This window comes from Lissotriton vulgaris, chromosome 1_1 (assembly GCF_964263255.1).
Source record: "Lissotriton vulgaris chromosome 1_1, aLisVul1.2, whole genome shotgun sequence".
Lineage (NCBI taxonomy): Eukaryota > Metazoa > Chordata > Amphibia > Caudata > Salamandridae > Lissotriton > Lissotriton vulgaris.
The window spans coordinates 976862440-976929813 of NC_141685.1; the positions used below are offsets into that span (position 1 = coordinate 976862440).

The following is a 67374-nucleotide window of genomic DNA, read 5'->3' on the forward strand; positions in this document are numbered from 1 at the left end:
GAGAGACCTGTCAGATGAAGTCCAAGTACATTAATACAGGTGGAAGAAAGAGGGGAGGGAGTGATAGAGGGTGCAATGATGGTGATGAGGAAGACTCGAGTCCAAGCGAATTATGGGAGGGATATCCTGCAAGAAGGAGGACCATATAAGAAGAAAAATATCTGCTTCATCCATTAAATTGTAAAAGACCCTTTCATAGGATGCGGTCCCATACATCTCAGTGAGCCATTCTTCCCGTGACAGCAATTGTGGAGAAGTCCAATACCTCAAAATACAGATTTTATTGGCTGCAAGGACAGTGGCGAGCAAGCAATGAACCTGGTGGGACAACTCGGAAATGTCCGATTTGAACAATATCACAGTGTGCATGTTCACATCACCAACAGGCAGAGCAAGGGTGCAACCCTGCTGCCTGCAGACATGCCAGGGTCCAGTGTTAGCCCGAAGCATCTTTAAAAGACTGAGCTTCCTCGATGCCTCATGGACTCCTCATTCTAGGGCTTCCAAAAGTTCCTTCCATTAGTCTGTATCATGTTCAATCTGCAGGCAAGTCTGCCAGGTCGCCCTGAGGCCAGCCAATTGTGGCAGGGAGTAAAGATAGCAAATCAGGAGCTTGTGGAATGCGAACACCATGCCTTTAAACTGGCCCCAAGTATTGAGGTAAGAGAGTACCGGGGGAAAAGGGGATGGTCCAGAGTTGGGGACTCAATTTGCTCAGCAGAGATTACATAATTGTGTATATCACCATAGTTGAGTGTGCGACAAGCCAAATTCGCCACTGTATCTCAAAGGACTTGAGTTCACTGCCAGAGATCAGGTGCGCAAGAGTCAGGACCCCAGGTCTGCGCCAATGGCCCTAATCAAGCCTGGTCCTCGCTATGTGAATGCCAGTATTGTTCCAGATGGAAGCTTTGTCATGAAGATGCACATCCTCTGAAAAGCCCTTGTGAGCCCGCATCCAAGCAACATAGATGACTTTCAGAATGGGATTGAGGGAATAGGAGCCCGCGGAGCGAGAGAGATTGGGTGCCTGGAATCCCAACAAAGCCTCCTGGAGTCTGAGTTTGGTCACTACCCACAATGGAGGGCCCTGGACCGCGGGTACATGTTCTCCATTTGTGCCATTTGTGCCAAATGTAGGGCTAAATAGTAATGTACCACAGAAGACAAACCCAATCCCTCAGCTTTTCTGTGTTCGATAAGCTGCTAAATTGCCATACGAAACCTCGCTGAACCCCAGATGATGGCCTTAATGGTCTCATCTATCTGACAGAGGATTGAAAGGAGTATTAATTGGGTAAGCATGCCTACACATATGTGATTTGGGAAAGGGCAACCATTTTCACTACTTGAGTCCTTCCCAGAGAGAGAGAGATTCAGGTGGGACCACTTTGTGAAGTCCAAATGCATTTGTTCCATTAATGGGTCCAGGTTATCTGCCATCATGCCTTCCAGGCCCCTATTTACTAGAATGCCGAGATACCCGAGGCGGGAATTCCTCCACTAGAAGGGCGGTCAACGCACATGTGGTGATCCACGAACAGCAGCAAGGCCTCTCTCTTTCCCCAGTTCGATGAAGGGGTCAGAAATAAACCCCCACTATTGACCTATGCCGAGGGGCCATTATAGAACCATCTCATCCTGGAGATGAAGTCCTCACAAAATCCAATTTCTAGAGCATGGCAAACAGATAGTCCCATTCTAACCTGTCAAAAGCATTGTTAGCACCAAATGACAATGTCAAAGCCTCATCTGGAAGGTCTACTGCTAACCAGACTGCATGAACTAACGTGCATGATGAATAAGCAAGGGGAGTGCTCACCTAAGGTGGATTGATAGAACGCTTGCCAGTACCTTGACATCCCCATTGGACAGGGATATGGGGTGATCACAGTCATGAAGAAGAGGATCCTTTCCTGGGCTGAGAATGACCAAATTCAGTGCCCCGTTGGACAATAAACCCAAGGAGCTCAAGTGATCAGACTCAGAGAAGGCCTCATAGAGAAGTTCCACCACTTCACATTTGGGCCATTTATAGAACTCTGCCAGGAAACCATCTTCACCCAGGGCTTTTCTTAGGGAGAATACAAGACGCCTCCTCTATCGCTTCCTTGTTGATCTCACCCTGAAGCAACTGCCTGCCATCCAGTGAGAGGTACGGTAAGCGAATACCATCCAAGGAGGCGTTTATCAGCTCTCTTCCTTGGACAATTTCTGGGAAGTAAAGGGTCCTGTAGTAGGATGTGAACGTATCTGCAATTTCCTGCGGTTTGGTGGCCAGTGCCTCCAAATCAGTGATGATAGCTGAAATGTCCATTCCTTCCTTCCTCTGCTTGAGCCGCCCGCCTTCTCTCCCTGTTGATAGTGCTGGTATTTGAAACTCTGTAGTGCATACTTGCCTTTGGAGATAACAAGGGTATTGAGGTCCATGCGCACCTTCTAAAGGCTGTGCCTGGTGATGGTGGAATGGTGAGCCATATATGCATGCATGAGGCGGTCTACATCTGCCTCTAGTGCCTTTTGACAAGCTAGCCAGGCTGAAGAAGGGAAGGAAGAACAAGAATTAGGGCGATGAAAGAAAAGAACAATGCACAAATAAAAAAAATACTTTGTAAGCCAAAACTCAATTACATAATCAGACTAACTGCGCGTCCTATCAAATGCAGTGAGCAGGTCTACACTTAGGGGACATCATATCGAGAAGGCACATGGGTCCAGTGATCTAGAGGAAACTAGGGTGATGGGAAGGTATACCCTACAAAGTATTTCGGAAATTGGCAATGGCAAAGATCAGACAGTGGGTGAGCAATGACAAAGAAGAGAAAGGATACAAGAACTGCTCAGATGTCTACAAGCTGAGTGGAAGGGCGATTGATAGGAAGATAGGACACACTGTGTCTCAGCATTAGGCGATACAATGCACCATGTGAGTCATTACCCCATAGAGTGTACGTTTGAAGGGTAGAAGGTGGGAAGCACATGTGTGTAATGTTTTTATGTATCATAATCTGTGGAGAGTGCAACCAAGTGGAGCATGTCATTGCATGTTATTCTACAGGGGAGAAGGTGGAATGTTGGTTTTTGCCAGACCACCAACGGGCAGACTCTGATAGCAAAGATTCAATAATGAACTACAATAAACAATGTTACAAATACAGACAAGGAGAAAGGTGACCCGACCAATGGCAAATGTGCAGTGTACTATGCTCAGACTGCAGGCTGGGGAAATTCTGAGGGATCAGTATTTGCTCCAACACTACAGCCATCAGACTGTGGGCAGATTCGGCTTAAGTGGTGATCAGAACTTGTCACGTCCTCTATCCTGTGTGTGTTCTCCCACCACCTTAAATATCTTCTCCTTAACGGTGCACAGACAAAATATCGACTCCAAAATATCGACTGGACATAATATCGAGTTTTAAATATAGACTGGACAAAATATCGACTGGACATAATATCGACTACAAAAATATCGTTTTTCAGGTAAGTGAAGTAATATCGACTGTATAAAATATAGATAGCAAAAATATCGAATTTTTAATAATATATAATATTTTATAGTGTATTTTTATGTAATAATATGTGTGAAAAGTGTGTATTAATGTTATAAAATATTTTATTAAATGAATTTTGTTTTTATAATAATTGCGTAATGTAATTCTGTAGCGGGTTGTGGGTTTATAGGGGAATAGGGTGGGAAGTAATTTAATAATAATTAATTAATTAATATATGTTTGTAAATATTTTTAATTAATAATTAATTGATAATTAATTAATAATAATTAGTTAATTGATTAATATAATTTTGTACATAGTTTGTATTAGTAATTAATTGGTAATTAATTAATTGTAATTAGTTAATTACATTAATTAGAGTACATTTTAATATATATAATTTTGTGTTATTGTTAAGTAATTAATTGGGAAAAAATAATATTAATTATTAAAATAATTACAGCTAATGTGCTAATATATTTACTTTATTGTTATTGTTAATTAATAATTATTTGGTAATTAAATAATATTGATACATTTTGGGTAAAGGAGTATTTTTAGGGTTCAGGGTCAGTTTTCAGTTTTTGGGTAAAGGGGCATTTTTAGGGTTTTGGGTCAGTTTTCAGTTTTAGGGTAAAGGGGTATTTTTAGGGTTCAGGGTCAGTTTTTAGTTTTTGGGTAAAGGGGCATTTTTGGGGTTTAGGGTCAGTTTTCAGTTTTTGGGTAAAGGGGTATTTTTAGGGTTCAGGGTCAGTTTTCAGTTTTTGGGTAAAGGGGCATTTTTAGGGTTCAGGGTCAGTTTTCAGTTTCTGGGTAAAGGGGCATTTTTAGGGTTCAGGGTCAGTTTTCAGTTTTAGGGTAAAGGGGTATTTTTAGGGTTCAGGGTCAGTTTTGGGTTTTTGGGTAAATGTGTATTTTTAGGGTTCAGGGTCAGTTTTTAGTTTTTGGGTAAAGGGGTATTTTTAGGGTTCAGGGTCAGTTTTGGGTTTTTGGGTAAAGGGGCATTTTTAGGGTTCAGGGTCAATTTTCAGTTTTTGGGTAAAGGGGTATTTTTAGGGTTCAGGGTCAGTTTTCAGTTTTTGGGTAAAGGGGCATTTTTAGGGTTCAGGGTCAGTTTTCAGTTTCTGGGTAAAGGGGCATTTTTAGGGTTCAGGGTCAGTTTTCAGTTTTAGGGTAAAGGGGTATTTTTAGGGTTCAGGGTCAGTTTTTGGTTTTTGGGTAAAGGTGTATTTTTAGGGTTCAGGGTCAGTTTTTAGTTTTTTGGTAAAGGGGTATTTTTAGGGTTCAGGGTCAGTTTTGGGTTTTTGAGTAAAGGGGTATATTTTAGGGTTCAGGGTCAGTTTTCAGTTTTTAAACGATATTTTTGCTAATCGATAATGTGACCGTCGATACTCTTTGGAGTGGGAATAGTATTTTTTACACTTCTGGTATTGTACGGTAATATAATAGTATCTTATTTAATTATAGTATGTTACTATATATATATGTTTTAACAAATAAGATTGTAAAAAAATATTTTTATTATTTTCATTTATTATTTAAATATTATAATTTAATTTAAGTATTTTTAAGTATATTTTAGTAATTAAAATGTGATATTAATTTAATTTAACACTGTTTTTAATAAAGTCGATATTTTTTACATCTATATTATTGTAAACGATATTTTGTACTCAATATTTTTGTACTTACCTGTTTGTAGATACAAACTCGATATTTTGACTGTCGATATTTTGTCCACGATATTTTGGCAAGTCGATATTTTGTCCCTCGATATTATTTCAGTGATCCCTCCTTAACATGCTGGACACAAAGATTTTTGTCCAGTTGTTGGGGCCCCTGTGCAGGTGTGTCAGAGATCTTTGGGACAAGAGAGTTTGCCTCCACTGCAGGGAGATTAGAAGGCCATTGCGAAGTGTCCATGGACCCTTTTTGCAGTCCATCTAAAAAGGCTAGCAATTCCCCTGAATCCAAAAAAGTCCTTGACTTTCCATCCATGGAGAGCCACATGTGTGCCAGTTCAGAAAGGCCAAATTTAATGTCCCATTTGCGAAGGAGAAGAAGCAAGGAGAGAAAAGCCTTTTTCCGATCACTGTTTCCTTTGAAAAGTACGCAGCCACCCGTATCTTTTAATAGTCACAATCATAGGGTTCGTGAGCCCTTGCCGCCATCAGGATCTAGCGAACCTGCTGCTGCAGGAGAAATCATGCAATAATAGGTCTTGGTCCAGATGAGGCCAAGGCTCACCATGGGAATATTTTTATGCGTTCTTTGTATCTCAAGCTGAGTTGAGTTGGCAAAAACTCACAAAGAAGACCTCTAACATATGCCCCGTCTGTTTTTTCAGGTATCACGATGATGAGTACATTAACCCTACAGCTTCAGTCCTCAAGGTTCAAAACTTCGTTTCGTTGTAGTGTAGTTCCTATTTTCCCTATAGGCCCTGCACATTGGAATAACATAAACAGCAGTGTAGACGTAGAAGTGCGGTCTTCCAGGTCTCTACTGACTATGTTAGACTTAATTGGGTTTGTACCAGCTAGCTCAGAGATCATGGAAACTTTCTTGACTGAATAGGAAGTGATCAGCTTCCCTGGCTCAGACAAGAAGGGATTCAGTTTTCCAACAACCGCATTAACATGACAACGTTGCTCCTCAGAATAAGAGTCAATCTCTAGAGTCGTGTGAAACAATAGACAGCTATTTCACTCAGTCAGTTGTGCAAGAATTACTTTCACCTGGATGCAGAGAATAGAGAGACGGGCGTTTTCAATAAAAAGTATTATTTATTGAACAGTCTTTCTTCTCATGCAAGAGAAATGAATTGCCACAATTGCAAGACTTGTTATTATAAAAAGTGCGTACAGTAAAAAGAGTATTGCGAAATAATACTGCAAAAGCATTGATATGGTTTCTTAGCCATAAGATGGTTAAAATGAATAAAATGTATACATTCATATATACATTTGGCTATCGTCCTCAACTGGTGCTTCTAACTACGCCTACCCCAGTGTACCTGACCTAAGCCTAATACTTGGGAGGGAGTAAGTAGCAGTTTAAGTTAAGTTGGTTTTGCCAAGGGTTTGCTTCAAGAATTCTCTCTAAGGGTTTAGTCAGCACCGTACCTCTGGAATAGAATGTTGGAGGTCTGATATCTCCTCTCAGGACTCGATATTCCAGTTACCCGCACGGGTAGGCTGGAAACGCCGGAGCTGGATTTTCTCGGCAGGAGAAAAGACAGCGTCTTTCTCAGCGCGTCAAGGAGGAGGAGGGGCAGCGTCCGTGGGCTTCTCGCATCTGCTGGGCTCTGTAAAGGACAGCCGTTCTGCTCCTGTATTCACCAACACCATCGCTGTGTTTGCTTAAGGCAACGTTGGTAATATTTATACCTGAAAGGTGCCGATTTTGACATAAGTTTTTGGACATAAGACGTCAATAAAGATGTCACTAAGAACTGGGCGTTCTTACAGTGCTCATTAGAGTTCTATTACTAATCAAAACATAGCAAGCAGGGCTTTCCCAGGTTGCTGGGGGTTTTATCTGTTGAAAGAACTCGGTGTGTTATCTAGGAATCTAAGGAAGTGGCTTCTGCTGTGTCATGTACTGTAATGAGCTGCAGAGACAAGTTACTGAAATATGGCTCTGATCGTTTATGCCATTATAGCGATATCAATTGATTATAGCCGTATAGGGGCATGAGGTCATAATATTGATCGGGGTCCTAGATAAAACACAACACCCACTCCATGAATTTATGTCCATCAAATTACTAAAAACTAAAGCAATAGGATGCGCGTGTATTCCTACCCACTCCAAAATACATATTGCATTTGAAATGGCGTATTTGAAATACATGAAAATATAGGTACTGTACGTTTTTAAGCATAGTAATCATTCAATTAATTATTGCATATGTAATCAGTTTGAACGATTTTGCGGAAAATTACACATGAAAAGTCTCTAAGTACAGAAAAGAAGAGCGCGACTTTTTCATCACATATAAATACAATTGCTGTAAAAATGTGCTAGAGGCCGTGGTAATATATTGTCTCTAGATTTACTAAAAATAGAAGTTCTGTTCTTTATGAATAGTTCTACTTTAAGCAAAAGTATTTGTGCCAGAAAAAGGTAAATATTTTGAAAAATCGTCTGATTAAAAAAAAAAAAAATCATGGTGAACGGGGGAATAGAGTTCCAAACGCTTTTCAGTAGTTTTTGTTGATCAAAACTGAAGGCCAAATTCAGAGTTCATGGGAACGCTGTGCGCCGGAATGTTACTTTTCCAAAAATCATTGTTGCTGTTCAGGGGAGAACATCATATCAGACAGGCTCTTAAAGAATAGGTCTACATATTCAGGTGACAGTTCGACCAGGTTCGATAGTTCAGTAACCTGGCAGTTGTGAGAATGATTGCTATCATCGATGTTTGGATCAGCAATGCTCACAGAAGGCCCTACCTGGGTGATGTTGCTTTCATTTACCGCTTCACTGCCGCCACCTATTCGTAGCACAGGAGTCTCAACGAATGCCGTCATCAGGATTGGTAGCCGCTGGGGCCAACACGATGCGTGAGCCGTTACAGTACTTAGCAAAGTATCGATATCCATTGGTACTGCTGATGGTAGTGCAAGACAGGTGTCTAACACGCATTCTTCTCCGCATAACATACATCGAAGCACAGGTAAGATGCAGGTCTGCCATATAGGTCTGAATGAAAGAAACCAGGTCATGTTCAGATCTCTCAGCCGGGCCAATCCTAGGACTCTAGTTATGCGGTCCCGGTACCGTACTGCTAGGATCGTTTCTTCCATCCTTGCCGGAGTCATGTCTGTGTTTTGGCTTGCCATATCGGAGCAGGAGGGTCAAAAATAAAATGCCTGCTACAAGCCCCAAAGTTAGGGGTATGCCGCCAAAGACTGAATGGACAAAATTGGGAATAATGCCCAGAATAGCTTTGAATGGTGTTAACAGTCCCGAAAAAATCATCTTAAATACGTTTGAGATACCTACGGCATCTGACATATTTAGAATTTGGCTAAGCATTTCTGTGAAATGCACGGGGCAATTTGTTGATAAAAGGTCATGTATCTCCGATGTTGTCCTTGCAACTTGGAGATCATACGTCTCTTTTGATGACGTGATGGGCACTGTTGTCTGTAAAAGCACAGACTTCATTCTGCTTAAAGTATCAATTCGTATAGAAGAGACATTCAAAGGAGGCCAAATCGGCGCCTCGGAATCTTCAGGGCCGTTTGGAAACAATGCTTGCATGCAGCAAGTGACCATGGAAGTTACGCTTACGAGATATGATTTCCCTGGCATCAAGCCACAACAGCTGTGATCCGTTATTAGAATGTAACTCCCGTTAGAAAGTTGCTTAAAGAAAGGCTCTATCTGCGTTGCAGGTGTGACGTGCTGGTGGCATGAAAGGTTGTTTGAAGTCCCTTCACAGGCCCCATGTAAATTAATACCCTGGCACAAAAGTATACCGCTTAGTGAATGTTTGCAGTTTTCACCACTAAGAAATACATTTTTGTTGTAGTCACTGTAGCATGTGTGTGTATGTGGTAATTTCCATGATGACTTAATGTACCCTTTACCCAATCGATCATACTGGCCAGTCGGTATATACTCAAGACAATTTTTAAATCGGAAAGTTGTTATCGGAATTGTGATAATCCCGTGTATTATCCATTCAATGACAGATCTTTCTGACATTGTCAATGGTAATCTCTCAAGTTTTTAGATGCTCAGGATTGTATAGTCTGCTCCTTTCTGTGCCAAGCTGATTTGTTTATCAGTAAGGTTAAAGATGGAAAACAATGACGTTGTGTTGATTAAACGCCATGGCACATAGCCTGAACGAAGATTTTGCAGCGCCCAGCCTAGATGTACAATAGAACGTAATTGTGACTGGCCATGTTGTAACATTAGCAAGTCTTTATCTATTATATCGATGGCAGATGATACAATACTGGCCGGTGAATATATTCTGGAGGACAGAGTCATTAACCCATTGTCCACAACAGAAAGTGATTTTTCAAAATTAATACGATCAATTTCTCGTATTTTTTCGGCTGTTTCAATTTGAATTTCTTTCCAAGCCTCGTTGTATGCCGCATATATGCTGGCCGCTATGAAACGTTTTTGACGCTGTTTGCGTGGTCCCATAATGAAATCACGCAAGTCAGCACCATCTTTAAGTAAAGTTAAGTGTTGCTTAATTTCTGCCAGTGTGGATGTTTCTAGTCATTTGAGGCAGAGTTTCCCTACACTGTATGTTGTTACTATCCCTGGATGTTGTCTCTGGGAGTATCTAGGGTCTGGTCTGGTCATTGTTAACCCCTGTGTTTTGTTCAGGAATCTATCTTGACAGTTATTTGTTCAGTCGGCCAGATTAACCATTTTTTCCAATCAGGATGTGTTCTGATTAGATGTAAAACTTTAGATACGTCTATTTCAATATCTGTGGTTGCATTATCAGGTATTGGCTTTGGAATAGACGGTTTGTTAAGATCTTTTATCTTAGCTAGGCCAAGACAGGTTGTTTGGTGAATTGTGTCATTTAAGAACATTATTTGTTCTGGGATTATGCAGGCTCAAAATAATGCTTCAAGACCTTGTACCTGCCATTCTTTTGTACCCCAGATGGTTTTTGTTCCAATGTTGTTTTTCCAGAAATCAAAACCAAATGTCATCATTTTTTCATAAAATGCTTCTGAATATATCAATTTAGTATTTGTCAGCATTGTTTTCATCCATGTTTTATCCAACAGTTTATAATAAAACGTTTCTGCATCACTTGTGTTAAACCCTGAGAAGTATTGGAATTTCTCATAGAATGTTTTTGAACTACTTTTAGGTGGAGTAGCACAATGTTCCCATTGGTTATATTTAAAAACATTTCTAGGGTGAGCAGATTTATGTAAGTAATGGTCTCCGTAATGTGAGAAACAGTACATTTGTTCATAACTAGATGAACCTTGTAAATAATCATGTTCTGTAAATTTTGCTGACAGCACTAAATCTGACATCATATTGTTTATACTTTCAAAATCCCAATCATCAGAGAATGTACTTGGTTTTACAAAGTCACTTAATGAAACCTTGAACTGGTGAGGATATTTCAAGATCTCGACCGGGCCATATACTTCATAGTCAGTCTTGTCCCACACTACCCCGCCGGGTATTGGAATGGCTGTGACATTTACTGATGATAGTCCTCTTTTCTTGACGTGAGATGATTTGTGTGGTTTCAGGACTAAGTTGATGTTCTGACTTGCTGTGTCCATTGAACTGTATTTCCCTTCAATGAATTTTCCCAAACAAAGTACCATGATGAGCCAAAGCAGGAGGAAAAATACACCTAGCCCAAACCAAAACTCTAACCATGGAGAAATAAGGTAAGTTTCCTTGAGTTGATGAAAGAGTTCTGTTGCCTTTTCTTTAAAAGTCTTTGTTTCTGGCGTCACTTCAGGGTCGCTTTGATCTACAGAAAAGCTATTGAAGTTGATGAAGCAGCCAGAGGCAGTTCTGTCAATTGTTGGAATTGTTTTCTCCAACTGTTGCCACATCATTGTAGACTGGTGTTTCATGACAAACTGTTTCAATCTGTGTTTCAAGAGGCACGAGTTCCATGGCATTATTGCATAGTCCTCCTCTGTGCACTGCAGGTTTATCAAATGTGATTAGTCTTTCAGTTTGAACCTCTTGGATTGTTGCAAATTTGGGTATTCTGTTATTTCTTCGGAGTCCACTTGACCTACTGTTGATTATAGTCCACATGCTTGTGGTTTTACCAGGTCGATTGATATAACCCTGTTCTCCTTTTTACCAGCAAGGGGCGGTAGTACTACTGATCTTGTTCCATTGATTGCTAAGATAGGTACTGCTTTTCTGTAAGAAGGCCCAAATTCCTTCTTCACCGCTTTTTTTCTCTGACCAGATCCCCAATCTTTGGAATCCAGACAGGTCTTGCTGGGGCAGGTGGTGTGTCTTCAGTGGTAGTTGGCTGTTGCTTTAATTTTATGTTGCTTAAGGATTTTCTTGTTTCATTCAAGTCCTGTAAAACAGCCAAACGATCTTTGATGTCAAAGTCTTTATTTTTATCTTTTACCACTGAAGCCTGACTATCAAGATCCTGAATATGCATTCTAGTTCCGAACAATAGTTCGTACGGGCTGAAACCTTTTTGAGAATTTCTTGGCAGGTTGTTAAGACTACGTTGGACACTTATTAAATGTTTGACCCACCCATCACCCGAACCTAATACCCTCGCTGTTAAAGATTGCTTTATGTCTCGGTTTTTTCTTTCCACTACACTGTTCCCCTCAGGGTGAAATGGACAAGAGAATCGCAACCCAATTCCCATACTGGCCATGGCCTCCTTATAAGCTTGAGAGCTGAAAGCAGGACCCTGGTCAGAATGGAACATGGCAATTGCGTAAGACTCGCAGATCTTTTATAACAGTTTTGGCGTCAGCCGAGCGCTGGGGACACATTTTTAAAGTGAATGTAGTCTTAAATATTTACTAGGACTCTGGATTGCATATAGACAGCATTACGCTACCTACATACCAGGCCATGGCATTACCCCGCTTGACTCGCTGCTGCGATCTCTGTCGCAGTCTGGACAGTTCTTTACATATTTAAAGTGGTGCAGGCTCATCTCCTGCTACCAGTACTCTGATTGTAATTCAGTCAGAGATTCCTTCATCTGTTTGTGCCTTGGACCTTCACCCATGTGTGCGTCTGCTATTAGTAACTTTCTCCGGTTCATGTTTGGAATTACCCTATCCCCCACTCCAGGGATTCGAGCAAAAGGAACGGAGTTTGCATCAATTACGTATGCATAATTGAGTGGATAGTTCACGGGTAGTGCTGCACAGTCGCCTTTTAAAGACGTTTTTACTGCAAGCATCGGGAAGTGTCGGGAATTCACGTTCCGGATTTTCAAGCGCCATCTTTAAAGATCTGATTTCAGCTCGCTGAGCCGAACATTTTCTAAGTGATTCAGTTTTTGTTATTTTCGGTCTGAATTTACCGCAGAGCCAGCGACCTTTAACAATCGCACATGCTGCATCGTAGGATTTATTTTCTACGTTGTAATGCTGTACAAATCTGTCTGTATAGATTATACAGGAGTACTGTTCTAGAGGGAGAATTTCGATTGGCAGAGGATATTCTTTTTCATAATTTAAATCATTCAGTTTTTTCATGTGCGGAGCGAAATAGTATTTCACGTCTTTTGTAGCAAGAGAATTTTCCCACTGTATCCATTTCGGATCCAGTGACACTGTAGGCAGGTTTACTGGGCTGAATAGCGCCTCAAAGGCGGATTCTGCCGTGAGGACAATGATCCTTTTGCCATGTGCTAGTTCTCGTTCTTTTGCTATAGCAGTTTGCACTGCTTTCACAGTATTTTCTGTGAGACTGAATGTTTTTTCTGCTTGTGTGTACAAATGAGATTTGTAAGCTATTAGTACTGTTTCTCCCTCATTAGAGGTCAGGTACGTGAATCCGCATCTTCCAGGGATGACTCGGATTACAAGGTCGAAGTTATTGTCACGTGTATCTAATTTTGTTTTTGCTAACATGTCTGTTTGCAATGATCTCAAAATTTCTGTGTGTTTTAGAGTCCAGTTGATTGGTTTAAAATCAGGTTTAATTAGTTCGTAGAGAGGTTTAACTCTCTCCGCATAATTTAGAATGTAAGTTCTAAATTATGATACTGTCAGATGGGCAATTCGAGACTTTTTAAAGTTGAATTTGTAACCCTCTGCTGCGAAACCAAGTATTATGGTGTTCACCCTTTTCAAGTAATTCTCCAAGTCGTCGTTTGTGAGATAGATGTCATCGACATAAGATACTGCCTCATCATCATACATTTGTAGTAACTCTGTTACTCTGACTGAAAATAATCCTGGGCTATTCTTGAACCCCTGTGGGAGCCTACAGAAATTTTTCTGTGACCCCATTATTGAGAAAGCGGTCAAATACCTGCTTTCTGGTGCAATATTTTGAAAAAAGAAACCATTAGATATGTCTAATGCCGTTTTATATTTTTTGCGAACTATGTTATTCATTAGTGCAGCACTATGCGAATTTTGTACTGCAAATGTTTTGCAACATGAGTTTAGGTGTCTGTAGTCCAAGACTAGACGATATGAATCGTCTGGTTTGGAGACAGGAAACAAAGGATTGTTCATTTGAGAGGTGCATGTTTCAATCACCCCCTGGTATTCAAGTTTGTTTTTTTTTTTTTTTTTTGGCAGACCTTTATTGCACATTATTCATATACACAGCGGTGTGCCTACAACCCACTGCTGGGGCCGGCCGCAATCGGTGTACCATAGATATCATACAAGCTTGACATCATATGCCAGAGGCACGATTGCAGGAGTCCAGAAGTCTTAGCTCGCGTAGGCACTTACAGTTAATCCAGATGTAATATTTACAGCGCACCCTTAGAGTGCGGTCGTACGCCCCCATGTGATCTCGGTCTAATTTTCAGTTTTTATAAAGAAAGGCAACTTCAACAAATCCCAACCCCACCCCCCGTCTCATCCTGGTTTCAGTGAGTAGTCCAAGTCCAGTAGGCATGATGTGGCAGGGCAGCTAATACATCGTATGTCTAACAGTGCTTCCCAGGTAGGGAACGCTCACCCCCTTCTCAGAGCTATCCAGAGGCCATAGCGAGGATCAGTAACTATGGGTACCATGCCAGTCCTTGCAGCCCACTACGTTCTCACTGCCATGACCACCGCCCAGGCATTCACACCGGATACAGGGCTAACCAAACGCCTCCGCCCCAAAAACTTCTCAAGCCGCTCCCTCCTCGCAGTCTGAGAAAGCAGCAGTCACACTCTCGTCGCTATTAGTGTCTGTTAAAGAGAGCATATAGAGTGTAAACGGAGCCCAGACATCCCTCGGGCGAGATGCCTCAGGTAACTCGTCATAGTAACAGTTCAATTGGTCCCTGGAATAGGCCATATCTTTCAGCCACATTTGCACCTCGGGCGCTCTCCTTCCTCCCCAAACCATAGCAACCCTCCTTCTGGCTAATTGAAGCGCCAACACCACAAGCCGCCGCGACGGCGCAGCCACCCCAGAAGCAATGCCCAACAGACACAGGCGTACATCCAGCTTTACCTCAGTTGAGGCCATGACAGTCAGCCTTTCAGTCACCTCCTTCCAATAGTCGTAGACGCGCGGGCATCCCCAGGCCAGGTGTATAAAGTCAGCGTCCTCAGCTCCGCAGCGGACACATTGAGCAGTGGACCTGAGCCCATATCGTACCAGTTGGGCCGGCGTATAGTACCACTGTTGTAGAGATTTATAATGCAGAAGGCGGAAATTGCCATTGATCACATACCCACCGGTCATAGCACAGCATTCATTCCAGTCGTCATCACTCAGCGGTTCCGGGAGACTCCTATCCCACCTTGCTCTGGCCAGGGTCGCCCCCCCACCCTCATCTTCCTGTGCAGCCTTATATAGTTTAGATAGCAATTTAGTCCTGTCCTTGACCGTATAGAGCAACTGCAATGCACCTAGGGCCAATGGTTCCTCCGGATATGTTGGGTATAAGTCACGCACGGCAGCCCGCAGTCTGACATACACAAAGGTGGACATAGTAGCATTCGTCGAGCGGGTGGTCATCTCCTGAGAGGAGAGAAATGATGCTCCCGGAAATAGGTCCCCCATAGTCTGTAGTCCAGCCTCCCGCAGAGTCTGCAGCCCTCCCGGCTCGCCCGAGACAGAGATATCCGAGTGATAAAGTAGCGGCATGGCCGGGGCGTATAGCGGCAGCCTGCCAGCTCGTTTACCCAGGTTAGTCCATGCAGTCGCCGTGAGCCGCACTGTATCAATCTCCCCCTTCTCAAACACCGAGTGCTTATTTACTATCATAGCCCTTAGCGGATACGGCAGAACTGCGCTTGCCTCCAGTGCTACGTGCGGAGTGTATGGCGGAGAATTTATCCAGTAGCTCGCAAAGTGTGCCTGTGCGCAAAGATAATAAAGTCTCATATCCGGCAGGGCAAACCCACCTAGATCGTATGGCTTGGTCAGTACCTCCCAAGTCACTCGCGGCCTCTTGCCGGCCCAGGTGAGAGATATCAGCAGGGATCGCAGTCTCGCAAAGAAGTGTGACCTCAGCGGGACCGGAATGTTGACGAATAGGTAAAGAAATTTCAGCAGCACTACCATTTTAATCAAAGACACGCGATCCGCCAGAGTCAGTGGGAGACGAGTCCATCTCGCCACCTGGTCTTCCAGGTTGGAAATGGCAACGCCGTAGTTGGCCCGTATGACTTCTTGGTAATCCCTGTGCACCCAAACGCCCAGGTATCTAATTGACTCCGTCGCCTATTCCAGCGGGAATTCCAATGGTACCCGGTGAGTAACGTCCGTGAGAGGCATTACCACTGACTTGTCCCAATTTATGGTCAGTCCTGAGTGCCGGCCGAATTTAATGAACTCTCGAAGTATGCGCTCCAGGTGAAGCGCCGGGTCTCTGACATATAGGACCATGTCGTCAGCGTACATTGATACGGCCAACGATCTGAGAGGGAACTTCAGCGCTGCCTCCGCATACCTCTGACGCAAGACACAGGCCAACGGTTCCATCATGATGGCAAAAAGCAGGGGCGATAGAGGGCAGCCCTGCCTCGTCCCCCGCTGTATTGGAAAGGAGGCAGAGACATGACCATTAATCCTAACTCTTGCCGTGGGTGCATTATACAACAGGGCAATTAGTGACGTGAAGAAGAAAGGCACCCCCATCCGATGCAGAACGGCCAGCATATACTTCCATGCCACTGAATCAAAAGCCTTGGCGGCATCAAGCATGACTGCCACCGCGGCTAGGTCTGGCTTAAGGAGATGTAGTACGGCGAATAAGGTCCTCAGGTTGTGAGTGGTGGACCGGAGGGGGATAAACCCCGACTGATCGGGTAATACCATAACCGGCAGGAGGAGACGCAGTCTCGTGGCTAGCACTTTGGCTATTATTTTAACATCAGTGTTTATTAGTGAAAGGGGACGGTACGACTCGCACCTATTTAGAGGCTTACCGGGCTTAGGAAGCGCCACCAAGAGTGCCTCTCTCATAGTCCCCGGAAGTCGTCCGCATTCAAAAGCTTCCTCTAGGACCATGGCCAGCCACGGAATAAGCAAATCCGCATATGTTTTATAAAATTCGGCGGGCAGGCCATCTGTGCCAGCCGCCTTCCCATTCGGCAGGGATGCTATCGCGTCTCTGAATTCCGCCTCAGTAACATGATGCATTAGGAATTCCTGTTGACCCCTGGAGAGCCACACCAGCGCTACATCCTCCAAATACCGCGATATTTCTGCCTCTTCCGCCGTTTCCCTATACTCATAGAGTTGCGCATAATGTCTCGAGAAGCAGGCAAGTATACCATCCGACGTAGTCACCACAGCTCCCTGATCCTCAATTTCCAATACAGTGCAGTGTCTAGCCCAAGGGTCTCGAATCCTATCAGCTAGTCCCTTGCCCGGCCTACCCCCCTCTCCATAATATCTGGCTGTAGCGCGTTTGGATAGAAATTTCACCTCCTGGTCTGCCAATTCATTATATTCTGTGACCTTCGCCCTAATATCCGCTAGCAATGTGCTTTCCGCCCCTTCCTCCAGCCGGCGTTCTAAAGCCAACAACTCCCTTTCCAGTTTGGACATAGAGTCTCTGATGGACGTGAGGACCCCGGACCGCAACCCGATACATGCACCCCGCACTGAGACCTTAAAGGCCTCCCACACCATGATCATACTATCGACGGAGCCCACATTGGTCTCGAAGAACTCCTCAATTATCTGCCGCAGACGCTCACACAACACTTGATCCATTAACACTCCAGGGGAGAGTCGCCAGGTAAATGGGGCAGGAGCATGTGTAGGTATCCGCAGCTTCAGTGTAACAGGGGCATGGTCAGAAAGCGTTCGGGGCAGGTGTTCCGCATTCAGCACCCATCCACACACATCTCGGGTCAATAACCAATAATCCAATCTCGACCACGTATTGTGCGCTGATGTGTAGCAAGTTCCCTCCCGCCTGCCAGGATTCTTCAAGCGCCAAACATCCAACAATTGCAGCCCATTCATACCCTCGCGCACCGCATCCGTCCCTCTCTTACGTTCACAAGGCCGGTCGTGTCTCCTATCCAACTCAGAATCCAATGCAACATTCCAGTCCCCCCCACAGAGGATTGCCGATGGTGGTAGGCTATACAGTTTGTTCCAAAGTGCAATGAAAAAATCAGGGTCATCTATATTAGGACCGTAGACATTGAGAAGAGTGATCAACGTGCCACACAGTTTACCCTGCACAACAATATATCTACCATCCTGATCCACCTCCTCATGTAGCACCTCAAATGGAACATTCTTTTTTATCAGAATAATTACCCCACGGGCATAGGAAGAATATGACGTGGCCCACCTCGCTCCCGCCCACTGTTTGCCCACCAATTCGGCCGCCGCCCCCTTGTGATGCGTCTCCTGTAGAAATGCTACTTGTGCCCCATGTCTATTCAAAAAGGCAAGCATTTGTCTAGTTTTCTGCGGCGCGTTTAGCCCTCGCACATTCCATGTAACACACGTGATGGTGCCCCCCCTATCCATATCGCCTAATGTGTAAGTATCCCAGCAGTGAGTTCATCCTCGGCAGCCCCTGCCCGCTAAACCATCCCCCACCTCTCACCCATCTAGATACAGCCCCAGTGGCGCTGGGAAAGACCCGGAACCCCAAACTGCAGCCCCGCTCACAGCTCAAAGATGACTCAGACTCAATCCCCTTGACCAGGAAAAACATCAACAACCCAACTAGTTGCAACATCCCATCCCCCATCCCGCCGCCCACTTCAGCACTCCCACCTTGCCAAAGCCTCCCCGTGCCCCCCCCCCCTTTGCAACCCCCAACAATGCAAACAGCCACATTTGGGGATCTCCCTTATCTGGAGGCGTAGTGGCACACCACCCTCGCCAGAACTGACGAGAGTGCAGACCATTGCCGTTGACAACAACCCCAACTCCTCTACCCACCCCCACGGTCAGAGCATCAGACCCGATGGCATTCATATAACAGCACATTGCACTGGGCGCCCCTGAAAGCGTCTACTTCCCAAGAACATCGCCTAAGTCCCAGAGAGGCCACCTCATCCAGCGCAGGAGCACATATTGCACAACAGACCACATTCAGCTGAGTTCCACTGTAAGAGAGCCCCCGCTAAGGCAGGGTGGCAGCTTCAGCAAGGGCAGTATTCATCATAGCACTCCCCTTCGCGCAACATATAGAGCAACAACGCAAAGTGGATCAGGGGCTGAAACGCCCGAGCGTCTCTTCAGCAATTACTGCATACGCTGCAATAGAGGCAACCCAGTGCAATACTCCGCATTTCCCCCAGCATCATAGTCAGCAGTGCAATGCAGGTCAGGCCTCCTAGTCCAGCCTGTCATCATCCCCTTCATGACGTCCAGGCGGTTCTTTAGCACGTTTTTTTCAGTTTTTTAGCATAGTCCAGGGCTGCCTTGGGCGAGGAGAAAATCTTGTTATCCGATGGAGGCCCAATCCGAAGACGCGCAGGGTACAGCATGGCATAAGCGATGGTCTCCGCCCTCAGCAATTGTTTCACCGTCGCGAATTCCTTACGTGCCGTCTGCACTGCCATGGTGAAGTCGGGATAAAACTCCAGTTTGTTGCCTTGATAGTCTATGGAGCCCTTCTCCCTGGCAAGCCGTAGAATAGTGTCCCGGTCCCTATAGTTCAGGATCCTTGCCACAATAGGCCGCGGCGGCGCTCCTGGCGGAGGCTTCTTAGCTAGGGACCGATGCGCACGCTTCACAATGAAGACACGGGATAGCTGGTCAGCCCCAAATATGTCGATGATCATGCGCTCCATGAAGTCCTCCATGCGCCCCACATTCGTGGATTCCGGCAGGCCTGTAACACGAACGTTGTTCCTCCTGGACCTCCCTTCTAACTCCTCATTCTTCGCTTGTATGACCGCCAGCACTCTTTCCATATTAAAGACTTTGGACGAGACCGTGGCCAGACCATCCTCCGTGGCGGAAACTCGCTGTTCCACCTCTCCCATCCGCTCGTTCTGACGGTCAAATTGTGTCGCCATCTGATCAAGACGATGATTTACTGACTCCATGGTGCCCTCAATAGACTGCAGAGTCTTCTGCTCAGACCACCAGTGTGGATTCCAGATTAGGCGTACCGCCAACAGCCCCACCTTGGTCGGTGTCCGCGGGCGCCTGGGAGGATGTATGCGCATTCTTTTTTGCTTCGAAGTTGATTTTAGGCTGGTTTCTATCAGGCCTGCCCATGGCTGCGATCTAACTCAGCGTGGTCCGAGACTCAGCTATGCAGGACAGTTATCTCAGGTAAGTCTTTCAAAATGCTATCAGTGCACACATCAGCCACCGCGCACTGCGAACTATGTCCAGGCCCAGGCCCACGGGCACCCCCATTCCAGGTCAAGTAGTACCGTCACCCCAGCAGGCGAGGCGCGCCAGGCAATCTTCGTGTAGGCACACAGTGCAGATATGGGCAGTGGAGCGTAGTGCCCAAGGCAACAGAAAGGCAGCACAGAAGGGCCCCCAGGTCCGTGTCCCCTCTCTGACAGCGCCAATAGCAGGAGAGGTAGCGCTGGGGATGTGCCGATCGCCGGTGTGCAATAAACAGCTGCCAGGTGGAAGGAGGCCCCAAGATGGCGGGCGCCTTCCAGGCCCGCCTCACCCAGCGCAGCAGGTCTCCCAGTGCCACGTGTGTGGCGATGTGCACTCTCACCGGCAGCCCAGAGCGTGGCTCCGCCTAAGCTCCTGTCCCTCTCAGCCGCTCCGCTCCTCAGCCGACCCTTTCCCCGGGCCCCCCCCGGCCCGAGCTCGCGCGGCGCGGGCTATCTCGGCCTAGCACCACCTCCGCAGCACCGGGCTAGCGTAGCGCCCCGCCCCACTCACCTGGACCATCAGGGCCAAGTCCAGGCCGTCCAAAGCGCCGCAGTCGTTCCGGGGGATCCCGTTGTCAGCACCGCCTCGCCGCCTCCACAGCCACGAAGCGCCGTCTCCAGGGCTCCGCTCTCGCAGGCAGCATCGGCAGCAAGGGCCTAGATCGCAGCGGGGCTTCCGCTCTGCGCCCGCCGGAGTCTCCGTCGTCCACGTCCCGGCCTGGGGCCGTTCAGCTCCGGGCACCCGCAGGACAGCTGCAAACACCTCGCAGATCGCCCCAGTGAGTCACCGATGGCAGTGGATCAAGCTCCGCCGGGGTGTAGGGCAAAAGCGCCGGGGAAACAGGATAAATTAGCAAATATTTAATGGTCTAGACGGAGCCTCACACGAGTGCGGCCATCTCGTCCGGCGCCCTCTAGCGCCCCCCCCTGGTATTCAAGTTGATCTAAAATCTCCCTGACCTGTTTTTAGCTTCTTGCTTGACTGGGTACTGCCTTTGTGCAGTTGGTTGACAGTTTAACTGGATTTTGTGAGGAGGAGAGTCCTCATCCCATCCTACATGATTTTTATATAATGCTGGTGCCTGAGCTACTGCCCATTTCCTTGCATATATATATTTAGTGTGAATCGGAATGTGATTCGAGAAGGCAGGCATAATCATTTCTTCGCCACGAGGGCACTCCCTGGCAAACTCTGGGGGCCAATCTTTCTCAGCTAACAGGATGTCATAGCCTTTTGAGAGGTTATTCCAAAATAGACCCCTTATTTTTCTAGTCTTATCTCCCTCTATACGCAGTGTTATTTCGTATATCTTATGAGGTTCGCTGAATCTGGTGTCGGCAGTTTCTACTTGAATGTATTCATTCGTGTCCACTGTCTCCAGATGACTCATCAGGATCTTGCGAGCTATGGTGATTTCTGCTGCACTGTCTAGCATTGTCTGTGCCCACTCCCCGTTTTTCAGCTGTGTCCTCAGTATTCTCGGCATGTTCGATTACTCTAATACTGGCTACCTTATTCTTTGGAAATTGTAATTTTTTACTTTGATCAGGTTCCTTGTCTTTGGACTTGGTGTGCTCTCCTGGGTCTGACCGTCCTCTTCTTTCCAATTTCTGTGAAAAAGATCGAGAGGGACGTGTATCAATACTTTATATCTATCAGTTTTTTCCCTCCGTCGAGGAGACCTTCCTCTGGACTGGAAAACTTTTTCCATGGGAGTGGATTGTTTATTTCCATCCCAGCTCTTTTTAGGAGTGTTTAAATTATTTTTAATAAACAATTTTTCAGGATTTTCGAGCAGTTGGGGTTTCACAGTTTTCACACCCAAGCTGTCTCTACCTAATTCTTCATAACATTTTTCTATAATTCTGGCAAGCTCAATTGGTTGATCTGTTATATCTGTTTCCTTCAATTTCTGGCGGATCGCCACAGATGCTGCTTCTCCTTTTATGTTGGCTAGTAATATAGCCGAGACCTGCTTGAAGTCTTTCAGTAATTTCATACCAAGAGTTAAAGCGGGTTCTGGACCGTATTCATTCTGAATCTGTTTTAGCACATCTGGTATTACCACCATGGACGGAACACCATGTGTTTTTGTGTAAATGGAAGCAAAGACTGTACCCCAAGTGTCACAGTCCTCCACATGTGGCGCCACCCCCATTGGAAGGCAGATGGTCAGAATTCTGTATTTTTCAATAGGGGTAGTATTCGGAAATACTGCCTCTATTTGAGTAATTTTCTGCGCTAACCAGAAAGGAATTTGTTCCCGTTTTATGGGTGTTTTACCAAGACATGATTGTATGTTCTGTGGTGTAATTTTATTTGTGTTCCCCTGATGAGGGGTCAGCTGTGGAACATTAACAGCTGTTTGGACTGTTGCAGTCCGCATTACATATTGGACTAATTGTCTATGTATTTTGATTAATGTTTTTAGCTGTGCTAAAAGTTCTTCTTTTGACATTTTTGCAATGTCCGGATGTGGTGTGTAGCTGGCTAGAACCGGCCACGTTGCTCCTGGTCTACCTAGTGGACCGAGCCTGGTAATATGATCATTGTGTTTTAGGGCGCCTTTAAACCAGAGCAGATGCTCTTGGTATTTTAATGGGATTTCAATCTCCTCGAAAGGAGCGTATTCATCCGGTGGATCCTCTATTTTGTAATAGTGGAACTCGTGTGTTGTAGCGTTTGCCGTTGGAAATTTTATCCAAGAATAGAATACCTCTGTCTGCCGATGTTCGTGTGCCTCTATCACGAAGACGACGGTGCCACCTTGTGTGGTCAGTCCGTTTTCTATAAGTTTTAACGTTATAGTTTTTCTTATGTTGACCGGGATGATTATTGCACCCGGTGGGTAAATCCCTGTTTCATCGGATTCACGCTGAGCCGCATTTACTGCGGTATCAGCGGTCCCGTTATTTTCTACTGACATTGTATAAATGAAAGTTTCTGCAGAGTAGGTCTTCAAGGAGGCAAAGATTAGGTGCACAATATTTTGGAACACTGTATCCTTCAACGTTGAATAAACCAGAAACTCTACATAGGAATCTCTTCCTACTAAGTTCGGGCGGATTTTAACCTTTCACCCATTCCAGACGTCTATTGGAGTATTTACGGGAGAAAGGGACCATTTGTGAAAAAATGCACGACTGAGTTACTCTAACGTCTTGCGTTAGTTTTATCGCCTTACCAAACGTTGGGCGCCATGTAGTGTAGTTCCTATTTTCCCTATAGGCCCTGCGCATTGGAATGGAATAACATAAACAGCAGTGTAGACGTAGAAGTGTGGTCTTCCAGGTCTCTACTGACTATGTTAGACCTAATTGGGTTTGTACCAGCTAGCTCAGAGGTCACTGGAAACTTTCTTGACTGAATAGGAAGTGATCAGCTTCCCTGGCTCAGACAAGAAGGGATTCAGTTTTCCAACAACAGCATTAACATGACAACTTTGCTCCTCAGAATAAGAGTAAATCTCTAGAGTCGTGTGAAACAATAGACAGCTATTTCACTCAGTCAGTTGTGCAAGAATTACTTTCACCTGGATGCAGAGAATAGAGAGACGGGCGTTTTCAATAAAAGGTATTATTTATTGAACAGTCTTTCTTCTCATGCAAGAGTAATGAATTGCCACATTTGCAAGACTTGTTATTATAAAAAGTGTGTACAGTAAAAGGAGTATTGCGAAATAATACTGTAAAAGCATTGATATGGTTTCTTAGCCATAAGATGGTTAAAATGAATAAAATATATACATTCATATATACATTTGGCTATCGTCCTAAACTGGTGCTTCTAACTATGCCTACCCCAGTGTACCTGACCTAACTCTAATACTTGGGAGGGAGTAAGTAAGTAGCAGTTTAAGTTAAGTTGGTTTTGCCAAGGGTTTGCTTCAAGAATTCTCTCTAAGGGTTTATTCAGCACCGTACCTCTGGAATAGAATGTTGGAGGTCTGATATCTCCTCTCAGGACTCGATATTCCAGTTCCCCGCAAGGGCAGGCTGGAAACGCCGGAGCAGGATTTTCTCGGCAGGAGAAAATACAGCGTCTTTCTCAGCGCGTCAAGGAGGAGGAGGGGCAGCGTCCGTGGGCTTCTCGCATCTGCTGGGCTCTGCAAGGGACAGCTGTTCTGCTCCTGTATTCACCAACACCATCGCTGTGTTTGCTTAAGGCAACGTTGGTATTATTTATACCTGAAAGGTGCCGATTATGACATAAGTTTTTGGACATAAGACGTCAATAAAGATGTCACTAAGAACTGGTCGTTCTTACAGTGCTCATTAGAGTTCTATTACTAATCAAAACATAGCAAGTGGGGCTTTCCCAGGTTGGTGGGGGTTTTATCTGTTGAAAGAACTCGGTGTGTTATCTAGGAATCTAAGGAAGTGGCTTCTGCTGTGTCATGTACTGTAATGAGCTGCAGAGACGAGTTACTGAAATATGGCTCTGATCGTTTATGCCATTATAGGGATAGCAATTGATTATAGCCGTATAGGGGGATGAGGTCACAATATTGATCGGGGTCCTAGATAAAACACAACAACGTAAAGCACAGGTTACCGAGCTCGACTCTGGATTCAAGAGTGGACAAGTGGTGATCAAACTTCTGTACCTTGTCATGGAAAGTAGAAATCTCAGCATGGATTGACTTTGTCTCAATGGTGCAGTCAGTAATGTTCGCGTCCCTCCTCTCCAGTCTATGACCCACCAAAGTTATCTCTTTGAGAATCAGATCCATTATGGTCTTCGAAGGTCCTTGTGAATACTTGGAGGATGCAGACCCGTAGTGAAGTAGGACACTAGGGCTTTCCTGTTGTACTCATGCCCTTCTGGAAAGGAATGAGTCATACGCCTAACAGATATCATGAATCAACAGTTACCTGGGAGCAAAGAATCTGTATCTCCGTCGAGTAGGTATCCAAAGTTATTGAGCAAGAGACTCTACTTGGATGCAAGCACCTAGAACCAAACGAATCCTGTTGGATACCAGCTGCTGTTGGTGCTGCTAGGTCTATCAGATTCTTGGTACAGAGATGAAATAGTTACAGCCACTGGTGGCCAAGTTACCCCTGCTCCCTGCATGAAGAACACCAAAATGCTGGGCCCCTGGTGTAGTAAAAGAACAGATTGCACTCAGGTTGTGGGTTCTCACTCTGTCGGGGAACCAGCTACATATCCTCTCGGAAGTGAATGGTTCCTGTTTTCTTTCATCAGCTTAGTTGTTTGGGAAGGGAGAATAACATGGTTGGATCACCCTTAATAGCCTTTGGTGTTGGTAGTGTGCTGCTATTTATGGTTTCTGTTTTAGAAACAACTGCAGAATGTATTGTGTGTCAGGGTCCATTCAATAATGCTCTGAGTAGGTCTTTTATGTAAACCTCAATGTCTCTTACTCTGCAATAGACTTGTAGCTTAATGTTTAAAATAGGGTTAATTGGCTTCTTCCTCAATTATGTCATATTTTAAACTCTGGCCAGGCATAGTTAGAGATACAGAGGTTCATGGGCCTTCAAGAGCTGTAGTCCTTCTTTTTTTTTAATTTTTTTTTATTTTATTAGAGCATGTTCGAAAAATACAAGGTCAAATACATGTTGAATTACAAATATTAGTAAGCAAGAAAAAAAAGAAAAAATAAACTCTAAGAATTTCATAGTATAGAATTCACATAGGATACACGAAAATTGTGGCAGTCGTATAAACAATTAATATCAGTATTTTGAAAGAACAAGAAAAAGAGAAAGGAGAATTAAAGAAAAAAAGTTATAAAATTTCAATTCTCAGAGTTTTTATAATCATGCTTCCCATGGCAAATTTGCCAAAGTAACTTATAGTTTTAGTCCCTCTGTCGCTCATACCACCTGGCCACTGACGACCAAACTAATTCTCCATATATTCTAGATTTTTTCCCTCTAACTTTGTAGATGGCCGTTTCTTGTTTATATGTAGCTAGTAGCCTATTAAGCCATCCCTGAAATGCTGGGGCCTCAGAATCCTTCCAATGAGTTGCTAAAATGATTCTATATATGACAGTGCCTATATAAGTTGTATAGTTTTCTGGGTTATTGAATTCTAAGGAACTATCATAGCCAAGTAGAAACAGAGTTGGTGAGGTTTTGATTTCGTGACCGAATATCTTGATCCAAAATTTTATGATGCTTTCCTTAATTGGATCTAATTTAGGGCACTCACAAAACATATGTAACAGGTTTGCAGGACTAAGTGCACATCTTGGGCATTTATCGTGGTCAATCTTACCCCAAGAAAATAATTTAGATGGTGTGTAATATAGGTTGCATATTGTTTTATAGATCTGAGCTTTCAGATTGCTGGCTAGTATGGCTTTGGAAGAGAGCTGCAGAATCATGTCAATATCGACATTTGGATTATTTAGTTTATTCGCCCAGCTAGTTTCTATTTTTTCTATGTCATCAGGGTAATTATTCAAAAGGATCTCATATATATTGCTGATTCTAGTTGATGTTTTTTGTATCAAGTCTATGAATGGTATCGTTTTTAGTTCTATGTTTGTGATGTGTTGTTTTAATGATGTGTATATTTGAATGAATTTCAAATATTCGGTAGGGAGAACTTGATATTTAGCAATCAATTCATCAAATGTTATTCTTCCATCTTGGTTTAGAAAGTCCTCAATAGTTACTAGACCTAGATTCTCCCATCGTTTAGTTATATTATCATTGAGGTATTACTGAGCTGTGCCATAGGGGTGTATATTTCGTGTATTTAGGAATTAGAAACATTATAGTACTGCAGATCCAAGTTTTAAAAGCATCAGTTATAATTTTAAATGTTATCTTTTTGAAATATGAGGGCTCAATTTGTCTTAATAATAATCCTCTACTGTGCTTCCTAGTGTTATTTCATATATAGAGGGTATATCATGTAGTGGTCTATTTTGATCATTACATCTAGTTGTTGTTAGGAATGTCATTTGTTGTAGTATAGCTGCCCACATATAGTAAGTTATGTTTGGTATTGCTAGGCCACCTCTCGAAGTTGATAGTGTTAATTTAGGTAATGATCTTCTTATCTTCCTATAACTCCAAATAAAGGATGATATAATTTGATTTATATTTTTGATAGTAGCTTTATCACATAAAATAGGGATTGCCCGAAAGAGGTAAAGTATCTTTGGGAAGATTGTCATTTTGATGTAATTGCTCCTACCAATTATAGAAAAATGTAGATTATTTACTCTGAGTAAATCAGCTTTTATTTTTGTGATTAGAGGATCATAGTTTAATATGTTAATATCGTGAGTATTGGACGAGATGTTAACTCCTAGATATTTGGCACTTCTAACTCTAAATTGACTTATGTATACTGTATTATCAGTGCATACTACCATTGTTTTATCTTGGTTTAGTGAATATCCCAAATAGAGGCCGAATATTTTAGTAATTGCTTCTATTTCAGCTAAGGCTGAGTCCAAGGTGCTGATTCACTCCTGATATAAAATGTTGCCTCCCACATCAACTGTCAAATAGCAGGGTCCCAAAACTCAAGGAGGCGACATCATTCACATTACACCATCATCACCATGAATTTTTGGCAAACCCAACTCCTCAACATTGTCTGTAGCAGCATCAATAGGGTTGCGCAGGATAAGAGCAGGTTGCTGATGCACCACTCTGTTTTGTGTGGTCCGCAGTTTGGTATCACCTCAGAACACAGGCCAGGACCCCACAAAGAGTTTAAAAGACTTTGTGTTGTCGGTGCTCAGCAGAGCAATCACATTGACCCTATCACGTGGTTGCACTATGCCCGGTTTAGAAACAGCATTTTACATGTTCACTTTCTTAAGTTGGCTTCTCTCCTTAGCATGATGACATTTGACACACATTCATTTGCGTGCACATACAGGATAATATTCTTCTAAATCAGTTTTGCTTACACCACCACTTCGTATGCACCCGCTCAAAACACCTTGAACATTCTGTACAAGGCCAAGATGCTGTTATTTGTTTTGGCCGCTCCAGGACAGAGCTATCACAATAGAATAAACAATTGTGGCCTGACTGGGTCTTCGGCATGGTAACATGGATGATGTCATTATATAAGCTATTATTGACATAGATCTGTCATTATACATTATATATACACCAGGAGCCCTTTGTTTAGACATAGGAGCATTTCTCTCTGGCACTGAGAGGTCGACCCATGCTGGAATTCCAGCACAGCTGATTCTTGTATACCTTCTGCAAGGGATGCTGCCCAGCTCTCCACCAGCCTGATGACCCTTAGCCACCGGTAATTGGGGAGTTAGATCACCCTATAGGATTTTGGCAGATCCACTCACCCTAGACATGATAGGTTAGTATGTGCTAGATAGGAGTACTATATATTACAGTACTTGCATGCAAGTATATATGATTATAATCACCATTCTCGTAACACTGAGCACATTATTCAGTTTCATTTTGTTAATCATTGCAGCGCAAGTATTTTACTCAAGAATCACAATGCTTCAATCAATATATTAACGCTTTACTGTGTATTTCTTGGTATCTCTTTGGGTATGCATAAGTAACTGAGCGGAAGGGTTGTAGATCTGTTACCATGATTTCCTTGGGGAGTCAGTGTGATCTTGTTCCGAGGTTGCACATCCATTTGTTACCCTGTAAGATTAGGGGTACAGATGGTGCATTGTGAGCTAGCAGTACTTCGGCAAATATATCCAGACGGTGTGAGTGGAATCAGTCTCGCACAGTTCTGATGGTTATGTTGCCCAACAAATGCACAGTTTTACTTGAGAAAATATAAGCCGTACAACACCCTTGGGGATGGTTCCAATCATTCCCCACACAGGTGGATATACTTCCAGCGATCGCAGCTGATGAACACCGCCGGTCATCTGCTGCCTTCTCCCTAGGAATTCCCAGAACAAGAGAGCTCCAACTTTAGGCAGCCATCTTTGTCAGTGGCCAGCGCCTTGACTGAATTGTGTGATCGTGATCGAATTACTTAACCTCCCTTTGCCTCAGTTTCCTTATGTGAGACTTATTTGAGACTTAGTACTAAGTCCTTGCATACTTGAATAAATACACATAAAACAATACAAGAGGTGAGAATACAAAGCGGATAGATTTACAACCCACTGCCAACTGAAAGTCCGCCTACCTGATTACCTGAACCACATACCTTTTTAAATCAAGGGTTCCCCCATTTTTTCAAGTTTTATCATTTCCCTGCAGGCCACTCTGCTGCGAGTGACACCCAAAAACATGCTTGGCATGAAAATAAAGTTAGGAAGAACAATGCCAGCAGTATCAAATATACTCACAAATATTAGCAGAACAAGGCACGCATCAGTACACATGTTCTGGTATGTTATATTATCTTGGCGCTGAACAAGTATGAGTCTAGCCACACCTAGGGTGTAGAGGGACTACTCAAAACGTGAGGTTTCAGCTTCTTGTGGAATTCAAGAAATGAGGAGGAGGCTCATCTGTGTAGTGTCAGTTCATTCCACGCTTTAGGAGTGATGTAGGAGAAGGCTCTACTGCTGATTCTGGTTTTCTGTATGCTTGGGATTTGTGCAAGTAGGATTCACACTGACACACATATATACACTTATATGTGCAATACACTCCAACGTACTCTAGCAAAGGTACACCCAGAAATACGCAAACCCATCCGCAAACATATACATATTTTGGTTGCACCCTAGTTATACACATCAACAGATGCACTCAAGCACATGGCCCCTACACACTTGTGCCACTACTCACACAAAGACACACACACACTAACATATGCACACACATATGTCTGAGGGAAGGGCGATATTATCGCCAGACAAGTTTGCTGGGGCGATCACTCAAGCCCACACTCATCTATTTCATGTGCTGTAAAAGCTGCTGCAAATCTCAAAACACTCCAGATCTTCGTGAAACAACATCCAGCTGCATATATGTTTCTCATACCACATTGACAGTAAGCTGACATGGATGCTGGGGGATAAAGGTGGGAGCATGTAACAGGTAACTGATCGCTGGCACAAATATTATTAAAATTGATTGATTGATTGAGGAGTGCTTAGAACAGGTGCTGCCTGGATTACTGATCTTGTAAGGAGTTAGTGTCCACATGACGCCAAACCTCATACATTACATTACAAAATATACTTTCTCAGAATTAATTACTTTAGTTTAAAACCTTTGCAAATAGGCAATAGAATTTTAAGTACAGTAGTTACAGTTGCTGCAATGGGCAGCACAATTTCAAACACAATGCAACATTGAGCTCACTGTTAATTTCTAGTTAAATGCAATTAGTTACTTTATGGATTACTTTTCTAACCACAGGACTGGATCCTAGATTCAGTCCTGGGACATCTCCTGTAAACAGTTGAGTAAAAGCGTTTTGGTTACAGTAGTGATTTTTAAGGAATATTATTGTATTTTAACATAGAATCACCAATGTTATCCTACGGGAGGAAATTCACTTAGCAGGTAAATAGTGTTATAGTTACTTTTTCTTACTCAGTGGTGGATCCTGAATCCAGCACTGGTGCATCTCCTGTAAACAATTGAAAGAATGCATTTAAGTCATACTGGCAATTTTTAAGGAATATTTGTAGTTTGTGAAAATAGACATAAACTTTTCTTTGAAAACCAGACAATGGATTCCTATGGAAGGAAATACAAGTTACTGGTAAGTACGGTTAGAATTGATTTTCAGGGTCAGTGCTGTGCTAAAAGATGCAGCACTGGGTTCTCTCCAGATAACAGGTGAGTTAATCAGAATTCGTTGTTCGGATGATTTTAGGTGAATATTTTAAAGTTCCAAAACTCCACACTTAGAAGAATTTCCAAGTGAAACCAGACAATGTTAGCCTATGGAAGGGAATTTATGTTACTGGTAAGTATGGTTAGAATAACTTTTCAGGATCAGTACTGGGATCAAAGATGCAGCACTGATGTCTCTCCTGATAACAGGTGAGTAAATCGGAATTCGTAGTTCGGCTGATTTTACTTTGGTACACTATATATAGAGCCACTTTCCTACACCATCCCCTCCCTTCACCACTGTGTAAACTCGCCCTGTGTCCATTTAAATTCGGGAGATTAAGTCCCCTTGAATACTGAGAATCCCTGAGGTCCAAGTAGCCCACTAGGTACCTCCAGTAAGCACCACAGAGCTGCGTTGCAGAGAGGTGTAAAAAGGGGCACATCCTGGGCCACCTCTCTGCAACACAGCGCATTGGAGCTTACTGGAAGAACCTGGTGGGCTAGTTAGCCCCCAGGAGCCCTCAGGATTGAAGGGGAATTATTTACCCAACTTAAAACACGCCACAGGGCATGCTTGCACACGTCACCTCAGGCGCCTTCCCCTCCCTTCGCCCCTGTGTAAACGCGCCCTGTGTCCGTTTTAAGTTGGGAGATTAAGTCCACTTGAATCCTGAGGGTCCCTAGGGTCCAACTAGCCCATTAGGCACCTCCAGTAAGCATCACAGAGCTGCATTGCAAAGAGGTGTAAAAAGGGGCGAGGCCTCTGAACACCTCTCTGCAACGCAGCTCCCTGGCGCATACTGGAGGTACCTGGTGGGCTAGTTGCCCCCTAAGGACCCTCAAGATTGAAGAAGAATTAATTCCTCAAATTAAAACGCACCACAGGGCGCGTTTGCCCACATATCACCTCAGGCTGCACCCCTACCTACACCACTGTGCAAACACGCCCCGATGCGCTTTTTAAGTTGCGGATTAACTCCCCTTGAATCCTGAGGTCCCCTGGGGGCCAACTAGCCCACCAGGTACCTCCAGTAAGCGCCACAGAGCTGCGTGCAGAGAGGTGTAAAAAGGGCCGTGGCCTCAGAACACCCTCCTGGCGCATACTGGAGGTTCCCAGGGACCCCCAGTACTGTAATGCAGCTTTGGATGGGTCATTGGATCGTCTGCCCCTTGACTGTATGATTCATCTGGGAGGATATTGTTTGATTGTCTGAGGGCTCTTGGTGTCATAGACGTTTGGCGAGTCTGTAATCCTGCTGAGAAGCAATATTCCTTCAATTCTGGCATGCATGGCAGCCTGTCCCTTATTGATTATTTATTCTGTAAGGCTGATCAGCTCCACATGTTCGAAAAATTGTCCTTCCTTCCTAGGGGTATCTCCGATCACTCACCAATGTTGCTTGCTATGGCGACACACACCCCGCCAGTCATCAAGATGTGGTTCTTAATCCCTGGTATTTTAAAACTCCAGAAATATGCACCAGATTGACTGAGGCCACCAAACAATATTTTGCTGAAAATGACTGCTCGGTCCAGTCTGATGTGATATTATGGGAAGCCTTTAAAGCCATTGTAAGAGGGTGTGGGGTGGCAGCTGTAGCAGGACAAAAGAAAGAAAAGCGTTGCCAAGTTGAGATCATTGAAGATGAGATTACGACCCTTGAGCACAACCTGGTTTTCTGACATGTCACCAGAGATCTCGCACAAGTTGGCTATTAAACAATAGGAATTTAGAGATATTGCGGACGGAGCAGCTAAGTCTTACTACAGGGCCTCTCAACAGATGATCTATGACATTGGCGATAAAGCCAGCAAGTTGTTGGCCTGGCTTGATAGGAGGGATATGGCTAATCGATGGGTGGCAGAAATTGTAGATGATTGTGCCGTTCGCCATCATGACAGAACTGGTATTGCAGGCGCCTTTGACGCTTATTTTAGCCAGATTTATTACCCTGTGTCCACTTCAACTCGGGAGGAGGCTGCTGAGTTGCTTGCTACATTGCCACTGCTGCGCTTGGACTCACAGGAGATCGCGAATCTTGATGGGGCACTAACGGTTGAGGAAATCTCTAAGGCCATCTCCTCCCTATAGTCCGGGAAAGCCCTGGGCCCCAGCGGACTCCCGATTGAACCATATAAAAACGTGGCTTCACTCATAGCCCCTTACTTACTGCATATGTACAATGCGAGTGTACAAGAGGACTCGGTTATTATGTCCTTGGACGCCAAAATGGCATTTGATATGATAGAATGGCAGTTCCTCTTTTGCTACGCTGGAGAGGTACAGTTTTGGTGATCGGTTTCTGTCTTGGGTGCGTCTCCTTTACTCGAAACCCCTGGCGAGAATTGCGGTGAATTGGAGTAGGTCGGCAGTCTTTGAGTTTAGGCGGGGCACGAGATTGGGGTGCACATTATCTCCTTTATTACTTGCCCTAGCGCTTGAACCTCTCGCTATATGGCTATGGAGAGATCCCAAGAGTCAGGGACTGAACTGGTCACCAGAGTGGATCGACAAAGTGTCCCTCTACGCGGATGACATTCTGCTTTATTTGGCCAGGCCCATCTTTTCGATTAATAATGTACTCCATATATTTACCCTTTAAAAAAATATTCTGGCTATACCATTAACTTGGATACGTCCCTAATATATATCCTCAGGTAATTGTGTCTGAGGGCTTTCAATACCTTGGTATATATATATTACGACAGATGCGGCGATTTTCCAGCCACGTAATTTGCTGCCCCCCCCTTCAGTGCCTCAAAGCTGATGTACAACATTGGAAGACCCTTCCTCTTAAGCTCTTGGGGAGGGCAGCCATTTATAAAATGGGGTTTGCACCGCTTTCTGAATGCATTACAGAATACACCACACCTATTCCCACCTCAGTATTTTACCTCTATCGAGTCTGAAGTTTGTAGCCTGTTGTGGAGCAACAGACCACCCTGAATCGCACTTGCCAAACTAACCAAGAGCTGGTATGATTGCGCCATTGCGCTGCCGGCCATGAGATCATACTATTGGGCTTCACAACTTATTGTTCTTAATCATTGGATGAATCGGCCCATTACCGACCCTGCATATAGACTGGACAGGCACAATATGCTGCCTGACACTTACTTGAGGGCACTGTATGGAGGATTAAAATTAGAACACAAATTCACTTGCACCTCCACGGCTGTCTCCATCTGGCACGCAGCAAATTTGGCCCTCATCAGGAGGGGTAGACTTACTCAAGGGACCCCATTGTTCGATTCCTGTCGCTTGAGTCTGCTTTGGCGATAGCCCGGGTTTGATAAGTGGGACTAGATTGGATTGTCCAAGGTGGGCGACCTGTGGGTTGGGGGTGGAATAGTGCCTTTTAGTGACCTGCAGCAGAATTTTCAATTGCGTGACAATTAAGCTTTCCGCTACCTTCAGGTGCGAAGCGCACTGACTAAGGCGCTTGCCAAGGGGGACGAACTACTGGTGTCCTCCCCTTTGGAGGACAGGCTCTTGGATGACTACCTTCCAGATAAGGCTATCTCTCTAACCTACCAGATAATCCTTAATAAATCACCTGACTTGACAAAATCTGCGTAAAATGGTACGCAGATGTGGGTGAAATTGACGATGAGGACTGGAGGGAGGCCCTCGCCTCATGAGTTTGCGATTCAGTCTTGGTTCAAATTAATTCGACTTAAATTACTCCATAGGGCCTATTACACGAGCTCCATCTTGGTTAAAATGGGTCTTCTGAACTCTCCATTATGTCCACGTGGCTGTGGCCGGGTAGGCATTTATTACCAATGGTGGGAATGTCCAACTCTTTAGAGGTATTGGGGGGGGAGATCATCTCTGCTGTATCCCAGGTTTGCTGTAAGGATGTTGAGGCTACTCCAAGACTATGTCTCCTGAATATTTGGGATGCCACTGACCTGTCTAGGCATGAGCGACTGTGGGTCTCCCTGGGATGTATGGTGGCTAAATGTAACATCACTAGAACGTGAAGGGTGGAGCTGACTTAAAATGCTCGGATTGGGAGTCCGATATGGACTGGTGCATGCAAGCTGAGAGAGCGGTGTATGAAAGCAGAGGTTACCCGGGTAAGTGGACAAAAATGTAGGGCCCCTGGAACGAAAGTACGGGTTGGCTGTGCACCCCCTTTAGTGATACCTCTCCATTCGCTGTTGATAACGAATCACTGTAATCTTGTGTTCCTTGAAATCAGTCCTAAATAGGAAACCTGGATTTAAGCTCCAGTATAGTGTGCCCCTCAGTGATGTTTATGATTATTTGTTGCCCACATTTGATTTAATCCTTATTGTATATTTTCATGACTGCTTCTATGTATCTGTGTTGATGTGTATGATATTATTTGATTTGTTTCTCTTAATAAAAATATTTTCAAAAACAATATTTTCTGCCAGTCACAGAGGGGAAGGGGTCCCCTGGGGACCCCTTCCAGTTTGGGAGTGGCGTACCACTTACTTGAAGTAGGTGGTAAACTGCAAGTGTTTTGCAACCACAATTGCTGTTGCAAAACAGTGGTACATACCACTGGGACTCGCTATTAAGAAGGGACGTCCTTGGCACACCCTTCCTAATAGCGAGTCACAAGCATTATTTTGCGAGACAGTAATAGTTTACAGAGTTGCAAAATAGGGTTTGTACATGGGCCAGACCTATTTTGCGGTCGCAAATGGGCCGATTTCCCGTTTGCGACTGCAAAAAACTGGTACATCTGGCCCATAGTCTTCTGGAACATCGATGAAGCTGCTACAATTTTTAGAGTCAAAGCAAAGTGGCTCTTGGGGTATTTTGAAGGCATTCTTCCCTCTATAAGCAAGTGCATTCAGGACTTTCAACTCAAGTCCACAGACAGAATGGAGTCCCAGGGCAGTGACAGTACAAGGGGTAAATGGGCTCTAGCTTCCCCCCTCGGAAATAAATGGTCAGTGACAGAGATACTTCCTTCTCCTGAGATAGACACCGGATATATAATTAGCAAAGTGCAATTAGTAAACCAGAAAAGTGTAGGAGAATTGGGACAGAGGGTAAGATGAAAAAGTAACAGAAAACACATTGGAGGAATAAAGTAAGTGACAATGGGGAGGTTCCATGGAAGGGAATCCTTCCGAAGCACGGTTAACAGGAAACTGGAGCCTCGGGAAAAAAGTCATACTCAAAGAAAATGCATGGGTAACCAGAAGATGTAACTGAAGGTATAGAGAGCCAGTATACATCACTGAAGGTACAGAGAGTCACAGAGATGACTGTAGGTAAAGAGAAGCAGCAGAGATTCCTAAAGGTAGAGAGAACCAATAGATATCCTGAAGGTGCCGAGAATAGACAGCGATAACAGAAAGTTTAGAGAGCCAGCAGAGACTACTGAAGGTTCAAAGGCCCAGCGGATATCACTGAAGGTATAGAGGGGCACCAGAGATGATTGAAGGTATAGAGAAGCAGCAGAGATTGCTGAAGGTAGAGAGAACCAATAGATATCCCTGAAGGTGCCGAGAATAGACAGCAATAGCAGAAAGTTTAGAGAGCCAGCAGAGACTACTGAAGGTTCAAAGGCCCAGCGGATATCACTGAAGGTATAGAGGGGCACCAGAGATGATTGAAGGTATAGAGAAGCAGCAGAGATTGCTGAAGGTAGAGACAACCAATAGAGACTGATGAAGAGACTGCTGAAAGTTCAGAGAACCAGCGGATAGCACTGAAGGTACAGAGAAGCACAAATGATGCCTTAAGGTACAGAGAAACAGCAAGGACTGCTGAAAGTGCAGAGGCGCAGCAGAGATGAACAAAAAGCACTGAAGGTACAGAAAAACAGCATGGACAACTGAGGGTACACAGAACCCAGAGATCACTGAAGGTTCAGAGAACCAGAACAGATCATTGGAGATACAGAGAATCAGCAGAGATCAGTGAATGTACAGGGAACTGTCACAGACTGCAAGGACAGAGCCAACAGAGATCATTGAAAGAAAAAGGGGAAGTCTGCGTCTCGCTTTGTGAAAATGATGATTTGTGCTTTGCAGTTATTCGTGAGTAATCTGTTGTTAGTATTAGACATGACTATGTCCGACGATAGCCTTTTTTAGACCAAATGGAGTCCTGTCCGTAAATCTAAGATTGTCCATGTAGGACAAGATACAGATCGAAGTCTTACTAAATGGGGAGGAAAACATGTGGTACTAGCTTGAGAAGTGGCCCTATTTGGCCGTACAAATGATTAACTGACAAGGTACAAATATGAAAAATAGCTTGATGACATTTTACTTATGTATTCAGTGAGTGACAGTGCCCTTGGTGTTTCTATTCAAATCCAGGTTTCAGAGAGCTGAGCTATCATCGGAGTTAACAGAGCTGAATCAACACACAATGTCACAAGTTTTGTCCAGAGTATAGATCTCTCCGTCATCAAACCCGCGTATTTTCAGTGTCTATCAGGGTAATCAACCTATCATTTCCTTTACCCTTTTTAAGTCTAATTTTAGCTGTCAGAGGGACTTCATGTTATCGAGACTTAAATATAATGCATGCCAGTAGTAATACAGAGAGACGTCTTTGGGTCGACCCGCTTTATTCATTGGCCTACATGGGATTTTTCAGGATTAACCCAGGATCCTACAGGACGCATTCAAAAATAGTAAATAGGGTAAAAGAGTTCTGCACAGGAAAGCAATCCTTGGAGATGCACCAAGCCACAAATGAGTGAGTCAGAAACACCCCTTACAGATTGTAAACATAGTGAAGCGCCAGAGCTTATTGAAATCTGTGGATAATCCGACATATGTAGAGCCCTGGCTATGAGATAAATCTAGCACTGCTAGTACAATGACATATATAGAACCAGGCAATGTGCTAAGCTGGGGCATACACAGAACCAGTGCAGATGAAGAGCACAGGCCTATACCAACCCCTGGCACACACACACACACACACACACAAACACACGCACACACACACACCACACACTGGTTCTTCGTGAAAGAGCCTTTGAATTTAGTCGGATGTTCCTGAAATGGCTTTGACTAATATGATACATTTTTATACTAAGAGTGATGAGCTGTAGTTAGGATTATATAGTAACAAACACTAGCTATCTACGCATATATGTGGTGTGTGCACAACACACAGTGGCTGCAACACGTGAGGTAGTCAATTGTTACCCTCCAGAGAGTTGCATAATGGGAATCAATAATTATGCATAGAGGGTGACAATGCCCCGATCCTACATGTTTCACTGAAGCTTATATTCCCTGTCTGTATTGTCTGGCTTTGCATCTGGTTTCTCTCCCACCCCCTTTTCAGCAATAAGGTGTTGTTAGAACCCCCCCCCCCTTTTCTCCTTGTTCTCTGGTCCCCACAACATTTTATCCATCAGTGAGATGATGGGTAAAATAAGAGATCAGAGAGACAACGTGAAGAGTAGAAATGAGTTGCTGCCTCTCTGATCTCTTATTTTACCCATCATTTTTATCTTGCGCCCTCTCTCTCTTTCATAACCCCGTGAACTGTACAGTCTCTTTGCCTACTTCTCAGTCTGACATCTGGAAGCGCTCACCGCTCTGGTAAATTTTCTCACCCTTCGTCTTGTGCCAGTGTCATTTGAAAGCATCACAATAGAAATCTTAAATCCTTTCAAATTTTTTGTTTGGAAATTATTCATTTTGATAGATGTAATTTAATGGATTTAGATTATCGAATATATTTGCAGCACCTAAAATGTCAAAAATAATGTATGGAATACAATAACCCTTACTGCACATTATTAGAATATTTCAAGTTACTAGGGAGTGGCATGACCTTGTAAGTGCATTTATGGGTCACAAAACTCAAGGTGACTTCCAGTATCCTTAGCAAAGTAAAGGAAGTGGGTGTTTTCCCCATAAAATCCGTACCTCTTGCCAGTTGACAAGTGACCCCATGTCATGTGTTCTACCTTCCGCCAGTCCTGGCTTTGTAAACAACAACTCCTTGCATTTTGGGATTTTTGTCTCATGCATGAACTATTCAAGACAAAAAGAAGTGTCCAGGAATGTAACATGAATCAGCTAAACATGCAGGATTGGCTGAATGTGTCATGCATGGCACGTGCCCATTTTAGCCTTTGTTCTGTGCTGATCAAACACAATTGAAACAGCTCCTGCCAAATAAATGTGTTTATCTGTTCTTGCCTGAGAGAGTGCATCCACTGTCGCTTGCAAAATCATTTGTTACTTAAAAAAGGGGCCAGGATTCTGTTCATTACTTACCATTGGTTTGCATCACTGTCAATCACATTTCTTAGCTTCTCATTGGTCAGCACCGGCTGGTTTCACCTTCTCTTCATGTGTTTGCCTCTTCAATGGAGTATGTACCAAGTACTCATTAATTTCCTTCCTCTGCTCAGGTTGAGGTTGAGGTACTATTTTTTCTTCCCACCCTCCCACTCTGTTGCTTATTGCTGCTGTCTCTCTTGCCCCATGGCTTGTTGTCCCGGTTGCGCCTGCATCATTGCTTGTTGCCCCATCTCTTTACCCCGCCCCTCATACCATGTTCCCTGTTGCCCCCATCCTAGTGCTTGTTGCCCCGCTACTCCTGCCCACTCCGCCCCAAGTTGCTGCTTGTTTCTTTATTTTTTATTATTTTATTTAGCATAAAAAAATCAATACAGTCATATATTTTGTCTGGATATAGTATGACACAGCAATATACAGGTTCAAGGCATAAACTGGGCAACAGTACAATCAGTTATGATAGCAATGTTCCAACAGGTAAACAGTGAATCCAGTTGAGGACCAATAATATGTATAATCCACATATCTAAAGTTCACATTATGGTCTCTTATACATACATAATCAACATTCAATGTATGTCTGTGATATGATATAAAAACATTACGAGATAATTACATCCTCTCCCTCTGGTTCCCCGGTCTCTTTTCCCACTAAGTACTGCTGGCATGGGGGAGGGGGGAGTAATTCAACTGTATATGTCGGATTGCGTGTTGCAATACATCATATCCATATTCCAATCTTTCATAGTCAGTATTGGGGCCTTAGCCAAGCGCATTGCAAATGTGGCGTTTAGCAAGCAGCAGCCCCATCGCAACCAGTTTTCTAATGCTTTTATCAACCTCTGTATCAATACCCAGGAAAGCATGCAATGGATAAGGTTTAAGGGAAAGCCCGTGATCTCATTCAAGGCACGAAAAATCTTTACCCAGCACTCTAGGATCTCCGGACAGTACCACATCTTGAGTATGAACTCAGCCTCCTACTCGTGACAGCATCGACATTCCACCATATCGCAGAGTCCATACTGATAAAGCCTCTCTGGTGTATAATACACTCTATTAATGTATTTAAAATGAATAAGTCAATGTCTACCGTTCAAGGAAACTCGTTTTGTCACGTCGCAGGAATACTGCCAGCATTTGTCATCAACTACTCGATCAAGGCCTCTCTGCCATTCCAGGCGCATGGCCTCCTGGACTCCTGCCCAAATCCAGATTCCAGTCACCAATTTAGCAGGGTGGCATTTTGTATTAAAAATGAAAGCGCTGGTGTGAGAAGTTGGCCTGGTGTATGCTGTCCACTAATTGAGGTGGGCACCGTGCACCAGTCCAAACAACTGTTATGGTGATTTAAGAGGTCAAAGATAACCTTAGAAAGCTATCCAAGTGGTAGCTGTGGAGAGCAGCCTTCAGGCTTAGTCTTGAAGGAATGTTAAGCAGCTTGTTTTACCAGAATGCAATCTTCTAGTATTGGTTAAACGAAAGGAGAACCACACAGTAGTTATAAAAATATGTATTTATTAATCATCATCAAAGAAGCTTTATTCGATTATACAAGTGATAAGAGCATACACAGATAAAAAAATTAAAAAGTTAAAAAAGATCAACAGTGCAAAAATTAGAATCTGGGGTAAATCATTTGTGCAAAGAAGCAATCAGAGCTATATTATCAGATATTACATGATAAAAGAAAGTTCAAAAACGTCAGGTACAAACAATCTTGTGCACCGTAGCAGATATGGTGGACCCCACAAGTCCTGATATGCCTACATTCACTTACTCAATCTTGAAGGATTTCCTCATGAACATTTACCAGCCCTAATTTGTTTAGAATTAATTAACCACATCGATCTAAAAAAAATTGCCATCCAGATTGCGTACCTAAGTGATGGATCAGAGCAAAGGATTCGCAGGGCTATGTTGTGTGATCTTGTGCCCAGATTCTTACAAAGCTGGCCAGCCACGCTTTCTGCGGGCTAGTGCAGGCGGGGCAGGCAAAGAGCATGTGCGAATATGATGCTGTATATTTGACGCATACATGACATTTGTAGTCCCCGGTGGGTAACCATTTGGATGAAAAACACTTTAGGGGCAACGTTCCTGATCTAAATTACAAAGTAGAGTTTTCAATTCAAAGGCTTTTAAATAATATCCCAATATTGCTCGAGACTCGGACATGATAGGGTCATCTACAAATCTACCATGTGCTGAAACTGACCCACTCTGTCCTTCAATCCTGGAGGTTCCCATGCAGGGGTTGTAGTAAATTTAGGATGCACCGTCTCACTCTGTGCCACAGTGATCCTGGTACAGTCCACCCCAACCCAAAAATTGTACTCTCCAGGGTGCAGGTGGGAAACATGTGCCTGCACTCTGACTGGAGCATTGGTAAATCGCAGACCACCTGTTTGAACCCACCAGTCTGCCTTTCACTGCAGCAAGTGACGCAGCCTAACTTTCAAAGAACTAAAAAGAAAGAAAAAACTCATAGAAACTGTACATTTATGTCGCGAGGTGAATTGCCTCCAAACACTCAATAATTATGCGGTGTGATTTAATTGGCATTGTGAGAGAGTTTAGTTCGAAGAGGGTGTAGTGAGGTGTTGTGAAATGATATTTCACAGAAGGTGGAAGAGGCTAGTGCCAGGAACTTGTTGTGAGAGGAAATTCCTAGAACTACAGAGAGATATTTATGAGTCACTGCCCTCACTTCTAGGCCACGGCATCAAACGTCTGCACCCATGTCTGGTTGCTATGAGAACGTGATATTAAATATTGAAGAAAAGAAATGAGTTTTCACATTTTATGTATAGTTAATTATGCCACCAGTCCATAGAGAATTACTAAGAGTGTATTTAGCTTTAGGAAGGACCCCAACTTTTTGGTGAAAGCTTCTGTTGTATCCCACATGACCATCGTAGGGATTCCTCCAGTGATATCCTCTCCCTTGGAGATTTCCTGTAAGTTCAGATCAGTTCAACCAGCACACCACATTCCTAGACAAGTGGACCAAAAGCATGTTGCTTTGCACACCTGTCTGCAGTAGGGTCCTTGATGTGAGTGAGGTGATGTCAATGTGCTCTAGTTGGGTTGGTAACTATCAAGCTGTCTTACCAAGGAGTCAAGGTTATGTGATGAACTCCAAGACTGTGAATTTGGTGTGTGCGTCTGGGCTTTGGGAATTGACCAGATGCACTTCCGCCAGTCTCTATAGTAATGAATACAAATAAGATGGAAGGCGGCCCACACCACAATCACAATGTTTTTTTTAGCACTGTTCTCTTTATCTACATACCTAATCCGCTCCAGAGACTCGAGCTGCCTGTGAGTACCATGCAAGGGAGAGACATGCATTAAACATTCCCACCAGGTCTAGTCTCCTCGGGCTATGCAATGTTGCACAAGACACCTCATTTGTTGGATGCTGTGCATAGGTGGTAAAGGTTTTGTGAGTGGACAGGTGGGTATTTTAAGTCCATGCAGGTGTAACACATCTGCAAGTGGTACTTTGGGACCACCAAACTAACTCCATGTTGTGCTCTGCACAATAACCTGCCTTTTATGGGATTCACAATGCAGCACTGATGTGCATCGAAAACCGTCCCTTGTCACATCTGTGCTGTCTTCCTGGCAGGTACTTCAAACAATGAGTCGATGCCTGTGTCCCCTGTTGCTTCACACGCCCTGAAATTCGCAGATCAGGGATGGCGCCAGCATTGACATCTCACGACGGCTGCTGCCCTGGTGAAGATCTATGAGAAGGGATTAAAGCCCATCCCCTGCCCTTAGCTCTTTGTTTCACCTGCAGATTCTCCCCTCCTCGAAACCTCTAGAGCAGGCATGCTGACTTCATGGGTGGAAGACAGGGCAGGGTGTAGCCTTCATCCCTGATTGTAGAGTGCTGTGTGAGAACAATGCCTTGCTCAATAAGAACTCGGGAATAGGCTATTACTTTAATTGTGCAATAAATGATGTCAATGTCGAAACCTTTGGGAACCTATTTAAGAAGGACGTGGAAGGTGTATTGGAAGAGTCCTGGCTGACCCACGGTGAGGCACATCTGAGATATCTGAGGTAAGCTCTTATTTACCATGTAACTTCCTTGTTCGCCCCACCAACTGCATGAAACACATTTTTAGGGAGCAATCATTCAGGACAGAGCCAAAGTAAAAGAATCCACACTGTTAATGGTGCCAGGGTCCCCAAAATAGCTGGGCAACTACACCTCATGTCCCCCTTCAACACTATTTTGCTGACACACCTGCACACGTTCAAGCACCCAAACACACACCCGGATACATGTCAAGCAGGCACAGACACGTGCACACACATACTCACACCAGCTAACATGCACAGGCACACGCACACACAAAACAAACATAGAAAAGCATGCTTAGACATGCACACACAAAGTCACACCACAAACTTGCACACACTCATACATGTAGAAATGAGCACACAAACACACACAGAAACAAGCACACACATACATAAAACACACGCAGAGAGGAACGTATACACAAGCTTACACAAACATGGCCACAAAGCGACATTCCATTTCCACCACTAAGTTGCCTTTTTACACCAATCTGATTGCAAAGCGATAAGTGATATGCCAGTTTCACAACTAAAATTGCCTTTTTACACAAACGTATCATAACAAAACCAGTACTAAAAGTACATAGCTACTAACCTTTAGAAAGAGCTCTTTAAAAATCAACTGGAAAGTTGTCTATTATATCGTGCAACCAAAATGAAAAACATTGTTGACCAAAATATCGAAATGTTGTTATGAAAAAACGTAGTACTTTTAAATTCACATCTATGTACCAAGGTACATGGATGTTGAGTTAAGTATAGTAACTCTGGGGCGGATTTACAAGCCCCTTGCGCCTCTTTTGCGTTACTTTTAACATAGGAAAAGTGACGCAAAAGTGGCACAAGGGGCTTGTAAATCTGCCCCTCTTTGCTTACCTAGGTGAACTTACCTTCTCAATATATTGGTCGTCAATTGTGTTGCTACAATAATAAGGTCGCAGGATATTAAAAACTCGATATTCTGACATACGGTCCTGGAAACAATCATCCACCCTGCTTTTAGTTGCTATTCATGAAAAAAAACCACTGTATTTACTAGAGTTCCAAGAGTGTAACTCACAATCGTACTTAGTTGTAGCTCATTGAACCATATTTCTGGTCTCCAAGGTTTTAAAAATGTTGCTTCCTTATGAAGAAAGTCATAAGGCAGCTACAAGGACACTTTGATTTTAATTTTCCTGTTAGCCCTTTGCTTAACCTTCATCCTAGCCAATTTCTAAATATTGAGAAACATCTGATTTTAGTTCAATGTTGTTATGGACCTTTGTAAAAAGCAAGTGGATTGGTGAGCAGGGTGCCTCCCAGGTAGCCTACAAATCATAGTTGTGAATCCCTAAAGGACTGTTCTGACATTCCAACTTTTAAAAATCAATCAATGAAAGTTTTTTGAGTATGAACAACAGTCAATATTAAGATGCCTTCAGCCATAGCTCCTGCCTCTTTAAACAGCATTACAACTATCATATAAACTCATGCAATCGAGAACACTTATCACGTCACTGGGTGAAATCCAATGTATATTTTCCAGTTTTCAAAGTGGGATACACTCCAAAAAAGTTGAATTGATTAGAGGAGGATTTATTTCATATTAGACGTTTTGGTATAATCTGTTTTAAATCAAAATATGAAACCCCTAGGTATATGGTCCCTTCTCCCTGCAAGTTAGTCATTTTCTCTGTCCTGGAAAATAAAGAGTATGTCACTGAAGCTTATCACCCAACAATTGACAGACATCATTTTGCATGTACCTACTTGTGTATTATAGCCCTGAAATCACATTGGGGTTCAATTATTAAATCTTCACCTATGTTAATTTTTTGAATAGCCTATTTTCATTTAGCTCATGCAATCGAGAACATTTATCACGTCACTGGGTGAAATCCAATGTATATTTTCCAGTTTTCAAAGTGGGATACACTCCAAAAAAGCTGAATTGATTAGAGGAGGATTTATTTCATTTTAGACATTTTGGTATAATCTGCTTTAAATCAAAATATGAAACCCCTAGGTATATGGTCCCTTCTCCCTCAAAGTTAGTCATTTGCTCTGTCCTGGAAAATAAAGGGTATGTCACTGAAGCTTATCACCCAACAATTGACAGATATCATTTTGCATGTACCTACTTGTGTATTATAGCCCTGAAATCACATTGGGGTTCAATTATTAAATCTTCACCTATGTTAATTTTTTGAATAGCCTATTTTCCTTCAGCTCATCATTGTTAGACACACCTCATGAAAAACTGTTCTCTGGCCCGAGGTGTCAGTTACCAGCGCGGTTTGCTGTTAAAGGGGAGGATATCTGGCAGAACGGCTGGAGTGGCTGACCTAAGAACTGTGGAGCCAGGTTTGAATCCTGGCCTCCACTCAACATCCTATAATAAATCATTTATTCTACTCCCGCCTAAAAAAAACATATGGAGGGCCTGATTTAGAGTTCGGCGGGTGGAGGTAAGTCTGTCAGGATGGTGGAAGACTTTCAGCCCCCACCATCTTAAGGGTAATCTGAGTTACACATTTCAATGTTGTGTGCCGGCCCTACGGGAAACTTGAAACAATGACAGAAATGGCTATCACAGTGGTTCCTGTAAATGTTGTAAAAGTTGGCCGGACAGTTCCATTAAACAGCGCCAGGAAACCTATGTTGACAGAGCGCTATACAAGTTTCTCTTAAGATAAGATAAGATAAGATGATAGATTCCTGTCAAACTTTTACATTGTTTACTTTTTCCAAAAACAAACTCCATGTAACACCATCTGAGCTATTTAGAGTGGGCAGTGTAATGTGTTCTTTTTTGCTGTCCTGGCAGTCAGGGACAGCAAAACAAATAATGTCTCCCATGGTGTGAGGGCCATTAGTTCTACTTTTTCCTTCACAGTAGTACCTGTCAGCACATTGAAAGTTTGACAGGCAGCGCTGTCAACATGATGAAGCCGTAGGGCAAACCTTCAATGTTTTACTTTAATGTTCAAAAACAAAATCCCAAAGCGGGGTAAAAAGTAATGACCCCCTTGGCATGGAGTCTACTCCCATGGTGTTGGGGTCATTTTGGAATTTTCACTGCCCCATACTACCAGGTTTTACCTTGTGGTGACGGATAATGAAAACAAGCCATTTATTTACCTGTTCTAAATAGGGCAGGAGGACAAAATGGCAACACCTCCAATGGCCCTTACTCTGTCGAACCACAGGCAGTGTATGTCAGTGACAGAGATAGAGTAGTCTCTGTCGTGACATGCAAAATGTCCACCCAACTCCAAGTGAGGCATGAGGACTATCAGTTTGGCAGAGAGGGAACTCTGTCACTAATGCAATGGAGTACCCTCTCTGCCAAACTATAAACCGGGACCTTAGTTTTGCGTCCCAATAAAAAATATGGATATTTCTAGTGCTGGAAATGTTTTTCAGGAGTGAGCTAAATAAATAGAAAAATCAAAGACATTAAGGTGGCATTTATGAGTCGGGAGTAATCACAATTTGATGGGGTTAGAGGTGTTACGGCAGAATTAGGATTACAAATTTAAATGAAAAATTGAAATTCGAACTCCTAGATATTTTGTAGGAAACAAAACCGGAGACATATCAGTAGAAATGATTGCTGAAGCAGTGATACCTGAGGCAAATCTCCATTTTTTGGAGAAAACTCCGAAAACCAAGTTATTCTCACATCTCAAAATTACTGATCCCCAAAGCACCAGCGATTCTAGGTGCATTAATACCATGTCAGTACACCTGAGTACTTTTTAATGATGAACTGAGTATGCTCTCTGATTCACCATTGACTACATGTCTTGCAGGAGGCACTGATTCTTATAAAATACTTGAACGTTGTTCAATATGGCCATACGTTTGGGTGGCACGCCTTTCAATGCTCTACCACCTTTTTTGAGTATGCAAACTTTTTTCATGCACACACACTAACAGACATGCATCTTAATTTCCCTTGCTTGACAACAACATGGCAAGGACACCCGAAATTATAGTTTTTTAGAGATTTTTTAAGACTGACGCTGGGATAATAATGTATCCCATTTGCATGTGTAAATTCTGTTTTTTTAGAGAAAGTATCAGGATGTGTCTACTTCCAAGAAGCACATACATGTAGGGAAGCTCAAATGGTTATTACTTTAGCACCCATTTGAAGAACGTCCTTGAACATTGCACATCTTAACCACTCAAGAAGTTGCTTGTAATCATTTGCTTCTGTCTGATCCACATGTAGCTGATAGGCGTTTTCTACTCAAATTCCTGAGTCCCTCCCATAGTAAAGTGAAGTTGTTTGTAAAACCTGTACTGGACTGGGCAATAAGTAAGTCTCCTTGCCATCATTTTACATTAAGGAAGCTTCACTCTGCATTCATCAGTCAACCATCTTCTAATGAGTCTTCCCTAACCATTGTTAGATATTCCAGCGGCCAGGCACTTGCACAGGGCTCCTTAGCACGCCAGTGGCAAAGCTGGTGCTCATGGAAAGTGCTGATGTTGATGATTAAGTGCCGGTGCATCTATCAGATACAATGGATTCCTGTCCTTTTCCCCTCCAGCACTGGTGCACAATGGCTGCTGTTCGCCAACGCAGACACTTTTGCACCATGGTGCAAGGGTGCCTGTGTTGCGGGACTGATTGGTTTTGTGCAGGAAGGGTAACTTCCTGCACAAAATCTCTCTTAAGAGGTGACACATAGAAAAGGGAAAGCACAAGAAGAATGAAAACATTTCTTCTCGTTGCACTTCCCTAACGCCTTGGGCGTCATTAGGTTCGGACGTATTCCCAGGTTCACGATTGCTCATAAATCTGAGAATGTGTCAGGTTCCATGGGTGTTGCATGGGGAAACCCACAGCAACACCCATGGACCGCCCTTTCACACAGTTTTCTGTGTGAAAGGGGCTCATATTTATAAGGCAGTGAAAAGCCATGCAAAGTGGCCTTACGTGGCCTCATAAATATGCCCCGGCACATTGCGCCACTGGAATATCAAAAAGTGATGTTCTGGCGGCACAAAAGTGCAGGTAGGGTTTCATAAATGAGGCCCGGGGATTGCAGCTTTAGCATTAAACTAGAGCTGTTTTTTAGACTTTTACTTGGCGGGATCACTTGTAGAGATGATCACTTTCAGCCATGTTGTCTCCTCATGTTGTAGAGTCTTCTCCTTCAGACGTGGAACACCAGATGAATGCAATGAAGTCTGCAGCTGTGTTCTTCGTGGTTGCGCTCTTCCTTCCAGTAATCGATGCCGAGGATCATCGCTCTTCATGTTCCCTCTGCAAGGTCCCATCCATGAAAGAGTTTTTAAAGGATGTGGGTAAGTTCCTCGGACACCACTGATCATCTCCTCCATAAATCTGACCACGACTCGACATTCTACACTGGTGAACCATATCCCAGTGTCCCTTAGTGAATGGAACCCCCTCGTCTATAGAGTCTAAAAGCGAAGCTCAGGGTTGTGTACTGTGTAATGAAGCGGGAGTTAATATTAGGATAGCCATGCATGTTACTGTCAAACACCATCTCACCATTCCAAATTCCAAGGTGCTGACTGTGAATGGAATATCTGCGGGCGAAGACAGACTTAAAAGCTGCTGTCTTCTACCCAAACGGCTCCAATCTACACATCTAGGAGTCGATTTGTTAAGATTTTGCACCGCTGCAGAGCCTTGCAAAGTGATGCAAATTGTTTAGAAAATGTTTTATGTCCAGGGCAAACCATTTTTTCTGCCCTGGAAAGTTGCCCTTACGGTAGCATAAATAGTATTTTGTGGTGCTTTGAAATACTTTGCATCAACAATGCATTCCAAGACTACCACCCGTGGTTTTCGATGCAAAGTTAGATCTACAAAGAATGTCCACCCTGGCTTTGTGTCAAAATATAACGCCTCCTAGAGGCAGGTGCAAAGTTGGAGAAATGTTTTTATCTCTCCAAACATTTCACTCATTGGCGGGTGTTGCACTGTACAGCCCATATCCAATAATTGAAATGTTAAAATGCACGTTTAAGCATAGGATCTCGTACTGAAAGACTATCCCACCAGTACAAAACCGGGTCTATCCTTCCAGTACAAAGTTTATGCTAGACATCACACACACACCCTTGCACTTCAGTTACCCGCTGCCGTATGCTACAATTTCATAAATCTGCATTTAAACTGAAAGCTTCCACCTTACATATGATTAATGCCTGACCTGGGCACTTGATACCTAGGATGCACTTTGGTGTATCCTGTACAACAACTTACATAACTAGTGAGGACCATACATATGTGGGCCTGACTGAGGTCCGCCAACCAATAGAATATGTTATAAGCTGCAATAGCGAAGACTGCCTGCGGGTGGTGAAGCTCCTCGAGGCACTGGGACGAAGGCGGTGCGATGAGACCAGGGGGGAGGTGCGACCATCATACAGCTGAACTGTTATTATAATCCGACAAAAACAAATATTTAAGATACATACACAATAGCACAGAAGTGGGGTCAGGACTCCAGCCCGAGGGTACTGGACTGAGCGAAGGACATGGATGGGGCAATGGTAGCTGAGAAAACAGTTTTTAAGGGAAGGGCCTGCCCCAAGAAATTGGCCATAAATGGGGAAAGTGGAACAAATACCGAGGGGACATAGACATCTCCCAAGCAGTGGAAATGAGGCGTGAAAGACAAGAACTAATGGCCCGCCCCATGATAGATGACGCGCCCCCTCCATAGGTGGTACAAGATATGGATTATGGCTAAACCCCAATAGGCATTCTAATATGTTAGGCTGGACTCTTATCCAATTGAGAGTGATAGTTACAATCAAGAGTCCCCGGGGGATGGGGAACGGATATAGCATTTTGCATACTGTATGCACTAATTCGATGCCAAAATATTGTTTTCTGCAATGGACATGTCACTATGTCTGTACTGTTACTGAACCAATGCACTTTCTTACAATAACAGTTAAAAAAAAAGATACACACACAATAGGGCGTTTAGACTTCGGCTAATTCACAACATTGTGTCTAAAGGTGACCAATTTAAGGAATTTTGCAAAACTGTCCATAAAAATGTGAGGGGGTGAAATCATCCAAATAAGTTTTGCAATTTTTTTTTTTTTTAAAAAGACGTTGCATGCCGTATGTGCCACATGTCCGCTTTGGTACCGCCTGCCACAACACGGAAAGGAATGGCTCACTACACTCACAGAGATATGCATATATTTGCAAAGAGAAATGATAAGATGTACAAAAGAGCGTGGGTATCATGCTAAGGTATTTTTCATTTAAATTTCAGCCTCCTGTTTAAAGCCTGAATGTAAAAGTATCACCGCCCGTGGAGCGTCTGCGACCTGTCCTGAAGGTGAGACCCCATGTTTCTGTTCAAAGGCATGGAGGGGTCATAGGCATGGGGAGACCTCTAATTCACTTGCAATTATGACGCCCTTCTTTCAGTCCACTGCTGTGCAAATACTCTGGGTTCCATCCGAAGGTCTCTTTGTTTATGGAATCAGACTTAAATGCAAAGTTCCAGGGCAAGTGGGACTAGGCGAGCGAGTCCATGAGAGAGTAAACGATTGGAAGCATGCATTCAAATGTGACTCAGTGAAGACACAGAAATTCACAAAAGTGTGAGTTAATGAGTGACTGGGTGGGTGGATTTCTGAGCAAATGAGTGAGTAAGTGAGTATGTGGATGAGAATGAAAACGTGAGTGTATGAGTGAGTGTTTAGCTCTGGTGTGAGTGACTGAATTTGTGGTTAAGGTAGTAGGTGAATGTGTGAGTTTCTGAATGACTCGAAGTGCACATGAATGAGTTAATGATTCAATGAATGCATAAGTGACCCCCTGAGCAAATGCACAAATTAGTAAAAAAGTAGAGTGATTTTAAAGACAGTGTGTGGATGAGTTTGTGAGTGAATGTGCGAATGTGTAAACGAGAGAGTATGTGAATGAGTAAGCAAATCTATGGGTGCCTGAGTGAATTTGTACATGTTGTATACGTGAATGAATGTTTTTTGTGGTCGTGCCATTGAGAGAATGTGTGACTGAGTGGGAGTGAGAGTAACTGCCTCAGAGGCTGCATGACCATGCATGTGTGATGTGAATGAATGAATGTGTGAGTGAATGAATGGGTGAACACACTATATTACTCAGAAGGAGGGAATCAACCACACACCTCTGTGCCAAGAGGTGGCAAGTCATGATCATTCCAGAGAAAAGAAGGATACTGAGGAGAGCTCCTTCAGAGTCTCAAGGTGCTCTGAGGAATGTCTCTTAGAAGAATGGAAGTTAGCTTACAGTGGCCTTTCCTCTGTGATCTCAAGAATAGAACCTGTGACTGTGAGGTCAAACACAGGCCCCTATAGTGGACGCATTAGTCCACTAAGCCCGAGACCCAGATCACCAAAAAGCACAATTCCCTAAAGTCAGCGATTCCAGATATGCTGTTCTAGTGGTGGGGCTTTGTAGGACTATAACTTAGTTACTTATGGGTGTGATTTTTGTTTTATCCATTTGTAACTCTAAGACACCATACCATACAGGTGAAAGACAATTAATTTCTATTCTAACCACAAAGCCATCGATAATTCAAGGTAATCTTTGTAACAAAAACTTGACCGCCCATAGATTTATTAGTGGAGAAGTCCCACCCCTTGGTAGCTTTAAGGTGAAAAAAAGGTATAAATGAACCAAACCTCTTGCAATTCATCCTCCGAGGTGAAAAACTCTTTATCGCCATACCAAACCCTAAAGCATTTGTCTTTGGAGGTAAAGTTGGGAAACAGTCTTAACCCTGATATTTTTTGCATGCAATGCTTTTACTATGAATCCCTTACCAGGCAATGCCTTTACTATTCACGTCTTTCCCACTCCAGGTAAGTATATTTAAGGTAGGTGTCTGTGTGTGTATTATTCAGGGTTTAGAGGTTGGTAAGGGTATAAAGTGGTAAGGGTATTTATAGGGTTAACAGGAGGGTAGGGGTATTGGGTGGGAAGAGTATTTTTAAGGTTGAGGGGATGGATACAGCTATAGGGTGGTATGGGTATTTTTAGGTGTAGGGGGTGTGGGTCTAGTGTGGTATGGGTATTTTTAAGGTTTATGGGTGGGTAAGGGTATCAGTTGGTAAAAGTAATTAAAAAGGGGGAGTTGGGGGTGGTACTCCCAATAAAGAAAATCAGTCAATATGTAAATATTAAAACAAAATGTGGGAGGTTGTTACAGGGATCCACATTTATATCACCTAGTGGTGGTTGCCACAAGGTAGTTATAGTTAGGTCAGCTGTTCCATAGGAAAAGTGTTTTTGCGTTGCTAATAACTTTGACATTTTTTGACAAAGATGCTACTCTTTGACTAGTTTGTGCATAGGAAGTTTCGAGGTGATCTGTCAAGCAGGGGCTGGGTTAAAAAAGAGGGGGCCCCAAAACGCAAAATCCCCCTGCATTTTCCATATATTTCTTTAGACAAGGCTACAGTAAAAATTGCTGAACAGAATTGCACCAAATTTGCAGAAAGATAGATCTTGGTCCACAAATTGTGCTTTTTGTGATTTGGTGTGAATACGTTCAATAGTTTATGAGAAATTAAGGTTAAAAATTAATTGAATATCTGGATGGTTGGGTCTTTTTAGACTTTCGCAGGTACTCCAGATTAAAATAGGAGTGTTCTGATTGGCGCAGGTAGCTTTATTTCCCTTGGGCCATCTCGATCCTGTGGGAGTCACCCTCCCCAAGCATTTTTAAACCTCCCGCCAAGCAGGAGCAAACACAAAGTCTGCTCCCAGCAGATAGTATCTCTGTAAATGCTCTCGCCAGCTGGGAGTTGACTTTTGATCTGTTTCCTTGCCCGCACTGATGCGGCCAAGGAGACAGATCAATATATTGGTCCTGCCTGCAGAGAGCAGTATAAGTAGCTGCTCCCTGCGGGCTGGAGTAATGCTGGCACCTGCTACATGTGGGGAGCAGACTAGGGCTACCCGGGTCTTGGGGCTACCCCTGCAGCCCCCAACGAATGTATGGTGGGACACCTGGGCTCCCACCTTTAATAGTATGGGCCCCAGGGGATGTGGTCCCTGGGGCCGATAAAGGCTCAGGGATGGGGGACAAAATGTCACACTCCCCTTTTAACATAGGCTCTGGGGCATGGTAAGGGGATCATGCAGCCCTTCTCTCAGTTTTTAACATATATGTACAGCCCTGGGGGATAGGGTCACCAGGACCTAAAGAGGCTCAGGAAGGGGGCACACAGTTCCATCCCCTTTATTTTTAATAATGGCCCAGGGGGTGGAGTACTTAGGGCCTAACATGGTTCAGGGAGGGAGGATCCAAGAGGACCCCTTCCCTTAAATGAAAAAAGAATGGCCCTGGGGGGAGGAATTTCAAGGGTCTAACAAGGCTTGGAGAGGGGGCAATTGTCCCTCTCCTGTGTATGAAAAAACATAAGGGCCTGGAAGATAGAGCCCCCAGGGCCTAATAAGCCTCGGGGGGGGGGCCCTCAGACCTCTCCCCTTTCATAAAAAAGGCCTTGGGGGAGGGAGTTCTAAGGGCCTAATAAGGCTCTGGGAAGGGGGACATGTCACCCCTCTTCCCTTTCATAAAGAAAAACAGACATGGGGGATGCAGCCTTCAGGGCCTAATAAGGCTGATTGGCCAACCCTTAAAAACCCTTAAAACAACTGCCCTGGGGGATGGGGTCCCCATGAGGTTCCGTGACGATTCAAACCCGTGTTTTCGACATCGTCGTAAACCCATAATTTTGGTACCAGTGAACCGTAAATGATCCATATAGTATATCCTGGTGTTTTCGCTATGCTACGAGCAAGAGCACTCTTGTTATAAACACATTTCCGATAACCCGATGGCATCCATTTTAGATTATGGCATCCATCTTGTATTCTTGCCCTCACATAGTCAATGGACACACAGTGACCTCTGATCAACTCATTTCACTTAAGGACACGTAGGCTTTAGCCGGAGATTCACCTTGCTAGTGACACGTGCACCTTAGGACAGAAACGCTGTGGCCGCATGACTCGGCAAAAACTGCCTCCTCTGCCTGAAGCCAGTCCTGCTATACTGGTTCTCGTGCTCGTTGGCCTGATCATGATTAGGCGGCCGAAGCTGGTACCTTGCCCATTTACGACCCACAAACATCTCTTATCATGTTTTTCTATCTTCTGCACCTGGCTCTGCTCCTTTCCTTCTGGGCCTTTATTAGGGGGAGGTAACGAAATTTACGATGAGGCGATCCGGCTCTTGAATGAAAAGATGACATGGGATTATGATCGAACAGTGGGAACCTCTCATTCGTAATGTTTTGACATCAGAAATTGTTGACCATTCCTGTTTAACGCCAAATATTTATTGTTTAGGACATAAAGTTTAAGAAACGCACTAGTATGTGGAGAATGTTGCCCCCAGCTAAAAAACTTGTATTTAAGGAGCAACCAACTTAGTGCAAATTGAACAGGCTCCTAGATTCTGCCCGTGTGTAGTTTCTGTGACTTCTGTGTCCCTGCAGTAATAAACCTTTGGTCTTTGACGCCACCATCGAGAAGCCCGTGTTTCTGTTTATTTGTGCACCACGACAGGTAGAACTCAGGGGTCTTCGGGTGTTGTCCCTGACACCTCTGGACCTTAATTAAAAGTCCAGAACTCCACCCAGGGCTTTTGAACAGTTGAGGGAGGGGGCCTGTGCTGCCACCCTACACTTGCAAAAAAAGGATGACCCTGGGGGATGGAATTTCCAGGGCCTAATGAGGCCGGGGAGGGGGCTATGTGCCCGCCATGTGCCCACAGCCCGTTTTATAAAAAGGCCAGGTGGATGGTGTGCCCAGGGCCTAATAAGGCTTTGGGAGGGAGGGAGTGCCCCCTCCCCTTTTATAAAAAAAGAACCTGCGGGACGGCTCCCCAAGGCCTAATAAGGCTCGGGGAGGGGGGCCACTTGGCCCCCCCTCCACTTTAATTGGGTCCCCGTGGCATAATAAGGCTCATAGAGGCGGGCCATGTGGCCTTCCTTCCCTTAAAATAATATAAGGCCCTGTGGCCAACCCCCCGCTATGCATGTCCATGGATTGGCTTTACGTATGTTAATGAAATATTACTATATGAATTTTAGAAAACTGAAATTCAAAGAAAAAAACGGAGGTTAAAGTAATAATAGCAATAACAAAATGATTTATAAAGTGTGTCATTACTGCCACCAAAGTGTCCCAGTGCTAGGGTCAAGCTCCCAAATGTCAGAACCAAAGATCATACTTATGTTGCTGTGCCATTAGACTGACCGGACCAGCCAGGTTTTTCCATTTTTGCGGAACGATAATTATTTCTTTTCTTGTCTAATTTGAAGGGGAACGGAGTTCCACAACTTAGCTGCTAACAAACTAATGGGGTGACCCCCAAATGTACGCTCTCTTTACAATGGGGATGCATGCCAACAAGGCCCCGGCAGAAAGTAGGTTCCTCGTAGGAGAATAAGGCTTAAAAATTAGGGTGCAAGTAACAAGGGCCCTTTCTTCTTAAGGACCATATAACAATAGCACATGGCTTTGAATAAGAGCCTTTTCTTCAGGGGTAGCCAGTGCTGCTTTGAGAGTGCAGGGCCCATGGAGGACCGTCCAAGGAGATTCAACAGTAGACGGGCTACCGCGTTCTGCACCCTCTGAAGTGTCATCAGCTGAGCCTGTGAGACTCCCAGATAAAGGACATTACCTAATCCAGCCTGGATATATCCAGAGAGTGGACTACTGTCTTCTTTGCACCTTCTAGAGGCCCAAGGATCTTTATGAAAGGTTTTCAAGATCCTGAAACACTTGCTTGCTAAGGCAGTGATTTGACTGTCAAAAGGAAGCTTGACATCAAACCAGATGCCAAGATTCTTGACTTTTGGCTTTTAGGGAGGTAAAGTTCTCAGCGAGTCAGGCTTGCAGGCAGAAGACCAAATCAAAGCCTGATTACCTAAGACAACAACCTCTGTTTTCCCAGCATTCAATTGGAGACAATTGAGGTTCATCCTCTGACAAACAGGTCCTCAACAAAAGTCGGTATGTTAGCTTCAGTCTGTGGCAGGGTGATATTCAACTGCATGTTATCGGTGCACAATATGATGTTGAACCCGTGACGCTTGATGATTGCAGCCAGGGGGTGCATGTACAGATTGAATAAAGCTTGCTTAAGTAGAGATTTAAACGATTTTAGTGACACCCGAAAGGTGTGGTTTTGAAAAAAAATAAGCAAACCACTGCAAGGCATTATAGCCGACACCAAACTCCACAACCGTTCAAGTAAAAGGTTACGGCAAGGTTATAGTTAGGGGTGATAGAAAAGTTCTGTTATTGTTTAAAAAAAAATCTTGAAAATTCACTGGAAAAAACAAAGGTTAACCCCTTGCCTGCGTCTGACAGCCCCCGGCCGTCCGTCGTCATGGTGGGCGTGCGTGACAGACGGCTGGGAGCCGTCCGATCTGGCAATGTGTGGGGTTATCCTGCACCGCGGGTAAAATCCATGCCGCAAGAGGTTAAAGTAATGTTATAGTTAGGTTAATATTTCAGTGACTACATTAACATTAACATCTTGAATAAAAAAAAGTCACAGAAATTCACCAGTTAAAGTTAGCAGAGCTAAGCTAGTTATAACTTGTACTACTGCTGTGTACTGCTTATGACCTCATGTATTACATCACTCATGACATGGTCTATGATATCACTCAAGACATTATTGATGACATCACTGTCAATGTGCAAGTTTGTTTTATAGTTTAAATTGTGGAGGGTAGCTACCATGTTACTTTTCTACCTAATGTTGTAGAGTCTGTGTCCTGGTACCTGATGGAAGTATTTACAAAACAGATGTGCTAGAAGCTGCCTAGACACACCAATGTTGTTATGGTAGTTACTAATGAAGCTCTCCTAGTCAAAATTCAGGTGGTGCAGACTACTGCTGCTCACCTTGTTTGCAACCTTCCACCCGCACCCCCTACAAGACTATACTCAAATCTCTTCATTTGCTACCAATAAAATAGCGCTCTCTCTTCAAACCCCTCTGCCTAGTGCACAAGCCACTGTCTGAAAACATCCCCCTTTATCTACAAAATAAGTTGCAACCCCATCTGCCAGCATTCAGCCTACGGTCCAAGGGGCAATCTTTGCTATCCCTCGCCTCAAATGTATGGTCAGACAGTGGAGAAGATCATTCTCTTATCTAGCTCCCCACTATTATAACAGACTACTTTTGCATGTATAGTCCTATCCTGACCTAGCCCTATTTAAAACCTGGCTTTTCTGATTGGCCCATACCCCCTCCCTTCCTGTTGATCTGTCTTAGATCAATAGATCTTCTCTAGGCTGATTAATTTTGTGCTAAAAAATATATTTAACAGAACATAACAAATGCTCCTAATGCACCATAGGTGTGTAGAGGCATTCAACACATTATAAATCGTATTGAAGAGCAAATCTCTGTGCAGATGGTAGTTGAAAAGTTCTGACCAGTATGTTCCACAAAAGGTTCTTGGTACTGCAGAAAAAGTTTTGATCAGGGCAAAGATTCTACATACGACTTACTAAATATTGTAAGCAGCCTTGAGATAATAGACAGAATCGTCTCAACATGACAATTTCCACTGAACATAGAAGACTGTGTGCACTAGGTACGGACCTATGTACATGTGCCTATTTTGCTTCAGAAGATGGGTTATCTGTAAACTGTTCACCACAGTTTGAAGACTGTAGGTAGTATGATCTCTAGCACCTTCAGACCCTGATTATTTTAAGCGAATAGTCGCTCTTTAGACACGTTTGCATAGAGTGTACACTGTTCTCAGTAGCTACTTTTTAATACTCTCTGGTATATTTCTCATGAGAGTTTCACTGTCTGCAAAAAGTATGGTACAGAGTAAACTCTTTACATAGAGTAATACATAGTTTACAGTACCCACATTTCTTGGTTTTCACTGAACATTTGTATACATATTGAACACCATGTGCAGTAGGGGTTACTCTTCTATCTGTGGTTGCTTGTTAATATGAACTCAGCTACCAATGATGTGTACGGTGTAGGGGTAATTCTGCACATAACACAAGCTTGCTACACATAAGGGAGATGTTTATGTGATGCCATTAATGATGCTTTATATTAATCTGAGCTGTTTTGTACTTTCTTTCAGACCTCTAATGCCATACTTATTATAGAGTAATGTATACAAAAGAAGTGTGGATGATGTCATCAGTGACATCATCGGTGTTGTTATCAATGATTTTTGGGATGTCATCATTGATGTCATAAATGATATCATAGAACATGTCATGAGTGATGTAATATGTGAGGTCATAAGCAGAGCATGGCGGGGGCGTAAGTTATAGTTAGCTCTGCTAACTATAGCTAGTAAATTGCTGTGTTTTTTTTGTTCAAAACAGTAATGTTTTTTCAGTTAATATATGTGTGTGTGTATATATATATATATATATATATATATATATATATATATATATATATATATATATATATATTTATATATTGTAGGGGTTTAACCTAATTTAAATGTACTTTCCTTGCGTGTTGAAGGTATGTGTGATGAAGGCATATGCTTGGTAAAGGATTCCAGTGAGGGAATGCATGGTAAAGGCATGCTTTTTAAAGACATAAATCAGGGAAAGACTCTTTACTGTCTAACCAAACCCTGAGTCATCCACCGTTAGTGGTGGAAAAACTCTTTACCTCTTTCCCAAACCCAAAGCTATCCTCAGTACCTAATCCTGAACAATCTACCTTTAGATGTGAACTACTCCATATCTTCATAGAAAACTCTTACATTTTTATCCTTGGAGGGTGAAGACTCTTAACCTCTGGAACAAGCCGCTTGTAATGCATCCTTGGAAGCAAAAAACTATTTACCTCATTACTGAACATTTATGCACCCTTCGTTGATGTTGCTGGATAACTCACAACTCTATTACAGAACATTTGACCCACCTTTTGTAGAGTTAAAGTAGTACCAAACCCATAGCCATCCACAACACACCTACCCTTAAATCACTCTTTAGAAGTTGAAGACTTGGCTTCCAGGCATTTGCTTATTATACACAGTCATACGGTCCTGCATCTCCTATGGCCTATCCCACCAGACAGCATTAGGACTGAGTATCACTCAGTATCATGTTCAAAGTCTATCCACAGAACTCATGTGACACCATCAAGACCTCCTGTCCTTTATCAGTCACTGTTAGATGTTCAATTGTGTCCCTACCAATGAATTACTTTTCTCTAACCAATTGTCTCTCCTCTCTTACAGGTTACATAGCTCACTCCTGTTCCTGTGGGATGGCCTGTGGCTCCTGGGATATTCCTCAAGAGACAAATTGCCATTGCCAGTGTGCTAACATTGACTGGACAACTGCTGTCTGCTGCAGAACAGTTGTGAAATAGTCTGGAAATCTATATTTCACTTTCTGGTCATCTTGAAAGTTTAAATAAAAGCATTAAAAAAGACAACTAAAGCAAGAATGGAGTGTTTTTTTTTTTACAGCTGTTCCTTATCCTTCTGATCCTCTTTCCTGGTCGCACAGGGACTCGTTCAGGTGGCGGGCCAGGAGGGATCATGTTGGCCTCTACTTTCCTTCACATAATCTCACTGCATATTGGATGATTATATATCTGCCTCTCTAGACCAAGAAAACAGAGAAGATGGTATGCCTGCTGTGCCTGTCAGGTGACATGATGATGGGTGAAGCTCTAAGTCAGAAGACAGGTGACAGTCTCCTAAAGTTTTTACCCAACTCACACCAAGAAAGAACAACGAAAAAGATAGACAGTCTAAAAGATACGTAGGACATTATCGATACAACTCGCTACTGCAGAGTATCACTTCTAAAAATGGACACCGCTGCTGCTGGGAAGCTCTACAGCAATGACCTGAGGTGGCTAATGCAGCTGCCTAGCAATGGGTTTTCAACTCATCAATCATTAAAGGATGGTACCTCAGCTGTCTCTCAGCCGTGATTAGAGTGATTACCAAAGTTTACCTTCAGGGTCACAACCATCATCTTCATGAATTTTGAAACCACCACAGCACCCCCTCCCCGATTCAGGCTATTACTACTATGCTATCAATGTCATTATTGCCCTTTGTAGTTCTGGTGTTCACTTGTCTTGAGTACGCACAATGGGGCAAACCACTCTATACTTACCCCAAATGAGCAATCCTCCCGCAGTCAATGTACATGGCTACCTAAGACTTACCCAAAAAACATCATTACGATATCACCCACCAAACTTTCCTTTGAAGTATAACATCCATCTTTCTACAGTGAAATTCACTCCCTCTCCACCACTCCACTTACAAACATCTCTCCAAGCCTTGAGGTACAACATCAATCCCTAAAAACCTCATGCATTGTATATTGCAACCCGCACTCAGACACTACCCCTACTCAACTCATGGTATCTACTACCCTGAGGGAGATGAGGAAAATAATGCAGCATGCTCTGGCTATATCAAAGTTAAGGGCGTATGAGGAATTCTGGGTGAAAGAGAGGCCTGATGTGATTTTGTCTGGCCCTGAATTACTTTGAGTTTGTCCAAACTACTAAGTTAGTCAATGGGTTGTCTTCCAAAACGTCTCTTGAACGGTATAATAAAATATCACAATTGGTTTCTAGAGACTGGTTTTGACAACTAGTAAATCTACTGCAAGTGAGAAGCAGAGAAGCATGTACACGGAATTGTAGCACACTTTGTTCATATGGAATCTGAGCTGGTCTCCTGCAGAAGGAGATAATCAGGAAGATGGCACTGAGCCTAACACAACATCTGTATTATTTTAAACCTTAACCTCAACGTTTGAACAGTGTATGACTTCAAGCCAGGAATGAAATAGAAGAGATAAGTTGCCAGCAGGCTCTGTCACAAGTTACAAGGATTAAACAAAATTCACTGTAAAGGTGACACAAAAGGGAAGAGGAAGTTTCACAAAGAGGAACAGAGCTCTTGAAACAACAAATCTCCTGGAACGGGAGCCTAATGTTATGAAGGCAGAGGACTTGAAGGCTGAGGTTGGGCCAAAGGGCAGGATGGTGCCCTTGAAGTGTTCTGACTCTATAACAAACTAGAGGAAATGCCAGCAGTACTGCAGTATACACACAAGAATGTACACATCCAAGTCAGAGCACACATCCAGTCTGCGGGATTCACGGCAGCCAGGCAGCGTGATAATTGTCAGCATTTTGAACTTGTCTTTTCTGAGGAAAGCATTCAACAGCCTTAGATCCAATATCAGCCTCAAGCCCCTGTCCTTTTTTGAGACCAAAAAGTACTGGGAGTAGCTTCCTAAGTCCTCTCGTCCTCAGAAACCAATTCGATTGCACCCTTGCATAAAGGAAGAAGGCGCAAAGACATGCACACAGCTGGTGAAGCAATTGGTGAGAAATTGTCACTAACAAAATAAAAAAGCTCAGGTGTAAGCCTAGCAGCATCCAAATATTGAAAATCCTACTTCATGGAAGGTCCTGAAGGTGCTCGACTGACAAGTTCTGTGTTCCGGGGAAGAAGGTTGGCAGAACGTTTGGCCGGACCCAGAGGTGGCTTAGACATGAGTTCTGAATGACCGTCCTCTAGGCTGACGTCTTGATGCTCCATGTGAAACTGCAAAATGATTTACACATGCCCGCATCAAATATTGTGGACAAAGGCAAGTCTTTTCAGGCACTGAGGTTGCTGCACAGAACCTCTACTTATAGTACTCTGAGTGGACGATGAAGGGGCAAATGGATCAATGTGTTGCATCGCCCTAGCTCCAAGCAAGGGGGAGGCGCAAGGGCGAAGCAACACTAAAGTTTAGGATTATAAAGCCATGCAGGGCCACCTTGCGTAGCCCCACATGGCTTGATAAATCTGGAGTAACGCAACACAGAGCAACACAGCGCAAATCGCTGCATTGTGTTACTCTGACCCAGGGAGGCGTTCCGTGTGTGGAACAAGGGTCTTCCAACACATCCACCTATGGATTTTGGTGCATTCCTAGATTTACCAACACTGTTAAACCTGGGAATGTGTCTAAATGCTACGCTTCTCCAGGGGAGGCACAACGAGGAGAAATATCTGTATTTCTCCTTGTTGTTTCCTCTTTCTAAGTGTGCTGCATTCTGCGGCACTCTTTAAAAGAGGAAATTGCTCGGAGGATTTCTTTTGTGCAGGAAGATGCCCCACAGTACTAGGGTACCTGTGCTCATGGTAGGCAGTCAAAAGGGCGCCAGCACAAGGAAAGAACAGCAATGCGCCGTATAATGTTAAATACAGCGCATTCCTGCCCTTTCCCTTGTACGCAGTGCATCAAAGTGGCTTGCTGCGCTTCGTGAAAGTTTGATAAATATGCCTGAAGTATATGTGGGGCAAATAACTCAATAGTCTCCCTATTAGAAAACTGTTAAGAGTCTAGAGGCAGATCATTCATTCCTGTAGACCTCAAACAAGATTCTTTGGCCCGGAGGAAGGAGCAATAAGCCTCTCCTGGCCCCTTTTACCGCAGCTGCTATCTCGGTTGTGGCGAGGGTGGGCGGCCATCTTGAGGGTAGTCCTTCTCCCCAGCAGAACTGGTGGCAGCGTTCTAGCTGGTGGAGAGAGGACGCGGCATAAAATTAGCATGCCTGCTCCAGCGCGCAGCGGTCGCGCATGGCGGGCGCGCCTTAGGCGCGCCGAAGGTAAGCCAAAGGTCAGCCCGTCTGCGCCCGTCCGCGTCTCGGACGTGGCGGACGCAGGACGGGCTGGCTGTCATTTATCGACCTTGCCCAGATCTACCATTAAATATACCCGTGCGACTTTGATGGCGCTCCGCCCTATATTGGAAAAAAGTTCAAACTGCACTACTATTGACCCAGTAAGCCTTACCCCGTGCTCCGCCTGCAATTTTGCTTGCTGTATAAATGATACTATCCGCTCTGAATCCGTCTCTGAGCAGGGCTCTATTTCAGCTGCCCTAATTAACTCCCGCTCTTTGAGCAAACATGCCTCTGATATTTACTCCCTGCTAGAAGATGGTACACTAGATTTGTTATTCATCACTGAAACGTGGCTGAATGACTCTTGTGCTCCTGATATTGAACTGGCAATCCCTAGAGGGTTCAAAATTCGACGGAAGGACAGGATGGTTGGTAGGGGCGGTGGGTTAGCGATTATTTTCAGAGATTGCTGGGCTCTTAAGGTGGAGGACTCAGATGATTTAGCAGAAGGTGAGATTATGAATTTTTCCCTATGTTTATCCCCTCATTTCACACTGGGTGGTTCCCTTATCTACCGGCCCCCTGTTCCCTCCGGTCCCTTTCTTAAAGCTCTATTAGAGACTCTTGTCCCCCGCGCCCTGAGGTTCTCACGCTTTTTAATGCTCGGTGATTTTAATATTCATGTCGACGTTCAGGATCGACGAGAAAGTAAGTTGCTATATGACGCCTTCGATCTGGCCTCCCTTACTCAATGGGTGTCCTCCCCTACCCATTCAGGGGGCCACATCTTAGACGTTGTATGCTCTAACTTTCCACTGATGGTTGAGGCCCCCCAAATTGTTACTTGGACTGACCATCAGCTTATTAGATTCTCATGGGCTGCTTTGAGAGATCTTCCCAGGTCTGCAAAAACAATGGGCCCCCCAAAAATCAACGTGGGTAATCTTATGACCTATCTTGATTTAAATAGGCCCATCTTAGGGGCAGATTTGGATTCTGCGTTGCAGACTTATGATAGTTGGATGAAAGCGGCGGTGTCCTCCTCTTCGAAGAGAGCGGATTCTGGCAGAAATAGGATGACCCCCTCACAATCCTGGTACTCGCCTCATCTCCGTACTCTCAAATTAGCCTGCAAGAAACTGGAGCGAGTATGGAGGATAGCTTACTGCCCTCAGGCTAAAGCATTGTATCGCTCAGCTCAGCGAGAATACTATGTTAGCATTAAACATGCAAAAACTGAGTATTTCTCAAGAAGAATTGAGAGAGCTAACAACAATAGTCGCGAAATTTTTTCGATAGTTAAGAGCTTTCTCTCTCCCTGCGCTGAGCAGATATCTATGAGCCCTTCTACCGAATGGTGTGAAAATCTCTCCTCCTTCTTCCTAACAAAAATTGCTAATATCCAACACAGTCTGAGAATAATTGGAGGAGGAAATGAGAAGATAGCCAACGATGAAACTAAGATTCCTCCCATCGTCACCATGGAGAGATTTATCCCCCCTTCGATTGCAGATACCTTGGTAGCAATTAAATCACTAAAATCTGGTGCCCCATGGGATATCTGCCCGGCCCGGGTGTTGGCCGAAGCAGCTGAAATAGTGGCTCCTGAGGTCTCTCAAATAATAGGACTTTCATTTAGTACTGCAATAGTCCCCAAGGAATGGAAACAGGCCAAGCTTTTGCCACTGCTAAACAAAACAGGAGCGGACCCAGCGGTGCCGAGTAATTATAGACCTATTTCTCTTCTGCCAGCTATGGCAAAAATTGGTGAGAAACTTGCATTTTCCCAGCTCAATGCCTTTGTGGAATCCTCAGGGGCGTTACATCCAGCCCAGTCTGGCTTCCGTGCAGCCTATAGCACAGAGACAGCGCTTGTAGAGGTTACAGAGGCGATCAGGGAGTGCTTAGACAGTGGCGGCAGAGCGGCTCTGATTTTATTAGACCTCTCTGCCGCGTTCGACACTGTTCCGCACTCACTACTTCTGGCGCGTCTGGCCAACATCGGCATATTGGGCTCAACATTGGATTGGGTGAAATCTTTCTTATCAGACAGGTCTCAGCAGGTCTCGATCCCACCCTACTCATCCTCGACCAAACCCCTCACTACAGGAGTACCCCAGGGCTCTATATTGAGCCCCCTCCTTTTTAATGTATATCTCACCCCTCTTATTGTGTTAGCTGAACAAATGGGAGCAAAAATAATAGCGTATGCAGATGACACGCAACTTTTGTTTACGTGGCCGGATGCGAATACGAATACTGAGGTCGTTCGTTCATGTCTTTCTGCTGTGTTTAACTGGTTGGCAGCAGCACAGCTGAAGTGCAACGAAGATAAAACTGAAATCTTGCTGTATGGTCAGTTTCCATCTAATTTCAGAGAAATTCTGTGGCCTTCTGATTTTCCCCAACCAAACTCCGCTAATATTCCTGCTAAGAACTTGGGAGTCTGGTTTGGAGAAGATCTGCGATTTGAAGCACACATAAAGAGACTTGCTGGGGTGTGCTTCGGTTCCTTAAAAGCCATGAGAAAGATCTTTCCCTATCTACCATCTTCAGCTAGAGAGTCAGTTGCGAGGGCCCTTATTCTATCTCGGCTCGATTATGCCAACTCTCTGCTGTGTGGCGCTCCGGCTTTTTTAATTGCAAGGCTTCAGATTATCCAGAATGCGACTGCTCGCTTGCTGTGCAATGTGCCGTGTAGAGAAAGTGTTCGGATTCACATGAAGGAACTACACTGGCTGCCAGTAGCACAGAGGATAACTTTTAAAATTCTTACCATAGCTTTTAAAGCAGTTCATGATCTTGGCCCTTCCTATCTGAGGAAAAGATTTAACCGTTATGTCCCTACTCGGCATTACGCTCAGCTGACTGCAACTTTTTAAGAGTGCCCCGATTTCAGCGAGTACGTTTGGGAGGCCAGTCGCTTGCTGTCACCGCGGTGAGGACTTAGAATACTCTCCCCCACTCCCTGAGATTAATTGAAAATTTTGTATCAATTAAAAAGGCACTTAAAACATATCTCTTCAGAACTGCTTATTAGCTTATATAAAATACTGGAAATAAAAAAACAAACATGAACTTCATCCTTCTTTCTTTTTGGCCACCTGCTTGTTTTTCTCTTCACGCGCCAGGACACTCTGGTAGTATCTGAGCGCGCTATAAAACAGCTAAAATAAAATAAAATAAATAAAATAAATATTTAGCATACCCAAATCTCACTCTACAAGAGTTGGAATTTAACATGTATGATAAATAACACCAGTAACCAGTTTTTTTCCCTTGCCAGCCTCTGCATGTCCCAATAATATAATTACCAGGCATTCTTTCGTGTTATTCTAGCAGGTTTGACCTGCTGAAATTTAACTCCAGTAATCAGACTTCATCACAACCAGCAGATTCTAGGGTTGATAAAGTCCCCAATACTGGGTGCAATAAAGACTGCATAACCAATAATTCTGAACTCAGCACAAACAGGGATTTGAAGATCGGTTGATTGTTGGATCATTTTTACTCAGGAGAAAGTTTTAAAACAGTCTCAATCAACACAGGCAAGCATAAGATTTTACAGCATTTTTGTGATATAAGGAGCTCTCCTTTCACTTTCCCATTGGTTTCCCCTTTGAATTTTTTTTGTGTGAAACATTTAGGTCCTGACATTGAAAGTGGTAGAGGAATACAGCGGAAAACAGAGGCAGTAAATTAAATTTGTAAAGGAGTCCCCTAAACGTTGTTGAGTAATTGAGGCACCTGGGATTGTTGTGCAAAGTTCGCTGTCACACTTCCAAGATGCCATTCCGAATACGCTCTTGTCCCCTTGTTGCATATTTACAAAACTCAGTGCACTCCTGTCACAACATACAGAGCTGGGATATGGGGTATCTCCAACTGCGACGCCATACAGATCAAAGAAAACAGGTTCTGCAGGAAGATGCGTTTGGTCCCTATATCGCCCTCCTATGTGATCTGCAGTGAAGAACTGGGCTTACCGTATATAAAAAGATCACATTAGAGCATGTCCTGCATTACTTTGGTTAGCAGTATGGAAAAATGCAGAAGCCACTTTAACCAGGGATATTATTAAAGACTGACTTGGGTGTGAAAGGGACACCAAACCTCATGGTTAGCAGCTGTGTCATCTGTTTACAGTATGTCTTCACAGACCCTGAAAATATTGTGAATGTAAATAAGAAATTTGTGCAGCTAACCCTTTTTAAATTTGAGAGTAGCACTAGATTGAATGTGGATGGGGGAAGTCAACAGTGACAGCTTATTTAAACATGGCTGTAGTCAGCCATCCTACCAGCTGCCTCTTCACAGCAGGAGGACATTGGGATTAGTGTGCTGTTTCGGTTTAGTGCTAGGACATTTGCATTCGTATTATGCTTTCCACTGGCTTTTCAAATTAACCTTGATGTGTGCCCTTGCCCCTGTGATCGGTGTTCTGGTCAGTCCATGCAGCACTTTGCACTGTTTTGCTAATTTAATTCAATTTAAGATATATAAATCATGTTTTACTTCTGCTCATTAAAGAACACAATATTAGGGATTTTAAGGTGATATTCAGTTTTCTCTTACAAATGCCTAGATGATGAGACAAGCTTATATGTAGACTT

The 67374-nt window shown here is 43.7% G+C and overlaps 1 protein-coding gene across 2 annotated transcripts; it reads left to right on the forward strand.

Annotated features, from left to right (window-relative positions):
• Positions 1-42966: 42966 nt before the first annotated feature.
• On the forward strand, positions 42967-59551 carry LOC147748327 (resistin-like). 2 transcript variants are annotated; one of them, XM_086960340.1, is made up of 4 exons: positions 42967-43058; positions 48240-48386; positions 50348-50413; positions 59340-59551. In XM_086960340.1, exons 2-4 carry the CDS (start codon positions 48254-48256, stop codon positions 59471-59473), a joined length of 333 nt encoding a protein of 110 aa, XP_086816466.1. In that variant the 5' UTR covers positions 42967-43058; positions 48240-48253; the 3' UTR covers positions 59474-59551. The 2 variants fall into 2 exon arrangements, with proteins under 2 accessions (XP_086816466.1, XP_086816458.1); XM_086960332.1 differs by having other exon boundaries at positions 42990-43058; positions 48225-48386.
• Positions 59552-67374: the final 7823 nt, after the last annotated feature.

Coding starts and splice junctions, on each gene's coding strand:
- LOC147748327 (XM_086960340.1), top strand. CDS start 48,254: ATGAATGCAATGAAGTCTGCAGCTGTGTTCTTCGTGGTTGCGCTCTTC. Junction 48,387..50,347: donor AGAGTTTTTAAAGGATGTGG/GTAAGTTCCTCG, acceptor TTTAAATTTCAG/CCTCCTGTTTAAAGCCTGAA. Junction 50,414..59,339: donor GTCTGCGACCTGTCCTGAAG/GTGAGACCCCAT, acceptor CCTCTCTTACAG/GTTACATAGCTCACTCCTGT.